Source organism: Panthera leo, chromosome C1 (assembly GCF_018350215.1).
Source record: "Panthera leo isolate Ple1 chromosome C1, P.leo_Ple1_pat1.1, whole genome shotgun sequence".
NCBI classification, from domain to species: Eukaryota; Metazoa; Chordata; class Mammalia; order Carnivora; family Felidae; genus Panthera; species Panthera leo.
Genome location: NC_056686.1, coordinates 86470908 through 86542996, shown reverse-complemented (window position 1 = coordinate 86542996; position 72089 = coordinate 86470908). Strand labels below are relative to the sequence as shown.

The 72089-nt window shown below is 36.7% G+C and overlaps 1 protein-coding gene and 1 pseudogene across 2 annotated transcripts; both read left to right on the top strand.

Annotated features, from left to right (window-relative positions):
- Positions 1–26555: 26555 nt before the first annotated feature.
- OLFM3 (olfactomedin 3) lies at positions 26556–70469 on the top strand. Of its 2 annotated transcripts, XM_042951711.1 has the most exons (7): positions 26556–26684; positions 27275–27288; positions 36982–37117; positions 44106–44261; positions 49283–49502; positions 68598–68704; positions 69792–70469. In XM_042951711.1, the coding sequence occupies exons 1-7, from the start codon at positions 26556–26558 to the stop codon at positions 70467–70469; spliced, it is 1440 nt and encodes a 479-aa protein (XP_042807645.1). The 2 variants fall into 2 exon arrangements, with proteins under 2 accessions (XP_042807645.1, XP_042807644.1); XM_042951710.1 differs by lacking the exon at positions 27275–27288 and having other exon boundaries at positions 36971–37117.
- LOC122227824 lies at positions 62674–63105 on the top strand (annotated as a pseudogene).
- Positions 70470–72089: the final 1620 nt, after the last annotated feature.

Sequence of the window (72089 nt, the reverse complement as noted above, 5' to 3'; positions counted from 1 at the left end):
AGGTGAAAAGTCTTCAAAAAGTTTGGTAGGGTGACAAATATAGAAATAAGATAGTATATAATGAGGTGACTGCACCCTAGCCAGGTATATAAGAGGCATAAAATTGGGGCATCTGGGTGGCTCAGGTCAGTTAAGCGTCCGACTTCAGCTCAGGTCATGATCTCGCAGTTGGTGAGTTTGAGCCCTACGTCAGGCTCTATGCTGACAGCCTAGAGCCTGGAGCCTGCTTCGGATTCTGTGTCTCCCTTTTTCTCTGCCCCTCTCCCACTCATGCTCTCTCTCCCTCTCAAAAATAAACAAAAAAGTCATAACATCAAGAATCAGTCTTTCTCTGTAGGGCAACAGGAAGATTAAGTAGTGGATGCTTTATTAGAAGTACCTGGGGGGCGCCTGGGTGGCTCAGTCAGTTAAGCGTCCGACTTCGGCTCAGGTCATGATCTCGTGGTCCGTGAGTTCCAGCCCCGCGCTGGGCTCTGTGCTGACAGCTCAGAGCCTGGAGTCCGTTTCAGATTCTGTGTCTCCCTCTCTCTGACCCTCCCCTGTTCATGCTCTGTCTCTCTCTGTCTCAAAAATAAAATAAACGTTAAAAAAAATTTAAAAAAAGAAGTACCCGGGAAATTTTTTATACATTATTTTTAATGTTTATTTTTGAAAGAAAATGGGTGCAAGTGGGGGAGCAGCAGAGAGAGAGGACGACAGAAGATCTGAAGCAAATTCCACGCTGACAGCAGAGAGCCTGATGTGGGGCTCAAACTCGCAAACCAAACTTGAAAACCAGGAGTTCATGACCTGAACTGAAGCTGGATGCTTAACCTACTGAGCCACCCAGGAGTCCCTTTATATTACAAATTCTTGTGCCCATAATCACAGCATTTGAGGGAAGACAAGCCCCCAGTCTATGAATACAAAAGTCAAACAAAACAAAAAGCCCCCTCCATAGTCCCTGGGTAATTCTGACTTTTACTACTTCTGCTGGGAATCATTGTGTGTGTTTGTGGGGGGTGGGGGGGGAGTGGGAGGAGATCCCCCCCCCCCCCACCGCAAGCTCTGCTCTAAGTTTACTGAAGGGCAGGAGTTGAGAAAAACTTTAAAGATGAAACAAATTTTGAGTTGAATTTTTAAGGGTAAGAAGTTTACTAGCATTCTGGAAGAAGGAAATTGCATTAAGGGCACAGATGAACCAAAAACTTAGTAATTGGGGCAAGCCTTAATGCTGGATGTGTGAGGTCAAAGTAGACCATACAATTAGAAAACTAGGCAGGCATTTGTAACAACATGGATAGAACTAGAATGTATTATGCTAAGCAAAATAAGTCAGAGAAAGGTAAATATATGATTTCACTCATGTGCAGAATTTAGGAAACAAAACAGATAAACATAGAGAAAAGGAAGGAAAACATAAGATAAAATCAGAGAGGGAGGAAGCAAACCATAATAGACTCTTAAATACAAAGAGCAAACTGAGGGTTGCTGAAGGGGCATTTGGTGGGAGGAAAGGTTAAATGTGTGACGGGCCTAAGGAGGGCAATTGTTAGGATGAGCACTAGGTATTATAGGCAAGTAATAAATCACTAAATTCTACTCCTGAAACCAATACTACACTATATGTTAACTAACTTGGATTTGAATGAAAAAAAAAAAAAAAAAAAAAAAGATAGGCAGAAAGGGGAACCTGGGTGGTTCAGTCAGTTAAGCAACTGACTCTTCATTGCGGCTTAGGTAATGATCCCAGGGTCATGGGTTTGAACCCTGTGTTGGACTCCGCTCTGAGCATGGAACCTGTTTAAGATTCTCTCCCTCTCCCTCTACCCCTCTCCCCCCTCCCCCTCTCCCCTACTCTCTCTCTCTCTCTCTCAAAAATTAAAAAATCAAATAAAAAAGCTAGGCAGGGACTACAGATACTTTATGAACAATTAGAAATCCCACACTGGTACAACTGTGTTGTCTGTGGATAATTCAAGCAGAGATAATTCATATTCGCTATTCTCAGTGATATCAATGGGGGGAAACCAATGAGGTCACTGTTGTGCAGTATGGCTGAAACCTGATGTCAGTGAAGACTGGGAAAGGCAAAAGTGAGCCTAATGTTCTTGATAAATTATAGAAGACTTTTAAGGCAGTGAGCAACATCCCTAGAGCTAGAATGTCCAGGTTCAAAGAGATAATATCTCTATTATGCGGGGAAGGTGAAGCAATCGTTCTGTAACTGAGTAAAATTTCATACGTATTCACTGACTAGATGCTATTTATTGTAAATATTTTTCCAAAGACATAATGCAAATATTAAGTTTTTATTTTAATTCCAGTTAGTTAACATACAGTGTTATATTAGTTTCAGGTGTGCGATATAGTGATTCAACACTTCCATACATCACCCAGTTTTCATCAGGATAAGTATACTTCTTAATCTACATCACCTATTTAACCCTTGCCCCCCACAACTCTCCCCTCTGAAAGCCATCAGTTTCTTCTCTATAATCAAGAGTCTATTTCTTTCTCTTATTTTTTTTTCCCTTTGCTTGTGTCCTCAACTCCACATGAGTGAAATCATATGGTATTTGTCTTTCTCCAACCGACCTATTTCACTTTGCATAATATTCTCTAGCCATCCATATCATTGCAAATGGCAAGATTTCATTCTTTTTTTTTATAGTTGAGTAATATTCCATTGCATATATATATACACCACATCTTCTGTATTCATTCATTAATCGATGGACACTTGGGCTGCTTCCATACCTTGCTATTGGGAATAATGCTGCTATAAACATAAGGGTGCATGTATCCCTTTGAATTAATTTTCTTATATTCTTTGGGTAAATGCCCAGTAGTTTAACTGCTAGATCATAAGGTAGTTCTATTTTGCCTTTTTGAGGCACCTCCATACCGTTTTTCAGAGTGGCTTTGCGGTCCCACCAACAGTGTAAGAGGGTTCCCCTTTCTCCACATCCTCACCAACATCTGTTGTTGTCTGAGATGTTCATTTTAGTCATTCTGACAGGTGTTAAGTGGTATCTCATTGTGGTTTTGATTTGTATTTCCCTGATGATGAGTGTTGAGCATCTTTTCATGGGTCTGTTGGTCATCCGGATGTTATCTTTGGGGAAATGTCTGCTTATGTCCTCTGCCCATCTTTAAACTGGATTATTTGTTTTTGAGTGTTGAGTTTAATTAAACTTTTATAGATTTTGGATACTAACGCTTTATCAGATATGTCATTTACAAATATCTTCTCCCATTCCATAGGCTGCCTTTTAGTTTTGTTGGTTTTTTTTCCACTGTGCATAAGGTTTTTATTTTGATGCAGTCCCAATAAGTTTATCCTTGCTTTTGTTTCCCTTGCCTCAGAAAACATGTCTAGAAAAAATGTTTTTACAGCTGGTGTCAAAGAGGTTACTGCCTGTGTTTTTCTCTAGGATTGTTATGGTTTCAGGTCTCACACTTAGGTCTTTAATCCATTTTAAGTTTATTTTTGTGTATGGTGTAAGAAAGTGGTCCAGTTTCTTTTTTTGCATGTTGCTGTCCAGTTTTCCCAACACCTTTGTTGGAGAGACTGTCTTTTCCCATTGGATATTCTTTCCTGCTTGGTCCAAGATTAAATGAACATATAGTTGTGGGTTCATATCTCGGTTTTCTGTTCTGTTCTACTGATCTATGTGTCTATTTTTGTGCAGTACCATGCTGTTTTGATTACTACAGTCTTGCAGTATAAGTCGAGGTCTGGAATTGTGACTCCTCCAGCTTTGTTTTTTGTTTGTTTCCTTCGGGATTGCTTTGTCTAATCAGGGTCTTTTGTGATGCTATACAAAGTTTAAAATTGTTCTAGTTGTGTGAAAAACACTGTTGGTATTTTAATAGGGATTGTGTTAAATGTGTATGTTGCTTTGGCGAGTATAGACATTTTAACAATATTTGGCCTTCCAACCCATGAGCATAGAATGTTTTTCCATTTCTTTGTGTCCTCTTCAATTTCTTTCATCAGTGTTCTATAATTTTCAGAGTACAGGTCTTTCACCTCTTTGGTTAGGGTTATTCCTAGGTATCTTACTGTTTTTGGTGCAGGTGCAAATGGGATTTTCTTAATTTCTCTTTCCACTGCTTCATTATTGGTGTATAGAAATGAACAGACTTGATTTTGTGTCCTGTGACTTTACTGAATTTGTTTATCAGTTCTAGCAGTTTTTTGGTAGAGCCTTTTGGGTTTTTTACAGAGTATTACATCATCTGCAGATAGTGAAAGTTTTACTCTTCACTACTGATCTGGATGTCTTCTTTCATTTATTTTTTTTCTCTGATTGCTGTGGCTAGGACTTCCAGTACTATGTTAAATAGAAGCAGTGAGAATGCACATCCTTGTCTTGTTCCTAACCTTAGGGGAAAAGCTGTATTTTTCCCCAGTGAGGATGATGTTAGTGTGGGTTTTTCATATATGGCCTTTATTATATTGAGGAATGTTCCCTCTAACCCTACTTTATCGAGGGTCTTTATCATAAATGGATATTGTCCTTTGTCAAATGTTTTTTTCTGTGTCTACTGAAATGATTATACGGTTCTCAACCTTACTTTTATTGATGTGGTGTATCATGTTGATTGATCTGAGAATACTGAACCACCCTTGCAACCTAGGAATAAATCCCACTAGGTTATGGTGAATTATTTTTTAATGTATTATATTTGATTTGCTAATATTTTATTGAGAATTTTTGCATCTATGTTCATCAGGGATATGTGTCTTTTTCTCTTTTATAGTGGTATCTTTATCTGGTTTTGGAATTAGGATAATGCTGGCCTCATGGAATGAATTTGGGAGTTTTCCTCCCTTTTCTATTGTTTGGACTAGTTTAAGAAGAATAGGTATTAATTCTTTAAATATTTCATAGAATTCACCTGTGAAACCCTCTAGTCCTGGATTTTTTTTTGGTAGGAGTTTTTGTTTTGTTTTGTTATTTATCACTGATTCAATTTCTTTGCTGGTTACTGATCCACTCAAATTTTCTATCTCTTCCTGTTTCGGTCTTGGTAGTTTATATGTTTCTAGGAATTTATCCATTTCTTCGAGGTTGTACATTTGTTGGCATATAATTTTTCAGACTATTCTAATTGTCTGCATTTCTGTGGTGTTGGTTATTTCTCCTCTTTTATTTGTGATTTTATTTGAGTCCTTTCTCTGTTTTTTTCTGGATAAACCTAGCTAAGGGTTTATCAATTTTACTGATTTTTCAAAGAATCTGCACCTGGTTTCATTGATCTGTTCTATGGTTTTGGTTTTTTTGTTTTTGTTTTTAGTTTCTGTATCATTTATTTTTGTTCTAATCTTTATTGTTCCCTTCCTTCTACTGGTTTGAAGTTTTCTTTGTTGTTCTTCTTCTCGCTCCTTTAGGTGTAAGGTTGGGTTGTTTGAGATTTTTCTTGCTTCTTGAGATAGGCCTGTATTGCTATAAACTTCCCTCTCATAATGCTTTTGCTGCATCCCAAAGGTTTTGGACCATTGTGTTTTCATTTTCATTTGTTTCCACATATTTTTTTATATTTCTTCTTTTAGTTCCTCATTGACCCATTCATTGTTTAGTACCATGTTATTTAACCTCCATATATTTATGGTCTTTCCATATTGTTTCTTGTGGTTGACTTTTAGTTTCATAATGTTGTGGTCAGAGAGTTGCATGGTATGACTTCAATCTTCTTGAATTTGTTGAGGCTGGTTTGTGGGCTGATATGTCATCTATTCTGGAGAATTTTCTGTGTACACCTGAAAAGAATGTGTATTCTCTTTCAGGATATAGGATGTTCTGAATATATCTGTTAAATTCAAGTGTTCCAGTGCGTCATTCAAAGCCACTGTTTCCATGTTGATTTTCTGTTTAGATCATTTGTCCATTGATGTAAGGGGGGTGTTAAAGTCCCTTACGATTACCATATTATTGATTAGTTACTTCATGTTTGTTATTAACTGTTTTATGTATTTGGGTGCTATGGTGGGTGCATAAATATTTGTTATTGTTGTATCTTCTTGTTGGATTATCCCCTTTATTATTATATATTGTGCTTCTTTGTCTCTTGCTACAGTCTTTGCTTTAAGTCTGTTTTGTCCAAGTATTGCTACTCCAGCTTTTGACATCCGTTTCCATGATAGATGTTTCTCCATCCCCTGTCAATCTGCAGGTGTCTTTAGATCTAAAATGAGTCTCTTGTAGGAAGCATATTCTTGGATCTTATCTATCCATTCTGTCACCTTGTGTCTTTTGATTGGAACATTTAGTCCAATTACATCCAAAGTAATTATTGATAGATATGCACTTATTGCCATTTTATTACTTGTTTTCTCGTTATTTGTGAAGATTTTTTTCTGATCCTTTTTTGTCTTTCTCTTTCATGTGGGTAATAGCTATTATTTTTAATGTTAATATATTTCAGACACTACACTCAGCATTTTAGCTGGTCATTTATTCCACAATAATCTTCACAGTAACTTTATCAGCTAAGTACTAGTAACTATTCCTATTACAAAGATAAGGTGGCTGAGTAATTTCTAAGTTAATTAACTTCTTTAGAGTACACAGTTGTTAGGTAACAGAGCCAGAGTTCACACCCAGGTGTAGGTGACACTAGACTACACGCACTTTATCACTGAGATATACTGATATGATTGGAAAAAATAATTATGAACTTCACTCTTCTTAAAAGAACAAAATACCACCTATCATGAAAACAACTTAGTTTGGAGTAATATTTTAGTCTAGATTCCCTTTATAAGAACTGTGTAGCTGCCAGAGTATCACGATCCTTCAGTGGCACTCTCCATGGAATTTAAGAACATCAGTGCCTTAGGAAGATTGAAATGGCAGCTGTCATTTTTAGGTTAGTGACAATGTTCTGATAAAAAAAAAAAACTTTAGTCATAGAAGATCACAAAGAATAAAATTACTAATACCTATAACCTCCGCATCTAAGAACCAGAGGTTTGATTTTTGTCTGCTACCTTGCTCTGTAACAGTGTCTTTAACCTCTGTGGGTTCATTATTAAAACAGATTTAACAATACAAAGCAACCACAAAAGTATCAGAAATGCAACTTCTAGTGAGGCATTTGAACATGCTACTTGCAATGTATTGTCATACCCCTATCCCCATGACTGCAGGAGAGGCAGACCTGTAAGTCACTGCTACCCATGTCAGCAAAGAGTCAAGTACTTCAATTTGAAAGAATGGTATCATCCTCCAACATCAGCAAAATATAATGCCCTTGCTTGCTTTCTCTCTGGCACAACATATAGTAAAGCGAAATAAGTATTTTAAATTATACACAACAACAAAATCTAATATTAGTGAAGCTATCTATATTCCGGTACTGAGCCATGCTTACTATTAAAAAACACTTCAAATATTTGAATAAATGATAAGTGATTATTACATATTGCATCTCAATGATTACCTAACTTGCAATTTTTTATGTAGAATGCATATATAAAAACATTAATATGAATAGCTGAATGTTTATTTGCATAATTTACTGAATTTACATTAAGTACTACTAAATGTTCTTTAATTCCCCACATTCTTTTTTAGCTATTTTTTAAATTAACATTAACCAGATTTTGGAATGCAGACTGCATTCCTAAATACTATGACATTTAACCACTACTTACAATTTTATGAAGCCAAGCATTTAAATTAAGGTACTCATCACTGTAAGCTAAAAAGATATGGCATTATGTTTTAAAATTTTATTATCTATTGATTCAACAAGCAAATTACAATATTTGAACAATGATACTGAAAGTATTTAATTTTGATAAAGTAGAAATAGAATATATATTGTTAAAGAAGTTTTATTAAATTTAATACCAGCACAAAAATACATTTTAATCCAAATGAATGATTCTATTGACTAAAACAGAAAAAGTACTGAGCCTCTACTTTCAAAAGAGCAATTACATTTTCAAAGTTGAGATAATTGTATTATATTCATTTATATTTACCAAACATAAATAATGTTTCTTTAAATACATTTGACTGTTGAAACAATTTTGGGGGAATCAGAGACATTTTATTTCATCTGTCTATATCTTAAATACACAAATGAATCGTCATTAGTGTTCTACGTATTGATAGATTCCTTCAGCTGATGAAATATGATTGCTATTTTCTCTGTGTTCATTTAGAAATGCAAAAGGCTTTGTTATGTCTAATGGCATATGACTCGAGTTTCTCTTTAAGATTCTGACCAAACAAATGAACATTCAACCAAGTTGAAATGTGCAAATTCTTTAAGATTTCAATAAAAACTCCTTATCTTCTTTTTAAGAGTAAATCTAGGAGAGATAAATGCTTTAAAGTTTCATGTTTTCATCTAGTAGTCCTTGAACTTGCCAACTCTTGAGTTAATGTGAACATTACTTACCCTGGACTGATGGCAGCACAGTCAGTGTCTCCCAGGATTTGTCTAGGCTGTGACTTTATAGGGCTGTTAGATATGCTAGGATAAATACTAATGATTTTAGATTAAGAAGTTGTTATATGGTGCATTGGCACAAAACACTGCTGAATGACCTGCCACTGATCTAAATTAATTAATATCCCTTCTATACAAATTTCCTCCCAAAAGTAGAATATCATGTACTCAGTCTACCAGAATGTAAAGTAACTTTTAAAAACACTATGAAAGAAAAATGAAAGGCAGTTTAGACTGAATTCCACTTTGGCCTTGCACTAAATACATTACTTTTGCAGATATGAAGACCAAAAAGGCATAGTTTTATTGGAAAGTAATAGTGACTGTGAAAGTAAGCATGCAGGATCAAAAATATCAAAAATGTCATCATGCACTCCCATGACACTCCTTCTAAATCAACTTCCTCTTAAGGATCGGTTCGAGTTGTTCCAACCAGAGACACTGCGGAAAACTCAGCTTGGTTGATCTGGCTCCATAGTGCTTAGAACTGGAGCAAGGATGACAGAATAAACATGAAACCTTGCAGAAAGTCCATAATGAAAATACATGAAGAAAGGCAAGGTGAATTCCACATACAGAGGGAACAGAGATACTGATCAACTATGGGAGTCTGAGACAAGAAATTGAAGCCAAGGAGTAAAGATAAAGCACAATTATATTGGATAAGACTAAGTAGAATGGGCTAGAGTTCATTGAAATGGAAAACAAATGTGGGAATTCTGAGAAATTGTTTTTAAGAGCCAGCCTCTATATGTAGTGGTATGAGGTAGCTTAAAATTCCTGAGAGAAAAAAAGTGTCATCTTTTCAGCTATTCATATTTCTCATTTACCAAGGCATATTAGCACTGATGTCAAGTTAGAGGAGAGATAGACATTAAGGCATATTAGCACAATGCTTGAGTTAGAGGAGGGATAGGCATTAAGTTGGGTCAAGTTATAAGGACCCCAGGCACATAAAACCCTTCAAACCACATAGTTTCTCAACCAGTTCTGTTTGGGAGACACCTGATCAATCTGCAAATAAAATGCAAAATATACATTCCTGAAGAAAACATGTTTCCTGAAGGCATGTATTAAAAACAAGAAGGGTTATGGAGTAAATAGATTATATCAGACCACTCAAACCTATATAATTTTGTTAGAGAGCAAAAATAATAACAGTGTTAGCATACTAGCACAGTTAAAAAATAGCTTCTAATAAATAAGGAAGTATTTCAGTCAATATAGGATTTAACTTTCAAGAAAATTTGAAACCAACTTGATGGAAGAAGATGTAAGGATCTACTGAGGCTGCAAAGCTACAGAGACAAGAGCAAGATGCACAATCTAGAAATACCACTAACAGAAGAGACAAAGTGTATGTCCACCTCAAGTCAGGAAAATGGACATCAGATCAAGTATCATCATGTACAGAACTATAGAACTCTGCAGCTTGCTATGTTCACCTGTTTTACTATAGTTTGCTTCTGTTATTTCTCGTGCAAAATATTAATGAGTTGGAAAAAATATGTATGAACTAACAAATTCACATTATACTAACATCATTCTGAATTAATCAGTTGTGTATCAGCTAACCCAGTATGTTTGCGTTTGTTAGGAGAGTAAGGAAATGGGGGAGAGTATTGAGTTTGAGTATCAAGTTCAAAGCCATAAAACAGAAGAGGCACTGGTGGCCTTTGGGCTGGTCTGAGTCTCAATCCACTTCTAAATCCACAAAACGCTTGGAGATCTAAAATGTAGGACTCTGAAATTCTCTGTAGATGTAAACAGCTATTTGGGAAACCCTAATCTACTGACTCCTTAATGGGATTTAAAGATGAAATATATTTTAAATCATCCTGTGGACTGATGAGAAAATTTTAACCTAATTCATCAGTAAGCTATGTATTATCCTAAGTACAAAATTACCATGTTCTCTGAAACTGGACTTGACTTTTAACATACAGCAGTTGTTAGAGTTAAAAATGTTTCTTTATAATTCTTATAATCATAATCACAATGCTTTAAGGAGAAGATATATTTACATTGTGATACACTTCATTAATCCTATAAAGGAAAAATGTATCATCATAAATAAGCCTTTTTACTTTTCTCCAATCTAGGCTGATCAGACCAACCTGGAGTATTTCAAAGAATTTCATTCTGTTCTTAGCATAGTAATATTGACCAACAAGAGTGTACTCAGATGAGAAAAACCAGGAAGGTAGAAGCCCTGAAAGTGTGTCATAAGAGGAACAATCAAGAAATCTGGGCATATTCTTCTTGGAAAAAGACCTGTTTAAAAAAAACCTGAGGGCGCCTGGGTGGCGCAGTCGGTTAAGCGTCCGACTTCAGCCAGGTCACCATCTCGCGGTCCGTGAGTTCGAGCCCCGCGTCGGGCTCCGGGCTGATGGCTCGGAGCCTGGAGCCTGCTTCCAATTCTGTGTCTCCCTCTCCCTCTGCCCCTCCCCCGTTCATGCTCTGTCTCTCTCTGTCCCAAAAATAAATAAAAAAAAAAACGTTGAAAAAAAAAATTTAAAAAAAAAAAAAATAAAAAAATAAAAAAAACCTGATATTTTAAAGGGCCATTATGCAACAGTGAGAAGTAGACCTTTCAGTTGGTACTGAGAAGGCAGAACTAAGTAATGAACGGAATGAGTGGTAACAAGGACTTATTCGTGATTAGAAATGTCTGATATCAAAGCATCTAGTTGCACAGAATCGATTTAACACTGAAAGTATACAAGTTGAAAAATCAATGGCTCAGGGATGCCGCAAAATCCATTTCAAGATTGAGTGAAAACTGGACTAGATGATCTTTTTCAACCACATTCTTTGATGTTGTAAACCTTTACTCTTAACCATTTGGGAGTGACATACATACTGTGATGATCCTTCCCCATGCTCATTTGGTTACATGAATGTTTCTGAAATTTGGCTGTACATCATAATCAGAAGCTTTTGAAAAGTGCAAATACATGTTCCATTTCAAGCCCTTTGAATAGCATTTCTGGAGAAGTGGGGCCAGAAATCTGTATTTTCAAAGGCAACAGGCAATTGTGCTGAATCCAGATCACTGTTTGAAGCACAGGGCTCCTAAGGTCTAGGCAATGGAGTCCTTCCTTTTACTGGTTGGTTAGGTTTTCAAAATTGTGCTTTTTAGTGACTAACGTGCCACTTTAACTCAACAGCCAATTCTATTATGGGGAGGTATATTCATCAAAGGACAGCTAAGCACTAGTACTCCTACTACTAATAATAATAGCAGTAATTGCTTATAAAACAGGCACTGTGCTCAGTCGGCACTTCGTATGCATGATCTAATTTTACTAGTACAAGCCTGTTAGGTCAACTTCTAAATACAGTTTTTGTTACTTTGCTGAAGGATGTAGCGCTGAGACACTTTGTTCTCTAAAATCATAGGCTCAGAAACTTGGCTGTTTAAAATCAGATCAGTTACAATGGAGCAGTCCACTCTTGTCTGGAAGATTTGAGTCACTGTGACACTGAGAAGCAGCCTTAATTTTCAACCCAGGTGCAAAACTTCAGATAAGAGCTTTTCGGACACAACGTTCAACATTTACCTTAACTTTTCCAAGGAAACAGAATCCAGAGTTCCCCCACTCAAATCCAAGCTTCATATTAATTATTTTACACTATAGCCTTGCTCTTTTTAGCATAAATTCTACTTTATTTAATTATTAAATATTGTCTAAACTCTAATCTTTCCCAAGACTTATTTTTAACCATGCATCTTCCTTTGCTTACTGAAATGTTCCATGTTTCCTCAGATGTGCAATCTTTCTTGATGCAATAAGTTAATAAGCCCAATTTTATTGGGTTGTATGCACATCCTTAGTATTATTTGTCAGATGGGCTTCATCAGTAACTGCTGTAGTCCTTAATTTACTACAGAAATGGTAAAATAACATTCAGAAAAGAACTTACTCAGGATCACATGGTAAGTGACAGAACTGGGATTCCAACCCAGGTCCAATTAATTTCAAACTCTTCATGCTCTTAATACAAAGTGCATAAAGTCCTAGAATGTCAGAGCTGAAAAGGTAATGAAGGCATGCCATCCTGGTAACTTTAAACAAAGAATTAAGACTGGAATCTAAGTATTCTAACCTCCCAACCCTCATCACATAGGTAGTTTTGTTTTTACTCATTTGCCAGTCAGGAACTTTTCAGGCTTTCCTGTTTGTCTGCACCTTCTATGGACCCAGTATTTTCACGGGGCTTTTGGAACAGTAGGAGCCTTCTCTAAGACTCAAATGCTTGTAACTTGAGGCAGTACCCAGAATTCCCAGTATTTCCTGATTATCCCCTGACAGTTAAGAGTATAACCAAATCAAACTAATGCCTTTCAAAGTGTCCACAGGTGCTGAAACCCAATGCATCAACCTCCTAGGTATAGCTAATAGACTAAATTCCCAAAATAAGTGAACTGTGTGAAATTATCATCTTTTTCCTTCCTTTCCACCCAATCCCCAAATCAGAGTACAATGGCTGACTGCCTATTCTGCCTAAGTCTCTGGTCAACCCTGAGTTATGGTTATCCAAGGATAATTACCCCAAGTCCTGCCATTCTGAAGCTCTGTAAGGCAACGACAGCCATCAAAATTCAAAAATAGTCACTAATTAGTGAACCCCTTCAAATCTCACTACAACATCTCTCACTGCCTTACAGTAGCATCTATCCTGAGTCACTGATTTTGGGATGTTGCATCTATCTAATGCTATTAAATACAAATACGATAAATAGTCAAAATCATACCAAAAAAATACATGCTTTCATGAAACTGATGGAAGCGCTAAAAGGCAACTGCTCTGTTTAAATGCAAAGGGATTATTAAAGAGCAACTGGCAGATTTATATCATTTAACAATTGAAGAGAGAAATTTTAGGCTCTTCAAAAGATGATAATTTCAATATCAAAGGAATAAGAGGCGCCCTGGAAAAAAAATGGAAGTTCTTGAAGAGTTTTGCAAAACCAAATCTCTTTTATAATTGTACTGTGAAACCAAATGAGATTGTTTTAAATCACATCAACACACACACACACACACACACACACACACACACACACTTTAACATTTCATGTATTCTTTGCTCATGCTGAGTTAATGTATACTTGTAAACACATCCTCTCAACTATATGGTTATTTATTTTGTGTTCATCTTCATTGTTTTCAAGATGAAATTTCAAATACAACTTTTCTTCACTTCTAAGAAATTTTAGTACTCATTTAAAGTGGATTAATTTTAAATTTCTGTTTCCCGGTAGTGATAGTCTCTGAATGGTAAGAACTTTTGAACCTCTTCCTTGGTTAGAAACATGTTTGTTTTGGAGATTCTCACTCTCATTTCTCTAGCAGAACTGAACTTGTCCTTGCCTTTTCCTTCCCCTTCCTCCTTTCTTCTGTTGAGTTTCCTTAATGTTGTCCATACACATTAGCCTTCACTTAGTTCTACCCTCTGTGAGTGGGCTTCCTTGGCCCCTTCTACTCAAAGTATTGTCTGTAGACCAGCACTTCTCTATCACCTGGGAGCTTGTTAAAAATGCAGAATCTCAGGCCCTGCCCCCTACTTTTGAAGCAACATCCACATTTTAATAAAATCCCCAAATGATTCATATGTACCTTAATGTTTAAGAAGCACTATTCTAGAAGATTCCCAAGCACATTTTCTGCAATTTTGTGAAATTTAGAGGACAGTCTTGTCTCTGCATCTAAATTCACAAAGCTCTTTATCAAGTGCCCCCTCCTCTATCTTTCCACTAATTCTTATGGGGACACCAAAATATCCTTCTCTCCCAGCTGTCATTTTCCTTCTCACCCCTCTCCTCGATATTTATTGCATCTTTTCTGAGTGATCTCCCTCTAAATATTAAAGAGGCCTGGCATCATTCCACTTTCTGCAATTCTTCAAAGGCTAGTTGTAGTATGATCTGACCTCCTTGGAGAACCACAATCATCTGCTGGTTCCTGCTCCCTCCCCCAATCCCATCTTCTCCCTCTTCCACCCTATCATGTACTCTACACTGCCCCACTCCAAGCTAGAGTTCCCTAAATGATATGTGACTTTAGTGGTACATTTTCACATTCTCTCCCCAGAGCAGAATGGCCTTTCCTTCCTGATCAATGTGAGAAATTCTACTGAGTCCACCTAACCCTATTTTCCCCTGAAGCCTTTTCTGTCCCACCCGGAATTCTATCCCACCACAGAATTAATAGCTAACCTGCTTTGTGTCCCATTGCATTTTGTACATACTATACATCACACTATATTGAAATAATGTTTATAGATATATTTCTCCCTTGTTCTTATCAGTACCCAACCAGAACATGAGATCTTGAATGAGAGTTAATTCTATTAATCTTTCATCTCTAGCATTTAGTGTCTAACATGTAGAGGATGATCAATGAATCCCTGTTGGATGCATTAATGATTCACAATGAAACAAATCCTGCTCCTGAAATAATTTTAAATGTAAGTTTATAGAAAACTTTGACTAACTTGTATATGTTTTTTGATAGGTACTAATAAATATATTATTAAAGGCAAAAATATATAGGAGAAAAAACTTAGTTTTAATCACTGATGTATATATTCATCACTCTTGGAAGAAAATTAATGAGGTTCAGATGGATGATGTACCACCATTCTTGAATAAAATTAGGAGTTGTTCCCAGTTTTAAACTCAGTAACTTCTTAAAAACCATATGGACTGTAATCAGAGGTCGATTATAGCCCAAGCATGCCTAAGCTATAGCCTAAGCTTGAATGTTACAGGAAATTTTGTTTAATTTTGTTTCAAAAACTGCTGAAGGTGTACAGAGGTAAAACATAAAACTTCATATGTGAAGTACAAAATATTAGAATTAACCAAGCTTAAGTTGCAGACCTACAACCTAAGCAATAGTTAAAAATTGACAACACATCCGGGTGCCTGGGTAGGTCAGTCAGGTAAGCGTCGAACTCTATTTCGGCTCAGGTCAGGATCTCACAGTGGTAATATTGAGCTCCATATTGAGCTCCACAATGGGCTGTGCACTGAACGTGAAGTATGCTTAAGATGTTCTCTCTCCTTCTCCCTCTAACTCTCCATCCCTCCAGCACTCCCTTTTTCTCTTTCTTAAAAAAAAAAAAAAAGGAACACCTCAGTATCTCCTAGGGAGCTTTTGCAAACCATACTCAGATCCTACTTCAGTGCAGGACACCTAGAAAGGCTCAATCAAGTTCAATGAAAGTGAAAGAGAAAAATAGCACAAGAAAAAAGAAAAAAAAAAGGAAAGGGGTAAGAAAGAAAAGAGGACAGGTGGAGGGGGAGAAAAGAAGGGCACAGAAAGAGAGAAAATGCATTACAAGGACAATCTACTTCCAATAATGGCAAATATTCAACATTTCCTCAAGTCAGGTCTCTGCAGAAAGCTATGCAGATACATAACAAGAAGACTCTACCCTAGAATTAAATTTTTAGCTGTATACTTTACCACTCAGATTATGTGTAAGTATTAGAATTCAAACTACTCCTTGTTGTTGTGTGCATAAAATTTTGAATACTATTTTCTTGATGATGCAAGGTCCTTCAGAAGCTCTGATATTTCTATTTGTCTCCCTTCTCAAGAAAAATGCTGTTTTCATAATAACATCCATTTTCTCTTCATAGTCTCTTTACACTCAGTAACCCTATATTATAGTTTGGGTAAATATCATGATTTTATTTTATTAATCCAAAGAGAGGTCAAAATGTATTAAAATACTATGACAAAAGATACATACTGACAAAGGGAGGGCTAAAGTACATAAATCTCTACTATTTGAAGCACAGAACCAAATTCCTTGCGGCTTAAATTTTATATTATTAAAAGATGCATAATAAATTACAGTCCATTTCCCTGAGGGAATAAAAAATTAAGAAATTAAGAACTAGACTTTTAAAATTAGCTCAAGCACTATTTTTTTCCAATGAAGTTTTTCCTGACCATTGTATCACATGGTACTAACCCTTTCCTTCTTTTTACTGCACCACATGTTCATACTTACATGACTGGAGCTATTCAGCTCAAATGTGCATAACTGTTTATGTACTATTATAGTCCCAGATTGATAACTTACTCAAAAGATGAGGCTATATCATACTCATCTTTCATTTTTCAGTGTAGTCCAGTTCTTGGCCCAAAGAATGAACTTAATAAACATTTAATGTATCCAAACCTTTAAGAGTCAATGAAAGTAATAACCTACTGCTGCTTATGTTTTTCTAATGACAGAAAATAATACATAATTAAACTGGAAAACGTGCAGAGTATTACAAAGCTGAAAAAAAATCCATTCACTTTCAGTAACAAGAGATAACATTTGTCAACACTGTTTTCCTTTACTTATCTATTGTGAAGTTCATATTTTATATGTGTCACTTAGGCACTTTTAGATGAGTGTTTACAAAGGGAGCTATTTCTAAGTTACTATTTATGCCTCCTCCTAAAACCATTTTTAAGGCCAATAGTTCTTAATTGCATCGAGACAAAAAAAGGACAAGGCAATGAGGTAATAATGAGTTTGTACAGCTTTCATCTATGTGGTGATTGTTTCAGTGACCTGCCCTCTTCTGTTTTTCTGACCCCCTTTTATATAACTGTGTAACTCTCACAACACCTTCAATGACAAAGCACGCCTGACTTGTTTCAAGTCCAGATCTTTAGACATTTACGTTTACGTTTGTCTGCCAGAGATTTCAAATCACAGAACAACCTTGACCACACATACTGATGAGGGGGCAATGCTGACAAATAGTATGGCTAATGCTGCTACATGAGAATTAGCTCTGCAGAACTCCTGCTATTGAGGAATTTGACGTGAATTTGTTAAAAACCAGGCTACACACATAATCTTTCATACTTTGATGTTTGGGGTTATTTACCACCACCAGATTTTTGGTTCCTGCCAAACGTACATTTCAAATTTCACAGCAGAGATAAGCTTTATCAACTTATGACAACTTTTCAGAAAATTGCACATTTAAGGACCGAATTTCATTCTTTCATGCTACCCCTGAAATCAGTGTTCTTTCTGATAACCAGGCATTTTTCTAACCTCTTTGAGATTTCTCTACCTGGACTATTTCTTCCAGAAAAGGTTTTGGCAATAATTTAACATTTCAGTCTGCCCTGGTGATTTAAGTAAAATTTAAAAAAACCCTGAAAACAGATTCCAGTGAAAATGAGCAAAGGCTGAACTTACCTGACAGTCAGCGTCTTCAAAAATAAACTCCACAAGTGGAGATGTGTTATTTTCCATTTTTGTGCTCAGCTTTAAGGATTCATTTACCAAGAGAATGTCACTGACTAAACTGTAATGCTTCCCCCAAATAATACCAATTCTTTTTTTTTTAAGAGACAGAATTGCAATCAGCCTTTGCTACAATACAGTGTGTTTGTGTGTGTGCACAACAGTCAAGATCATACTTAGAATGTGACTGTTGGGGTTCAAATAATGGCCTTGCCATTTATTAGCTGTGTGACCTCAGCTAGCTTAACTTCCCAATGCCTCAGTTCCTCATCTGGTTTTAGTAAAAATACACATTAAACAAGTTCATATAAGTCAAGTTCTTAGAACAGTGCCATCAGGCAGGCTTACATAGGCAGCTCAAGGCTGCCTATAGGACGGGTACGTTTTAGACCCTTCCTAGAATACCATTAGCAGTCACTCTCTATGAACCAACCACATTATAATCAAGAGTATTTTGCATTTTTAAAACTCTTAAAGACAAGCCTTTATATCGGTAGTTCACCACAAAGTTTGATGATCTTCACCATTTTATCACTAACAATTTTTATCTTTCTTCCACAAAGATGGAGAAAAGACAAACATCTTTTGCACTGGAATAATGATGATTAACATAGATTGGAAGCTCTTGGTTTACCAGGTCCTATAAGTGCTTTATATGTAGAAGTTTATTTCATCCTTACAAATGCCTAAGAAATCAGGTTTTCTTATTATCACCAATTTACACACAGGGAAACCAAGACTCAGAGATCACAGAGCCAGTAGTAACAGAGCAGAGACTGAGCTGTCTGTGTGACTACAGAGACAGAAGCTGAATTCTTAAGAATGGCACTTAATTACGGAAGGGACTGCATGGGAAATTCAGTTTAATACCCTCATTTCCCAGGTGAAGAATCTACAGCAAGACAGTGACTAAGCTTGTGTAAAATCAGTCTGGGGGACTTAGTCCAAGGGCCTGTCACACCACTCTGCATCCTTCTTTCCTCTAGTCTAATCCTGGATTTGTATTTCCCCACTTCTTCAATATTGAGTAGAAAGTCAGGGGGGAAAAAAAACACGTTTGCCCTGAACATATTCCTCCCCCACACATCCATTTTTTTCTCCTTTGAAGTAGCAACAACAGCTGCCAACCACGATCCCCCGGGCTTATAGAGCATCAGTCGGCTTCACAGATGAAGGCAAAGATGAAAAGACAGAAATCCCTCCTTTAAAGAACTTTGCTAATGTTTTTCACTCTAAATTCATTCTTTCATTAGTGAACACTTTTAAGACAACTCTGAAAGCTCAAGGCAAGAGTAGCAAAACACTGAATTTTAGGAGCTACAGGTGGTCCCTAACTGATTGCCAAGGGCCAGATGAAGGGGAATTAGGTGAATGGACACTCAGGTCTCCATCTTCTGTAACTCATTTTATTTAAACACATCCTTTCCAAACTTACGATCTCTTCCACCTTCCCTAGGTTATTAAAGACAAACTTCATTAGCGAAAGGCAAGAGGAAAAGAAGACCACTTCCACATTTATTTAGGGTTCCAGTGATTTGAGCCCTTTAGCAAGAGGAGACCTAACAGGAGTTAGAGACTCTATTTCTTGGCTTAGACCCAAAGTGTGTGCATTCTAAATCTGAAATTGGGAAAGAAAAAGCATTCCTAACTATAAGCATAAAGTTTCAGTATTTTACAAAATTGTTTTAGTCACATAGACATCCATCACTCACATAAAAACACATGCAAAATGTGTGTATTACACAGATTTGTTTTGCAATAAAATAGGCTCTATTTTAACTTCACACTGAAAATGATCTTTTAAAACCAAGGGCAAGTCAGGAAGAAAACAGTAACATTTTCATTTAGTCATTCATTTAATAAATACTTATTGAGAACCTACTATATTCTGTACTGTCCTAAGCACTGAGAATGCCCCAGTGAACAAAATGGGCAATGTTCCTTCCTTCCCGAATCTTCATTTCTAGTGGAGAATACAAATAATAAAGAAGATGAATATAAATAAAATATATTGGGAATCTAACTTGTAGTAAGTTCTAACAAGGAAAAAAAAAATAATCAAAAGACATTAGAAGTAACCAGATAAAAAGAATAGAAACTTGAGATGGCGTGGTCAGCAAAGACCTTATGAAAAGGTGATCTTTGAAATGAAACAAAAAGGGCTAGAGAGATTGGATTTCACCAGAGAAGAGCAAGTCCAAAGGTCTTGAGTTGGAGGATTATCTTGTATCTCAGAGAAAAACACCCAGAAGAGCAGAGTAGCTCCAGTAAAGTTAACAAAGGGAAGAGTTGTGGAAACAAAATCAGAGAGATAAGAGGAAACCAGATTATGTACAACCTTACAGTTCAAGCTAAACATTTTGACTTTTACCATGAGCTAGATAGGAATCTATCAAAGAGTTTTAAGCAGAGGGATAACATAATCAGACATATTTTAATAGAATCACTCTGGTTCGGGGAGTTAAAAATGGACTGATGTAGTACAAGGTCAATAACCAGTGGCTTCTATAATCAACTAAATGAGAGATAATGGGGACTTGGAGCAGTATGGTGGCAGTGAGCATGGTGTAAAATGCTGGATATATTTTGAAAGTAGAGCCTAGATGATTTGTTGATGGAACTGGTAAGAGATGTAGGGGAAAAAAAATAAGGTTAAGTTTGAAACCTTTCTGGTCTGACCAACTGAACCACAGAGTTCAAATGGGAAGACTATAGGAATATCAGCATGCATCTGCTTTGTTTTGCTGTTTTGCTTTGTTTTTTAGTTTTTTTGGCTTTTTTTTTTTTTTTGGCTTTGTTTTGTTTGCTGGAGATGGGGAAGGAGCTCATTTTTTAACATGTTCAATTTAAGATGTCTATTAAACATCCCGGTGGAGATGTCAAGTAGATAATTGGATATACAGGTCTGAATTGATAGAAGAGGTCTGCTAGGAAGAAATGAATTTGGGAGTCATTAGCATATAGATGAGGAAGAATCAACAAAGAGATTGAGAAAGATAGGTCAGAGAGTAGGAGGAAAACTAGGCGAGTGTGGTATCCTTGAAGCCAAGTGAAGAAATTACTTCAAGAAAGAGAAAGTACGAGTCTAATGAATGCTGCTCATCGGTCAAGAAAGTTGAGGTCTAAGACTTGACGGCTAGATGTGGGATCATTTAGCAATATGGGATTATTGGTAGCCTTGATAAAAGTAGTATCAGTGGAATGCAGAAGTACAGACAAAAATTTGATTAAAATGAAAGAAACTGAATGGTGATTATAGACAACTCTTTCAAGGGGTATGCTGGTAAAGATGTGAGAAACAGGAATAAATGGATAGAAGTAGGATCAAGAAAGTACTGTTTGTATATAAAATAAGGGATATAAGGAAGTGGTCCATTAAAGAGGGAAGACTTCTTGATGTCAGAAAGAATTAAGAAAGCTGTCTTTGAGTAGGCCAGATGAATGTGATCTAGGGCAGTCTACTCAAAGGGTAGTCCAAAAATGGCAGCATGAGCATCAACTGGTAGACCATTAGAAATGCCAATTATTTGGTCCTATGCTAGAGCCAAATAAGTAAGTATCTCAGAGAAAAACACCCAGGGTCTCAGGTGGGACCTAAGGACCTGTCTTCACAAGCTTTCCAGGTTATTCTCACACGTGACAGTATGAAAGGTATTGATCTAGTGCAAAGGGGAGGGATCAATCTTACCTAGGAACACGGACAATTTATCTCTAACAGGAGGAAAGGTGGTGTATGTGGGCACAGGTGAGGTAGCTAAGCAGATATGGTAGTGGGACCTTATGGAAATTCTAATTACTCTGACTTCTCCATGAAGGAGGAAGCAAGATTATTGGTCCCTTTTTTCCTTCTTTGAGTTGGACTATTAGTTCCAGAGACACAGGGTGACTTTGTGTTGCATAGCAGAGTTGTATTAATCTCCTCATACACTCCAAGTCCAAATCAGCTAATCCTTGCAAAGATATGCTTCCCACCTTTTCAGGGCCTGATGTTCCTTAAACTGATCCACACTTTCTGCCCCTGCCTCAATCATGCCGTTTCTCACCAAAAATAAGGTTGCCATTTACAGAGCATCTGCCATGCTACAGGCACTTTCAAATATATTCTCTCCTTTAGTCTTTCAATATATTCTCATTCTCTCATTCAGTCCTTCCACATAGGTTCATTTATCCATTATTTTACACATGAGAAGGTGTAGACTCATAAATGAAACTGTTTACTTACCTAAACACTTACATACCATGACATCTGGGGCATATAGCATCACCAAAGTGATTTCAACACAAGCACTCTATTTTCCTCAATTTTATGCCACTCTTCCTACTTTTCCTACTTAGGTTGCTAACAGGAATCCATTTTGTTTTTTCCAGAGGTCACTTTGGTTTAAGTGTTCTTTTAACCAACCAATGCATCTTTCAGTATTCTACTCAATTGTTACTCTCTTCCCCTCCCTCACCTCCCCCTGCCATTTCCCTTCTCTTTTCCCCTTCCTCCTCCTCCTTCATCAATTTCTCTACTCACTACTGTATCTTTACAACTGCATCTAATATGTCATTTTCCTCTCTTAAACCATCCACAAAGTTTAAATATTTTAAACTACAAAAATAAAGTACAAGTAGTCTATTGTTTCTTAAAATTTCTACTGTTAAACATGTAATATCAGCCACTTTCTCATTTTGCCTAAAGTCAAACTTTTTGGTTTTCTATCATGTTTTATGTGGCCATCGGGTCTTTTCACGTGTTTACTTTCTCAGGTCTGCCTAAGCTGGGTTCCCCAAAAACCCACACACAACCACCAAATAGCCCCCAAAGTAGAAAGCGTGTTGAGCATTAAAGCACTGTTAAACATTTGTGCTCCAAATCAAGGAAAAAAATTCTAATGACAGAATATGCCAATATTATTTAAGCTTACCTATAAATCTTCCTTGGTCAATATTTGCTTTTTAATTATTATATAAGTTTATCATGAAATATCCTCTAGGTAATAAAAAGACAGGGTAACATAAAAAATCTAATGAATAAATATATTAATCAATATTTAGCAGCAGTCCATGAGCAGTAATGCACTGTTGTAGGTTTTATCATTATTGACCTGCACTGAAACTCTGAAAGGAAAGTAGGTGTGTAGTCAGGTCACATTTTCTGTTAGGTTACTACATTTAGAAATATCTTCACCATTTACTAGTGACAGAACTTTTTTTTATTACTTTTCAAGAAAAGTATATAGGATATCATATATAGGTAATTAAATCTAGACATTATCTAAATGTCTAAATAAAATTGTTGGTAGTTTAGGACAACGTGTTCCTAAATTAACCATTTTTATCATCTACGTAGGACACGTTATTTTTACTAGGCCCTTGTGGTCTAGTGAAATTAACTCTTTTCTGAACTCCATGTGTAGGTATATTACCAACCAGGGATTCTCTCTACCATAGGCAACTCATATCCAGTATGTGACAATGAACTCTATCTTCTCCCCAAGTCATACTTCTGCTGTATTTCTTTTTTACATTTATTTGAGAGACAGAGAGAGAGCACAAGCGCAGGAGGGACAGAGAGAAAGGGTGACACAGGATCTGAAGCAGGCTCCAGGCTCTGAGCTGTCAGCACAGAGCCCGACATGAGGCTCAAACTCACAAACCTTGAGATCATGACCTGAGCCAAGGACGCTTAACAGACTGAGCCGCCCAGGCACCCCTACTTGTATTTCTTATCCTGCTGAAGAGTATTCACCGCCTAAACCCCAATTCTGAATGAAATTCCTCCAGGTAAATTCCTCTCCCTCTTCCATCTAATCAATCTCTAAGTGGTGTCAATTCTACCTTGAATCTTTACAAAATCCATCCTTTTGAACTCCACTAAATTTCTTATTCCAGGACCTCATCCTCTTGCCTAAAATATGAGAATATGCCCCTAAGTGACCTTCCTGTCTCTGATATGCTTTGCTGTTCCTGCAACACCCATTTGTCTATCGTGCATCATAAAAATGTCAAAGCAATAATAATTTGAGATGGAAATCTCAATGACTAATGACTTCACTGCTTTGCTTAAAATTCTTGAAGTACAGAGAAGATAACTCACAAACATCTTTGGACGACCCTGAAGGTCTGGGAGCTGGTCACTGCTAACATTTCCAGACTCACTCTTGCTACTTGTTCCATCACCCCTTTCACACTATTCTTATGGAACTTCTGTAACTGTGGAGTCTCTTTCCCTTAAAATAGGTTGTGACATGGAAAAATCATTTCCCCCATCTGCAAACTAGAACTCAACTTCCAAAATGGAAATTATAATGATAATCACTTGACTAGATTATGAGAGCATAGCAAACTATTTAGTTCTTTACAAAGAGTAGCTATTTTTATTTCCCACAACTAATAATCACTGTAACTTAAGCATTTTTATTTCAATGTGTGCCATTTAAACCTGTTCTAAAAACAACACATTATAGATTTGATGTTGTCGATAAACACCATTGAATCATAAATTTTCACTATTGTTCTGTTTCCATTCCTTAATTACTTGCATCTATGGGGAATTACAAGAAGCATTCCATTTGTTTTGTGTTTTCTTTATTCCTTTTTGAAAAAAAATGTTTGAGAGAGAGCGCACGCGTGCACTGGTGTGCAAACAGGGAAGAACCAGAGAGAGAGGGAGAGAGAGAGTCTCGAGCAGGCTCCACTCTGTCAGCGCCCGACACAGGGCACAATCTCATGAACTGTGAGATCATGACCTGAGCAGCAATCAAGAGTCAAATGCTTAACCAATTGAGCTACCCAGGTGCCCCTCTTCCTTTCTTAAAAATTTGCAAATAAGAGCACTGGTTCCCCCAATATTCAATCCTATATTCTTCTAAAGATGCTATTATTTTGTTGACTCATAGTTCATTAATAACTGTAATTATCATCTGCTATGTTGCATCTTAAGTTACCCAGCAATCGCATGTATTAGTTTTCAATTTTGGAAATTAAGCTCTTGAAAAGACACTTCCTCTCCTAAATCAGGTAGGGTTCCAGGTGTATTTTTCTAATAATTACATTTGTAAGTCCACTTTGCTTTTTGTTATTGCCACATTCTAATACTAATGTAAAATTTCAGTCCTCTGTATGAATACCCTATTCAAGGCTTAGTGTAATATATAAACTAATTTACTTTTATCCTTGTTGATTTCTCATATGATAGGATTTTTGAACAACACAAGTAACTAATATTTGGTTTTCTAGGCCTGTGGTTAAAAAAATATGAGTCAACTAATATCATTTGGATATATTTTGAAGGAAAAAAAAGAGCCTAGATTCCTAGTAATAGAAGCAAGGAAGATTTGAAAAGTGTCTCAGTATTCATCTTAGTTTAAAGCTCTTTTTGAGAATAAAGGGCATACACATCTGTGTAAATATGTATCTCTTTCAATTTTATTAGACATTTTCTTTATTTCTCCTGCCAAAACTGCTTATGAAAAATATATATCTTTGGCTGAGAATTCCAGCTACAAACAATTCCAGAATTCTCCTAAGGAATCAAAATAATATGTTTCCTTCTTATAACAGGTTCCTTTTCATTTAATTTTCATTCATTTTTCCCTTCATGCCTCTCTCTACATTTTTTATTTTAAAACACATACAAGACAAAGGCCTCTGATTTATTCCATTCAGGACCTGAGATTTATATATGGGCAATTCGTAGTATTTGTAAAATAATAATAATAATAATAATAATAATAATAATAATAAAACTACCCCTAAGGCCCAAATTTAATATACACATTTGCCAATGGAACTCTAATAAACAGATCATTGAATTTTAAAGCTGGAATGGGCCTTGGAGAGCACGGAGTCCAAACTCAAAAACTGTAAGCCAAAGAATCTAAGTCACTGGCCAGTCACTCAACTAACCAGAGGAGAATAGGACTAGACCCGCAGACTCTGAATCCATGCTCGGTGATCTTTTTTAATAAGTCACATGTTCTCTCATGACACAGACTTCTGGTATCTGTCTTTCATTCCTCATAAGGTAAAAATAGAGTTAACTGGGTTTGTCCTGTGTCTGAGCAACTAGGAAGCACTCATTCTTAAAAGCAAAACTGGGAACATATGAAATTTCCCTAACAGAAGCTTTCCTCTAAGTCTGCATTTTCTGTCTATTCACAAGTAAGCTGCCTAGGGTAATGTTCTCTATAGGCAGTAGCTATTAATCTTTGACTTTTTTTTTTTAATTAAGAGGCAACAAAGCTAATTTTAGGTTACTGCTAAAAACAAAACCAAAAAAAAACCAAAAAAAACAAAACCTCTTACTCTCAATAACTGATCATCTTGGAAATTGCAGACTTTGTTTTCATGCTCTGCCTAAAAGTACTCTGTCTATGCTGGGAGAAATCTGTAGATACCAAGTTTGATATTTGAAATGTGCACTTTGGCAGACCTCCATCTAAAGGTGTATTTTTTATGAAGGATAAAGAGCAGCTGATTATACTCACAAAAACCCCAGAGGAAACAGACTCTGTTGATGGTAACTGCCTACAGTGGAGCAGGAAGAGCTCAAGTTTCCCTCTCCCTCCAACCTTTGCTCTGATAATTACCAACCAAGCCCTACCAACAATATTTCATTTGATGAACCAGCAAAGTGCCCGGAAAGAAAGGAAAAGGAAGCGCAGGGCACTTCCCACGAGGGTGGGGGAAAGAGGTTCTGTGAGCTTTCCCTACTGATTAGAGCTGGGAAAGTTGATCTCTTTTCAAGCTGTAGATGAGGCGTGCTGCAGTCACGCCTCCCGCTGCCAGCCCAGCACCGGGATCTTAATCAGTCACTATGAAAACTCATTAGCTCCACAGCAATGAGTCCTCCACTGCTGAAGCTTGGCGCTGTGCTTAGTACCATGGCAATGATCTCAAACTGGATGTCCCAAACTCTCCCATCCTTGGTAGGACTGAACACCACGAGGATGTCGACGCCAGATACCTTAGTAAGTCACTCCAGTGGGTTTGGCCATCTTGGGAAGTAAGTGCATTAAATCAGTGGGCTTGATTCTGTAAACTGCAAAGGCTGAGATTATGCTTCTCTATTTACAGGGCAGCTTCAATGATACAATATTTATGTGCTAACTTTAGTCATGGATATTTCTTTGTGAACACTTTAAAGTTACACCAAAAAAATAAATGGACTGAGAAATTAGCTGTGAAAGGAAATATTAGACTCATTAAATTCTCAAGAATGATAAGCTTTAATTTAACTATATTAATCTGAAGTTTGGAAGGATTCTTTAAGAAATATGTTTTGTTTTTTATTATTTTACTTCTTTTAATGTCTGTAAAATTCCCCTAATAGAATACATTCTATCTAATCTAATTTTACTATAGCAGTCTCTTTCCTTGGAATTCAATTCTTGTGACTGTTTGCAATGCCTTTAGTCTGAGAAATCAACTTCTTTTAAACACGAATAAAAAACCTCAGCAATTTAAAGCCTGCCAAAAAGACTTTAAGAGAGCTAAGAAACACAAGGAATATATAACTCACTTGATAAGATCATCTCCCTTTATTTTTTTTTTTATAAAGACCTCCTATCATAAGTCAAGCTCCTATAGTCTTTGTTTACCTAAAATTAATGTCTTTTTAACCCTTCCCACAATATAACAAAGTCTTTTCTGGTAATTTGAACCATGGTTTACTTAGCAATACTCTAAAACCTTTCCAACAAAAGGTTTTTCAGACGGAAGTTACAAATTCAAACAGAAGGAATATCCTTGGAAAAAAATTTCCCTGCTATCAAATAAAGGATGCAGAAAATAGTATTTGGAGCTCTTTCTCTTTTTATTTTTATCTATTTTTACTACTGGATTATTAGTCAGTACTAAAAACTCAGATACTAAAATAATGGTAACCCTACATTTTCAAGAGTTATTTGCAATTATTACTAATAACTAATCTATCAATGTGCAATTAACTGAGGAGAGTCAAATCAAATTAATTATATAATTTACTAGATTCACCCAGTGCTTAGGGTACCAGCAGAGCACATATGAGGCACACTTTGACCCACTTTTATGTTTACCTCCCTTAGGTCACTTATGTCACCTCAGCACCTCTATGGTTGAGTTTCCCCTCCTTACCTGTATGATGTATGTATGGCAGGAGGAATGTAAAAAGATTTCTAGTTACAAAGAAAGCATGATAGGTCATCAATAAACAATTATAAAATCAATTTACATTATATAATATATACTGTGCCCAATTTTCTCAATGTTCAAGAACCTTACAGTTCTCAGCACCTTAGTTGAATTAATTCTTTCAGAAAATGAATCTAAGAAATTCATAAATGAGTCATATTCCAAACTTGGTACCTTGGTTCTGATATGTATATTTTTTTGTGTATAATGGACACTGGTTTTGTTATTTCCTATTGTTGTTAATGGGGGAGAATCAAATTTCTAACAATATGCATGATTCTTTTAGGACTTCTAGTTATCATGTAAGGTTACAGTAATTCAGTTTCTTTACTTCCTGATTAGTAATCTGTTGTTTGAAAAATGTAAAGCATTGCTATAGTCTGGTTCTGATACAATCAAATTTTCCTTTGAGTGCCAAAAAAAGAAAAAAAAAATCAGGAAAGTTTATACTCTTCACTAAAAATAAGAAACCAGCTTGCAAACTTTTTTTTAAATGCTTTATAGCAGTAGCATACTTTATAGAACAATGGTCTATGACATTTCCTTACCTTAATTATTGAAGATAATTGCTCATACCTTACAATTCCCATGGTGAAAAATGAATGAATCTGTATTTCCTAGATTAAGATCATAAAATGTTAATGCTGGAAAGGATTTCTGAAACCATCCAGGCCAGTTATCATCACATTATTTTTGGCAGCAGTGTCTTTTTTCCCCCCAGAATTAAATGTAATATATGCTGAACAAGTATTTGTTGAGCAAACCTGAAGTGGAAATCCAATTTGTAAAGCAGGTCATGGGTCAAATAATAAAGGATGGGGGGAGGCATTTATTGGGCTTCTACCATTGGCTCCTTCCCCACACAATCAATCCCTTGCCCTAGATGAGATTCCTCCAGAGAAATCTTATAGCACTCAAAAGCTGAACTGGAAGTATAAATGAGCTAATCCAACAGCCTCATGCCGCAAGTAGGAAGAATGACCCAAAATGTGGGACTGAACAGATTTCCCCCAGCTGGTGAATGACAGAGGCATGGGTGGACGCAAGTCACCTGGCCACAGTCCTGTTCAGAGAAATGGTCTCCTTCTTCATGAGTCCCTGCCCCTCCTGGCCCTGGTGTCACAGTAGGCTCTTTCTGCTCTGCTCAGGTGGTTTCCCATAATCCTGGACTCCACCTCCCTTAGACAGAATGGTTAACCGTACCCTTCATCGTAGGTTTGGTTAGGATGTCCTGCACCTTTAAACATTCTTGATCTATGTTCTCACTTTATACAGTCTGAATGGGATGAGCCTGCAATTGTGTAAACATAAAAAAAAAAAGATGTCTTAAAATTTGTTTTGTGGGTGCTTATGGGATGTGGAGATGGTAAAAAGTAGAGATTTACACAAATATCAAATCTTTAGAAGGGTAGTTTCAAAAAAGCTGGAAAAAAAAGTGGGTTTTAATAATTAAATGCAATTAAATCTGTTTATAGCACGTGTCTCTGAAATAGTGTCCATTTGATGGTCTCAAAAGCTCAGAGGTTTTTAAATTTCCAGGATGTTTTTGTTAATAAGTAGTTAAATACAGCTCCTTATTAAAGGAATATGCTCCCTCTTGTTTTTGTTAGAATCTTGAAACATTTCTTTATTCTCCTCTGTAGTCCCGTTTGCTTTCTTCTTTCCTTTCTTTTTTCCTTCCAATTTATCACTGGGCCCATCAGCCTTTGGAGAAGCTGGTGTCTGCAGAGGTGAGAAAGCTCAGGCTCCCTCTGGCACTTCTCTCTGATGCAGAGAACTGGCCCTTGAGGCTGAGCTTCTGAGAAATCCACCTCCCCCCCACTGCTGTGGACTCCACACCACGAAGAACCTGGAAAAGAGCAATTAGGCCAGCAGAGGACATTCAGCAGACACCAGCTGTCCCCAGTCAGCTGTGCTCCTGTGGTGACAAGAGGCCTCAAAGGGAACCTGTGGGCAGAAGTGATTTGTTTTGCCACAGTTTCAAACGTCCAGCTGACTTTTCTTCATAAATAACCACTTTAATGAGTTAGTCAGTTTTAAGTTCTTTAAAATGAGTAGAATACCCTGATGCAAACTCCCTATACTTTTCTAAATATCTTATTCTCAGCTCACTGTCCTTTTTCAGTCTGAAGACCCCAGACTTCTGTATTTTACAGACTGCTTTTCTTCCTCAAATCCTTAGGCAATATCCCTTTTGTGAAAGGACAACTAAACAAATTAAAGAGTGGGAGATGGATGAGAGAACAGAACTGCAAATCTTGAGAGCCACAGAGAAAGAGATAATTGCCTTTTTGGACAAGAACTGTGACATGGGCTTATTTACTGAGTAGATTTATTCTTGTTTAAGTACTTAAAGCACAAATAGGGCCAAGAGGGGAAAATTACAAAGATAGACATTTAGGTCAAGCCCCTCGGGTTTCCCCCAGTAGAAGGGGCTGCCTAGAGAGCAGCAAAATTCTTACCATGCAGAGCTCGAATGGAACTACGGTAACAGACAGAAGCATGAGAGTGGAAAGACACAGGACCAGATACAACCTCTGAGTCTTTCCCAGCTCTAAGTCTCTTTATTCCAGAACATGAGGTGTCCAACCAACCTAAACTTTTATCTTTGTTTTTTGTTTGTCGAGTTTTTGTTGTTGTTGCTTTAATGGTTACTTTTCTTAGAGGCTTGAGGTTTCTTTGAGTGAAGAATATGCATTTATTTTTAAGAAAATACCACTTTATTGGGGAGCACTGATACTGTTTCAGATTGAAGTTTGCCTGAAAATAGACCAGTCATGCAGACAAATAATGTTAGCTAAGACTTGGTTTTGCCAATGGGCCAGGCACTATTTCAAGTGATTTACAAGTATTAACGCATTTAATCTTTATAACAGCCCCACCAGATAGTAATAAAACCTATCTTCATTTCCCTAAGGGACGCTGAAGCACAGGAAGTTTGAGTGGTGGAGCCATGAACCGAACTCAGGTAGTCCTGCACCAAAGAAAACTGGGCACAGCCCTGGGGACAGCCTCTAGGACAAGCCCCAGAAGGAGGGGCAGCATGCTGAGTGACCTTTCACTGGTCACCACCTCTTAACCAGCTTGCTCTCCAGGATTACCAGACCATTAGTGGTTTTCCAAGGGTTCAGGGAGGAGTCTTCCCATTTTTTATTCTATTTTGTTATACTTCTTGTTATAAAGACAGCTTTTAAAGAGGTGAAAATCACGACTCTCCTACAGAAGAATCTGCATTTCTGATTTCAGTTCCAACTAGTCTCAGATGAGAAATAGGAAGAAAACTGCTGCTATGCAGTGACATCTTTATTAACACATCCTCCAGAGCACAGCTTCTTTCAGCGTGGTCTGTCAACATCTCTCACTCCTTTCCTCACATTTCTCCTCTCTTCACAACGAAAGCCATTAGCATGCTAAGCCACATTTCACTCGGAGACCAAACCTATCCTCAGACAAAAATTTATAAGGGGTTTCATCACTTAGGCATCTCCACTCTAAATTGAATAGCGTCTAACAAATGGATTTTTTTGCTGCTTTATTTTCCTTACCTTACACACCACTCTCAATAAGTAGATTCCTTATTCTTTTTTTTTTTTTTGCCTCAGTCTGTACTTTTATGAAATGTCTAGAAACTCAAGATAAAACATAAGACTAGCAATGTTCCACTAGCTGATTTGGTTCTCTTAAAAGGATCAGAATTCTGTCCCTTGCCTGCCTCTCCACCTGGACCCTAAGAAATGATTGCAGCGTCCGCCACAGGAATATCCAGTTGGGTTTTGCTGAGCTGTTACTGCTAACAACTCCTCCAGGTGCTAATTGCTACTTATTTCCATACTGTTTAGATAATGCCCTTCACCTGCCAGGGTGCATTTCCTCCAAAGCAAATTTTCTGGCTATGGGTAAATGGACATAGACTATCTGACTCATTCATCTGTACAGGATGAGAGTAAAGAGCTCTGGGCTGAAAGTGGAAGAAAACTGGTTTGAGTCCTATACATGACATTTACTAAATGGAGGACTTGAAAAAAATTGCTTATGTTGAGTTTCAGCTTCCTCATAAGATAGTGTGTATATCTAAGAGTAGTTGATTGAAAAAAAAAAAAAAAAAAGTGAGACTAATACAAAGGGAAGGATTTTAAAAACATAAAAACAAGTTGAAATGCAAGATGTTTGTATTTATTTGTACATTTACCTCAGTCCTTAGGATCTTTCTTTTCTGCTACAAAGACCCAGGAGTTTTGGGAGAACTCTCACCCAGTAGCTTTATATTTATAAAGCATGGCTTGGTAATTAAATTATAAGCAAAGAATCCAGACTTGAAATCCAATTGTTAAAATTATCATTTTAATTCTCCTATTTAGAACATTCTTAAATATTTCATGAGTTCTGCAATATTAAAAACTGCTAAATAGTTCATTTAGTTCTTCTAATTAACACAAAAGGTTCAAAGAGAGCTGCATCAGTAACCACTGTGATTAGCAATGCTTTGGATAGCAATAAACCACATGCACCCTCCAGGTCCAAGTACTGGTCTTCATAGCAGTTCAGAAAATGCTTCCAGGGTTATCTTTATCATTTATAAAAGGTAATTTCAGACCACTGGTGGGCAGGGTGGTGGTTAAACTTTCAGTCTCTGACATCGAAGTACAAATCCCAGCTCTGATTATCCCCTGCATGACCTTGAACAAGTTCCTTACTGTCTCGGTTTCCTCAACTCTAAAATGGGCAGTATAGCATAACCTCATCCATAAAGTTGTAATATTCAAAGGCAACAGTACATGCAAACTTCCAAGTAATGGCTCGAGCTCCATAAATGTTTGCTATTACTATTACGGGAGTTTTACAGACACTGGAATAATTGCTATTACAAGTTAAAATGGGAGGTCTTTTTCCATTGGTATCCAAAAGCTGTCCAAATATTTCCTTCCACCTGAGGTCTTGGTTGGTTTTATTTTGAGCCTCTTTTCAATGCCAGTATGGATGCCCGAAAAGAGAGCACCAGAGATACTCATAAAACTTCCTTTATTTATCACTGACCCTGACACAGAGGTCTCTATCAAAACCCATAGGACTGTCAGGCACTCATCTTTTATATTAGCTTTTTTCTCTTTTGAGTTACCTTTGTCTTGCCAAAGAGGTAACTTGTTATAGTTGCGATCATTCAAACTAACTCTGTAGTAGATAAGGTCAGGGCTCTTTTCACTGATTCTTACAAGAAGACAATTGGAAGTACAAACAAGGCTGGAGTCCACTTTTATTAAGCTGACACTTCAGGGAGAATGCTAAATGAACATCAAACCCTCTTCACCTTTCCTGTTTCCCTCATTCCAGAAAGCAACTGACACCTTGCCCTGTCATGATAAGCTCCTCACTAGTTAGCCAAACACTTGGCAAGTGAACACCAATATTAATGCTGCCAGGTTTAATAATCAGTGTTTGCACTGCTGTTAAAGAGATAATATTATAATTGGGTGACCCCTAGTCCTTTATCCAAAAGCTAAATTTATCCTGGTAACAAGACTTAATTTTCTTACATGTTGGAGATTTGTGTCCAATGTTAGGTGAAACCTAGGTGAAACTATAGGACCCATGTCTAGATATATTAATCCCATACCATTATGTAGCTTAAACCTTTCATTTTATCACTGAAACTACTCTGCTAAACTATTCCCATCTCCATTCTGTAATCTCTGCATTTTTCTTCCTTAATATGAAAAGGATAATATGATAATCTTTAAGATGCTTTCTGATTCTGATAATAACTCTAGGTACCTATTTCTATCCTAACTGGATATTCAGGCATAAATGTTAGAAGGAGTAGGAGAATGAAAAAGAAATGGTCATGAATCCAATGCTTCAGAAATAAAAGGCAGCATAGGACACTTCCATGAATTATATGAAAAGGGAGATTAAAAAGAGCACTGGCACCAACTGCTTCTCATTATAGATCAAGGACAAGGACTATGACACCTTTATGAGTTTCCTGAGTTTATAACATATAGCTTCCCCAGTATTTGTTCATGATTGTTGTTGGAAGGCGTATCAGCACCCTGTAGTGATTATTGCCAAAGCCCTTGAAAAGAAAAAGAGCTGTGTGTTGGTGGATGGTATGCAATGACCTGGGACAGAATAAGTTGGAGATTATATCTGTTCTGGTGTGAACTCCAGAGACAGAAGATCTCACAGACCATAGCAGATCTATGGAGAGGGAAGTCAGCTTGGTTTAGTCCTTTAAAGGGTTTGCTTTAACCTGGTAAAACACTCCAGTCTATGGGCAAATATCCAAGCCCAGTACACTGAGCATTTTCCAAGACAGTCCTCTGCTGGCCTCCCTTCACCTCTTGGTTCCTAGCCTCATCTCAGCTCCCAGCCCTCAGGCTTTCTCTCACCCTCCTCAGCCTCACACCTCCAACCTGATTCATGAAATACCTTATTTTCTAAACTAAATTCATCTCTTTCTTCTCCTGATCATACAAGAAATACCTATCTGCTGAATCCCTGGAAAACATAGAAGGACAGAGAGAAAGGCTGACAAATTTCAGATCCCAGCTGTAGAAGCAAGCCAGAGCTTAGCTAGGAAAAGGCCCATTGATTTATCTGATTATTTCCACAGGAAAAACAAATTTGGATCAAACTGGATGGTTTGTCTACAACATCTGTTAGGTAGTTTTTTCAATATCCATGATTGACCCTTGAAAACAGTTATCTGGATGTTCAGCATCATACTGATATGGCCATAGCATAATTAAAAGCAAGACTCTAGAGCTGCACCGTCCAATGAAGAGGCTACATGTAGCTATTGAGCATTTAAGATGTGGCTAATTCAAATTGAAGTCATAAGTATAAAATGCACAATTTCGAAGATAGTAATTTTAACTTTTCTAATAGGCTTAAAAAAGTAAAAATTACTTTATTTCCATTGGACAGTCCTTCTCTGGAACATACTGCCTGGCTTCATACAAGCTAACTGTTCCCAAGCATGTTAACCCATTTCCTCTTCTGTGAAATGGAAATAATAATTCCTGCTTCTTAGGGTGCTTCACTGTACTGCTGCATCATCAAGTCAATGCATGTGAGTTGTCCCTTGGACTAGAGCCTGATCTTGAATAAGCAACATTCTTCAGCCTAGGCAATCCCCAAAGAGAAACTTAACTGAAAGCCAAGCCACTAATAATCTTAGCAGCTGGAGGAATGAATGAGTGCCTCTCTGGGCAGTACATCATGGCATCCACAATGACTTCTCCTTATACAATGGAGAGTGTATGTTTAGCAGCACCTGCGTGGCTCAATCGGTTAAGCATCTGACTCTTGATTTCAGCTCAGGTCATGATCTCATGGTTCATGACATCAAGCTGACAGCACAGAGTCTGCTTGAAATTCTCTCTCTTCCTCTCTCTCTCTCTCTGTTCCTCCCCATCTCTCTCTCTCAAAATAAACACTTAAACTCTTCCTGAAAAGTAACTAGATAAAAAACAGGAAACTTATCTTTGTACCTGATAAAATATACTTAATATGATAGAAAATATCTAATATGTCTAGCAGATGAATATAAACTAAGCGTTGAGGGGCGCCTGGGTGGCGCAGTCGGTTAAGCGTCCGACTTCAGCCAGGTCACGATCTCACGGTCCGTGAGTTCGAGCCCCGCGTCAGGCTCTGGGCTGATGGCTCGGAGCCTGGAGCCTGTTTCCGATTCTGTGTCTCCCTCTCTCTCTGCCCCTCCCCCATTCATGCTCTGTCTCTCTCTGTCCCAAAAATAAATAAAAAAAAAAAAAAAAAAAAAAAAAAAAAAAAAAAACCTAAGCGTTGAAATAAGACATACGAAAGGCAAATAGCAATACTAGACAATACACATGAAATGCCTAATGAATAACACAGAATAGGTAGAAACCATAAGGGTTTAGTAAGCTGAATGTTTATGAAAGAGGTATTCCAATAAGGAGAAACAAAATGAGTAGCATATAAAGAAATGAATCAAGGTAACATACTTTCAGGACACACATGGACCAATTTGTTGGAAAGAAGTTTCCTATATAGGAAGATACAGGAGGTAAAACTAGAAATGTAAATAGGAGGCAGACTTTAAGCCGCCTCATTCCTAGATGGGAAGGCCACTTTAAGCTACAGTTCTAGGGAGGTAGGGTGATAAGTACACAGAAGTAATTTGGGAAGATGGATTTTGCAGACCATGTCAAAATACTCTTTAACCTCTCTGGGACTCTGCATCCTTTGCAAAACCATGCTGATCTAATCATTTTACCCTGTATTCTTACATGCTACTTTTCCAACTTTATTAATAATTGGCTCTTCAACGCATGGGAAGTGCCCTGGGATAGGGCTTTGCTTCAGAATATCACAAGTGAATAATCAGAAATGTGTATGTATGTGTATATACATATATGTGTATATATATATATATACACATATATATCTGTATATACAGATATATACATACATACACACACACACACTACTATTATTTACTGTTGAGAAAGACAAGCTAACAGATCTTATGTAGAGAGACTGGTGATATGTGATTAAGTGGTTATCAGATGCTTCTAAATTGCACTGCCATGTCCAAATACGACAAAAAGCATTAGGAAATGTTGTAGGGTCAATAAATAGTTACTAATATAGCCCATTAAAAGAAAAATTGGGGGTGCCTGGGTAGCTCAGTGGGTTAACTCTTGATTTCAGCTCAGGTCATGAACTCATCGTTGTGAGACTGAGCCCTACATCAGGCTCCGTGATGAGTGTGGAGTCTGCTTGGGATATTCTCATTCTCTCTCTCTCTCTCTCTCTCTCTCTCTCTCTCTCTCTCTCTTCCCTCTCTTCCTCATGCACACACGCTCTCTCTCAAAAAGAAATATTTTAAAGAAAAGAAAAACTCTCCTGGGGACAGATAAGGAAGGTGTAACTGAATGAAGTTATGCTGCCTATAGAAGTTGTAGAAGTTGTTTAATCTTTCTTTTTAAAGAATAAAAACAGAAACTTTATCAAAGAGGATCCTTTGTTTAAAATGTTACAAACCCACATTCTCTTTATCCTGTAATGGGGGTCTGTGTTGTGTGTTTGCTATTGGTTTCCTCAGACCCAGATTAGTCCCAAAGAAGGGTGGCAAGTGTACAGTTCAGCACAAGACCCTGATGGACGATGCATTTGCACAGTGGTGGCTCCAGAACAAAACCTGTGTTCCAGGGATGCCAAAAGCAGGCAGCTTCGCCAACTTCTGGAAAAGGTACGTGTCCTGTCCTCCATTTTTTTTTTTTTTTTAATCTACCGTTCCTTGAAAAGGAAATGCAGGAAAGCAGGCAATAATGAGGAAGGTCCTTCCAATTTTTGTCCCCCTTTCTCAAACTTTTTTTTCCTTCCTTGAAAGGAGTACCTCAAGATTCCTGCTCTACTGTTTATTTTTATTACTTTTTATTTTTCTGTCTTACCTTCTTAAGACTGGATATCTATCATATGCCTTAATATCCAGTTGGTCTCTTCTTAAGGGGAAAAAAAGGCAAAAAGTCTTATTCCTATGCCAGAAATTTATCCTCAATTCCCAGGATCACACTAGGCTGTTTGAGCTCATGCATTTGAATCACATTAACAACCTTGCAAGGAAGTTAAAATAATGGAATGCAATATGCAAGCTATCTGAACAGATAATGAATAATTTCAAGTATTTATCATCATTCTCTAAGTCATTCCTTTGAACATTAAGCTCTTCAATTTCATTCAACAGCAATCTCTCCATATAATTTACTTAAGCCGATCCATAACAATCAAATGCAGAATGCCCTTGATTTATTCTTTTTTACAGATAAAAGTCAGCTCATGAAACATTATTTATGTTTAGTTTGAGGAGGAAAAAAAAAACAATGAATGGTTCTTTCAATTATTCTCATTCAGAATTTCAGTGTGTTGGGCTCTGAATATAGTAGGACAGCTGGGTGGCCAGACTGATGGTAAGACGGCAACATGTGGGAATTTTAAGTACCTTCAGGGATAATAAGATAAATTAGGTAGTATGTGCTTTTAGAGAACATCATGCTCAACCATTCACTCACTGCAATATCATTTCTATGATCATTCATACAATGATGGCATTGAATAAAAACTTTTTAAGGAAAGTTAAGAGAAGCCAGAAAAATGAAAGCATCAAATTTGTTAATATAGACATGCCTACTTTATGCAATTTCAAGCTTAGCAACAATAACTTTCTTCTACTACCATATAATGAAAATAAATTTCCTCCATGTACATTATTTGGAAGTCTATTGATGCTCTAAAATTTTAAAAAAGCTTTTTTCTTGTTTTTATAAAATGATTAGTCCTGTTTTCCCTCCCCCTCTCCTCAGAGCTATCATCAATCTATCGATTCTCTCTTCTTATGGCTCTTTTTATAAGATCCTATCTTCCCTGCTCCTTCAATATCTGTCCCCCAGACAAAAGCAAATGTCATTTTCATTCAAGTTAACGACTCTAGCTAATATGCCTCTCAGCTATTAGAAATCATGACAAATGAACTGTGATTTTTCTTGGGTATACCTTACCAATCTTGGTTTTCTTTATTTCTATGAAAAAAACTCCAAATATATAGTTTAATATTGTTTGGTTACTAGGGATATTACATTAGTAAAAAGATTTAATCTTTTAAATCCAATTTTGCTTTTCTATTAAATTTGCTTTTCTATTAAATATTTCCCCTCAAATTATAGACTTTCTGATCCTATATTCTTTTTCTGTGCAAAAGCACCTTTTTTCTATATCAACTATGGTGAGGAACATTCTTAGATACTCTATCCTTATTTTTGTTATTGTTTTTCAATATAGCATTACATATCCATACCTCCCCCCATACAGATTCAGACATCTCTTCTGAACCTGTTGGGAAAAAAAAAAAAACAACACAGATTTCTTCTGAAATCATCTGAGAAAGTTCAAATAAAGCGTTAGAAGGTGGATAATACCCTCTACAGGTCCAAAGTGAAATGTACTCCAGAACTATGATAAAACCGGGAATTAGTGTAGGATGAAGAAGGCAAAAAATTACAACCAAGGAGGTTGACCACAAGCCATCACTGATACGACCACCCCATCTAATATGCAACGTGTTTAATGATTTAAAGAAATTCTAGAAAAATCACACCTTTAAAAAGTCATTGTATGTAATTAACAAAAAACCCCACAAAATTTATTAACAAAATCTAGGTCTCTACAAGTTATGTTTATTAAATTTACCATTTGAGAGTATTATAGGAGGGAATAGTAAAGGGAATAGTATATAGGAGGGAATAGTAATAGTAAATTATGTACATTACTTGGAGTGGGCTGAAGAAGGGAGTAGCACTGATTTGCTGCAATGATCCAAAAAAAAAAAAAAACCCATCTGAAATAAGCACTCCTTATTCAGACTGAGCCAGTTTTTCTTATTGACTTCTCTATAGTTTCACAAATATCCAAGGCACCGGATGGAAAACCGGAGCAGGAGTTTAGGCCGCCCACTCACCATTAACCAAAGAACTAATTTAGGCACATAATAAGGAAATGTTTTTAAAGATTTATTTATTTATTTATTTTGAGAGAAAGCATGCACATGAGAGAAAGAGAATCCCAAGCCGACTCTGCACTGTCAGCGCAGAGCCCAATGCAGGGCTTGAACTCACAAACTGAACCGTGAGATCATGACCTGAGCTGAAATCGAGTCGGACACTTAACCAACTGAACCACCCAGGTGCCCCTAAGGAAATGTTTTTAACAATATTGATAACAGTATTTCCCATATCTATATCCACTCCATTCAATCCTCACAGCTGAGGAACCTGCCCTTGTAAGTTTACGTAAAAAGAAACTGCTTTTTGAGGTTAAAGAACCTACCAGTGTCACTCAACCAGTGTATTATGGGGCTTTACCAGATCAGTTCTGTGTTTTCTCAACACCATGCTAGTGTCATCCAGACTGTCACAGGTGGTACCCATACTAATTTAAGCAATGTTCTGTCAAATATTTTTAACCATATCTACATTACTTAATATTTAAAGAATTACAATTGTTTTCCCAATATTTCAGGTCTTAATATGCCCAAACTACAACTGTTCATTTAAAAAAATGTTTGTTAGCAGGGCACAGGTGGCTCCATCGGTTAAGCATCTGACTCTCGATTTCTGCTCAGGTCATGATCTCACATTTCATGATTTCAAGCCCCATGTGTGGCTCTGTGCTGTCAGCTTGGGATTCTTTCTCTGCCCCTCCTCTGTGCTCTCACTCTCTCTCTCTCAAAACAAATTAACATTTTTTTTAAAAGCCTGTTAGTTGGGGCACCTAGGTGGCTCAGTCGGTTAAGCATCCAACTTTGGCTGAGGTCCTGCTCTCGTGGTTCACGGGTTCGAGGCCCGCACTGGGCTCTGTGCTGACAGCTCAGAGCCTGGAGCCTGCTTTGGATTCTGTGTCTCCCTCTCTCTCTGCCCCTCCCCCACTCATGCTGGGTGTGTCTGTCTGTCTTTCTCTCTCTCTCTCTCTCAAAAATAAATAAAAACATTAAATGAATTTTTTTTTAAATAATTAAAAAGTTTGTTAGCTGTGTAGCTTCTCTGTACAGTTGAAGATGTCCTGCATGTCTAGGACAGTATCTCCCAAAGTGTGATTTTTGGAATAGGATACCAGTGACACCCTCCTAGTAAAATGATTTTAAGAAACTCTATTCATGATACTTCACTCTTGAAGATTTCTACCACACAGTTTAATACTAAAGGTTCTGTGAAGACCTACAGCAAAGAATTTCTATTTAGTTTTGTTAACGTCAAGGCTATCCAAACATACTGAACCATAGTCTTTTTTTTTCCCCCCGAGTAACCGCAACCTTAATTATGAATTAGAGTGAAAATTTAAGTTAATTTGTTAAGTTCAGAGAGGCCTCAAACATTTTATTTATACAAAGATCCAAGATAATTAGTTTAAAAAATTATTAATGAAGGGAGACAATGAGCTTGCTGAACGATGTAGAGAAGGGTCTAAGCACAGGGACACATAGGAAAAACTAAACTGTAAAACATCAGAGATAAACAGAGTCAAAGAGGAACCACAGCAGATGGGTGTCCTTTCTACAAGTGCAACTATAGGGATCTAGTATCGGGTATCATCAGGAAATTGATCCTGGGGGTGGGAGGGTCTCTGTAAACAGTGGAAAACTAAACATTCCTAGGTATAGTCATCAGACAAAGCAAAAGACAGCCCAGACCCAAATCCTCTCCAATTAGACAGCTCCATCTCTATCCATTATCCCAAACGCAGCTCTTACAATTATGCATATTTCTACAATATAGAAGGCCACAATTCTCCCAGTGCGTTTGCCCCAACACAAATAAGTTGAAAATTAATAGGGCAGAGGCAAGATAAGAGAGGCTGTTTTAATTTTATACAGAATATTTCACTTGCCTATCATTTTCTACTTGTATGGACTCTGCCCAACCCACGGCATTCCTAGGAAAGTATCAGTCATGCCAGTGATGGGCAGCTTCAGAGATGAATGCCATATTCAAATGTGTAGATGGTTTCTTTAATACAAATGGCTTTTCTTCATTCATACTTAACTGTAATGAAGTTCAAAATTATTTTGAAAGCATTACATTTATCCAAGATGCAGTTACATCTCCAGGTTTCAATGCTGTCTCAGTAATTTTGTGCTCCACTGAAGATTTAAAAGAATGAAGCTTTCTAAGTACGAATGATAGCAAATTAAGAAATATTTGGGAGTCACGTACTGCTACAGTGTCACAGTGACAGAAGGAAGGAACTTTCCTTAAAATACTAGTAACTGGGGTGCCTGGGTGGCTCAGTTGGTTAAGTGCCCAACTCTTGGTTTGGGCTCAGGTCATGATCTCATGGATCGTGAGTTCGAGTTCTGGCATCGGGTTCTACACTCAGAGTGTGGTACCTGCGTGGGATTCTCCCTCTCTCTCCACCCCAACCCCCACTCATGAGCTCTCACGCACTGTGCATGCTCTTTCTCTCAAATAAATTTAAAAAATACTAATTACTTATTACAAGTATTGGAAGCATAAGATAATTTTAACCAACAGGTATTTATTGAACAATTATTCTGTGCCTGGTTCTGTGTAGGGTGTTGGGAATAAAAAGTATGAATAAGATGCAGCTTGTAACCTTTGGAGCTCACAGAAGGGCAGTCACTTCTGTGCTCCCACCCAACATATATTACACAATTAATTTTAATATAAGCTAGACTATCATATGTCTTGAGAAGACAGGATTTATAAAGGGCAGGACTATGGATCAAAACAGCAGAAAAAAAAAACAGGAAAAGATAACCTTCTTTAAAAAGAAAAATAGAGGAAGTATGCAAGCCACGGCAGCAGAATGCTCTGCCTTCTTGGAATGTTCCAAGCTGAGGAATGTACCAACAATGGGCTCTTCATAGCTAGCTAGTCCACTGAGCTTTGTGACATACCTGATGACAAAAATTTGTGTCTGAATAAATCACTCCTTCCTTATTTTCAACTCACAATTGTTGCAATGAAAAAAATTTTTTACTTATTGCATAATACATATTTAAAAATAAACAGAATAGAATAATGCATAAAAATCTATGAAACAAAGTAAAATTCATCTCAAAGTCCACCACAATTTTTTTTGGTGCTTTCATGTTTCCATTTCATGAAAATAAAACATATAATTCTAGGCAGATTTATATATATTCTGTTTAACAGGGACTCCTTTCTACAATATTTATTACTTCTCCTCTTACCCACATTTCACAGAAAATTAACAACCCAGGGGTGCCTGGGTGACTCAGTCAGTTAAGCATTCAACTCTTGATTTCAGCGCAGGTCATGATCTCACGGTTCATGAGATCTAACCCTGCATTGGGCTCTGCACCGTAACAGTGTGGAGATTCTTTCTGTGTGCCTTCCCTGCTCACTCACTCTCTAACTAAATAACATTAAAAAAGGAAAACAACCCAGTATGTATTCTTCTAATCTTTAATACCTTTCTCCACCATGATTTTTTGCTTATATGCCCCATTTTCTTTTTTTTATTATATGAATTTTTTTGTCAAATTAGTTTCCATACAACACACAGTGCTCATCCCAAAAGATGCCCTCTTCAATACCCATCACTTACCGCCCCATTTTCTTTTATGTGTATGTTACACACACATACACACACACACACACACACACACACACACACACACACACAAGCTCTTCTCACTTTTCTCATGGAAATTTCTCCATGTTGAGCAAAATTTAATAAACACAGGAATCACTTGGGGATTCTGATAAAATGCAGATTCTGACTCAGTAGCTGTGGCATAGGCCCCAAAATTGTATATTTTTAAGTTTCCCAAGTGATGTCAAACTTGCTCTGTACACATACTTTGAGTACCAAGATATAAAAATCTAGCCTATCCTTTAAAATAGCGTATTTATACTCCATTCCACAATTCATCTAACAGCTCTCCAACTATTAGAGGTTTTCACTTTGTTTTGAGGTTTTTGCTGACACAAAAATTAGAGCATGTTTCTTTCCTCATTTTTATAGGTCATCCATTTCCTACTTCTACATAGCCTAGGGCCCAATAAACCTAACAAGGTACCATCAGCTTAATCTGTGTTTACTGCCTACCTACCAACCATTTGACCGAGCTGCTATTTTCCAGGTCTCTTAAACAGTACGCTCTCCAAGCTTGGAGGCGTCCCAGCATTGCCACCATGTTTCTCGGTCAATTCAATCTCACCGTTGGGAGAACTTAGGATGTCAAAGAAACCATACAGGAATGAATGTGTTCTAATTCTGTTGGACATGTCACTATCATCCACAGTTGCTAAACATCCCACATCTTGAAGAAATCAGAGTTAGTACTTATAGAAACAAATTATTTTAACATTTAATGGCTTGGGACATCATAAGCTTGCAAAGTCCTAGAATGAAAATTCCGTATTTCAAATTTACTTTTCTGATTAAATTCTTATTTGAAGTTATTTATTTCTCTCTAATCCTAGGATGTCAATTTTATTATTATTTCTTGCCTCAGTTTAATTTTCCCTTGCTGCATTTTTTGAATGTTTATCATAAAGAATTGTCTTGAAAACCTATCGTGTGGGGATACAAATACGGATTTGGCACTTACAGTTCTTTGTCATTTTTGCTACTTCAGTAGTGATTGCATATACTTGTAAATAGACAATAATGTATAGCCAAATGTTCTTGTTTAACAGGTTCAGAACATGTCCCAGTCTATTGAAGTCTTAAACTTGAGAACTCAGAGAGATTTCCAATATGTTCTAAAAATGGAAACCCAAATGAAAGGGCTGAAGGCCAAGTTTCGGCAGATTGAAGATGATAGGAAGACACTAATGACCAAGCATTTTCAGGTAGGTTTGACTTCTGCAATCTTGTCAATCCAAATCAGACACTGAGTGCAATGGACAGCCAGCATGGCCATCAGCTAGAAATAACTGTGCATCTGCCCATATGTGCAAGGTTAAAGACTCACTGGGGACATCAATCATCTCTCCACTGAAACTGACCATTAGCTGGTAGGAATGCATAGAAGTCTTGCTATAAAAAGAGCATAATCCTCCTAGAGTTTGGTGGAGTCTCTGGATAGATTTACAGGCCATTCAATATCTAAGACAAGGGGAAATCTCAAAGAAAATTAATAACTAAATTTATCAAAGTTTTTTTCTGATGACTTAATGCCCTGCTAATATGAGGAGACAGAGAATATAAATTATTAACAGAGGCAACAATACCATTATTAATATCATACAAAAAAAAAGAGGGCTGTTTCCTAATTTTATACAAAGTCTTCTCTTAGACTTTAATTTTTGGCAATTATCCAGAAACACTGAAAATAGAGGAATAGTGTTTTTAAGCATGCTATGTGGACTTTTCATACCTATGTGTGACAGTGCCATAGATTTTAAGAATCTGACTATGATACTACCATTTGAATCTCTATTAAAATAAATTATCTGCCTACAAAGGGATAGCACATCATTTATAGGACATCCTGTGGTTTTACAAACATAATGGTTTGTTTTCCCTCCCTTCTGTCATGAGTGAGATTCACTGCTGATGGTGAGGGAGTGGGCCTGAGTTTAAGCATCAGAAGTGCTTTTCACACAGAATTGTGAGGGCAGGGAGCTAGGATGTAACAGGATCTCTGCACAGCACATTTTGTTATGGCAGATGTTTTCATGGCTGTGTAATTATCTTCATTGGTGCTCAGGAGACTGAGTAGGGATGTACAGGAAGCAGTTTCTTCACTGAATCAGTTTTAAAGTTATACTAGAGAGGGGTGCCTGGGTGGCTCAGTCAGTTAAACGTCCAACTTGGGCTCAGGTCATGATCTCGTGGTTCCTGAGTTCGAGCCCTGGTTCAGGTTCTGTGCTGACAGCTCGGAGCCTGCAGCCTGCTTCGGATTCTGTGTCTCCCTCTCTCTCTACCCATCACCTGCTCACTCTGTCTGTCTCTCTCTCAAAAAATAATAAACATACATAAATACATAAAGTTTTACCAGAGAGGTACAACAGAACAGAGGAGTAAGAAAGTTGAGGGTACTAACAGGAGATGAGGCTCAAGTGATGAATCATGAAGTTTAAATTGAAAAACAAAGCTATTAGGTTAAGAAATTAGAATTAGAGCAAGACTTAGAAGATACGATAAATGTAAACACAATTGGAAATGAGAGAATGAGTGAACTGGATGAGTCCAGAATTTATGGGGGAATGGTAAACAGCAAAAAATAAAAAAATAAAACAAAAAATAAGGCTGAGGAGCAAATGAGTTAATGCTAACCAATATTTATTGAGCATGCACTGTGTACAAGGCAGTGCTGGGCCCTCTGCTGGATATATAAGGATCTCTCTTCTATAAAAGACAACTAAAACAAGGCACATGAAATTGACAGCAAATAGAAGCATAAATATTATTTAGCAGCACAAAGAGTAATTTTATTTAATTTCATTTAGAGAACATCGGGGAAAAGTTATAAAATTTGGCAATTTTTAAGAAGGCAGTTTGGACCAGTCCCCCCCAACACACACACCAAACAAACAACCACCTGAATCACAGAGGATATGAGAAAAACAGAAGATTAGAAGATTCTCAGTGTTCAGGGTTAGGGTGTAGACTGTGGAGGGGTAACATGAGCCCAATGCCAAGGCCATCAACAAAGCAGGAAATGGTAAGCTGGCACTGACAGCATAGGGGGAGCACTCCCAGAAAGGAAGAAGGACCCAAGGAGAGGTGCTCAGGGTGTCGGGCGCGGAGTAAAAATTATTCAAGCTCAGATGGACAGTGCCGAACTCTGCGATGCCAAGGGACAGTTTTAGGATGCCAGGCCTGGCAGGGTTGGAAGCGGGATGAAACATGTGCATCTGTGGGAACTCTTGAAAGAACATTGAAACAGAAAGATACAAAGCTGAGACAAAGTCAAGGCAATAATTGGCCTTTTCTAGAAGTTTGCCTAGTAGCAGGCAGGCTGCCAGTAAGAAAACTTAATTTTCAGGCAGCACCATATGAAGTAATGATTTTGATTTTACATGTAATCCAAGTAGATACTTGAGTTATACGCAAAAATCCAAATAGCAATCTTATTATTTTTCTGAAGAATTATATTCAACAGTTTTGACAAACCTAAATACATAGTAATTAATTTAATCCTCTCAACAATACTATAAAGTAGGTTCTATATTTATCTCCATCATTCAGATGAAGAAACTGATGTAGTTTTTTCAGCCTTGTATATCTAACATGCATCAGAACCACAAAGTCCAGCTCTAGAGGTAAACCTCCTAATGCCAGTGCTGTATTGCATCTGAGTAGATTACGATGAAGTTTAACGATAGTAATGACATGCTCAGTGTGTTTGCTGAATTTATGTATTCCCTGAGCCTGACGGCTCAGTCAGATTTATATATCCAGTCAGATTTGGCACTATGTCCTGAGGTGCCATATTTGAGAAGAACTAGAACATTCCAAAAGTCACTTTAACATCAAAGAATCCTTTTAGACTGAAGAAAATCTTCCTCTGGTAAACTATTTTCAACTTATCAAAAATACTGAGATTTTTGTCTTCTATACTCCTTTGAGAGAGAGCATGAGTGGGGTAGAGATGTGGAAGGAGAATGCATGAGTGAGTGAGTGAGTGAGTGAGAGAGAGAGAGAGAGAGAGAGAATGAGAATATCTTAAGCAGGCTCCACAGTCAGCACAGAGCCCAATGCGGGGCTCAATCCCACCACTCTGGAATCATAACCTGAGCTGAGCTTAAATCAAGTGTCTGACACTCAACTGACGAAGCCACCCAGCCACCCTCTTCTACACTGTTTAAGACGGAAATCTTGTTGTAGGTATCATACTTGAGACTATCATTCTTGTATGAAGAGATCACGGTTGGGGAAAATAGTCTAGCTACAACCTTTGCTACTGTAAGAACAACACAGCAGAAGGTGAAATTCTAGAAGAAATTAATAAGTAAAGATCTATGCTATTCTCCTTTAAGCTTTTAAGTATTTGACATGTATATTGGTCAAACTTTCCACTGTTCCCTGACTAGCATCCAGGGTTTCAAAACTCGTTACCAATAATCCAATTATGAATTTTTGAAAAGATCCAAAAAATACAATTACCTAGTTTTATTTTGTTTGTTTTTTTGGTTCAGGGGGAAGAAAAAGTCACCAAAATTGTGACACTGAATTGCTCTCTTTTCAGTATTCCCACAGTGTAACATTAAACTCTTCATAGTAACTGTTGCTATAATATGCAGCAAAGGCTACCAACAGAACTCTTATTAAAATCATAATGAAGCAATTGTGTTTTTCTTTTGGAATGCCACAGAATGCTCAAACTACTAAGTTTATTTCAAAATGAGCCACCAAAATGAGTAAAGCTATGCAATTCCACCTTTTCATTGTGATATTTATGAAATCTTTCTCATTATTAAGACTTTGTCCCTCCCACTCAACAATGGGCATATATACAAATTCAAAAAATTCTGAGCTTACAGAACGAGTGGAAACTTCCCCACAAGAAACCTAAGCCCATAAATCAGGGCAGCAATGGGAGCTCCTGCCATTTTAATGCGTTTATAGTAATAACATCTTCCAAATGTAATTTTAAAATGCAATTTTCAGCTCCTTAAATTAGTTAGTGTGCAACATGGTTCCTGACAGCACGTATGGATTATTCTCAAATGATCTGCACAGTGACAGCTCTTTCCACAAATGAGACCATCTGTAAAAAAAACTCACAACTGAATCTCACTCATGAAATATTTTCACTGACCACCACCACCAAATTAAAGGAAAAGAAGAAAAGGTGACACACCTAGAACTTGAAAGTAAAAACTGCAGGTGGGGCTCAGTTCCATGATGCTAGGAATGAGAGACACCATGTTGCCAAATATGCTTCTTGTTCTCCAGATGAAAATCAACTTTGCAGTTTCGAACAACTCTGTACGACTAGGTCCTGTGTTACATAAACTGTGAGCACTTTGGTCCCTGAAAGAGTTAAGAGAGTTAATTCACTCCCTGGGTAAGCAACTCTGCCTTCCTTAAAGAGCTCTAAATTATCTATGCTAAGGCAAATGGAGTCAGAGTGTGGGTAATATTTCAAAATGGTAAACAGCAACATGCATTTCTTCGAGATTTGAGAAGCTTTTCATGATTTATTATGCTTGCTGAACTTACCTTCCTAATGATACTGTGGTAAGATGGATATTAAGAAGCGTGAGGAATACCTGAGCACTCTGGAAGGACAGAAATGGAAACATTCTAAGTGTTACAGAAAAGCTGTTGTTCTAGGATCCAAAATTTCTTCTAAGTACCCCCATAACAGAGACAATTAGTCATTGGGTAATTAGAGTTGACATAGGATATTTGACCTATTTCTAGTAATTCATAATTGAAGATGGATCCTGATTTTATTTGCTAAATAAATACTCCATTGTTCGCTTTATAAAATGCTCCTAGAAAGTGAAATAACACAAACTATTAAATGCTACTGTAAGAAGTTTTTGTAATTATGATAAGGATCAATTTAATAGAAAAGCACCTAACCATTTAAAGAGAGGTTCTAGTACTGAGATAAATGGATTTACTACTAATGATCACAGTAGCCACTTACATTTTCACAGTACTTAATTTCAACCAAAAATCAGTACGATTTTGATCTACTTTGATATACAAATATTGAATCATTATGTTGTATACCTGAAACTAATGTAACGTTACATCCTGATTATACATCAGTAAAATTTTTCTTCTAGTTTAAAAAAAAAAAGGAATTTTAAATCTGTTTTAATAATCCCCTTTAGGTATCATATTAAAAAGAACGTAGCTGCTTGATCTGTTTAAATGACTCTCAAAAACAGCTGCCTGCTTTTTGCAGGAGTTGAAAGAGAAGATGGATGAACTCCTGCCCTTGATCCCAGTGCTAGAACAGTACAAAACAGATGCCAAGTTAATCACCCAATTTAAAGAGGAAATCCGGAATCTGTCTGCCGTCCTCACTGGGATTCAAGAGGAAATCGGTGCCTATGACTATGAGGAACTGCACCAGAGGGTGCTTAGCCTAGAGACCAGGCTTCGCGACTGCATGAAAAAGCTGAGTGAGTACACCAACATGTTGTGTTTTTAAGTGGTTTCAATGAAAACTGCATTCCTACGCTCTGCAAATAGTCATGAATACCTATTACAGGGAAACCGATGCCTGCTTTCTAAGTGTAAAGTAAGTATTCCTCAATGAGTTAAGCATGCCTGTGTAATCAGTATTATTTAAAGGTTGCCTAATTTTCAGAGCACCCTGTTACCATTTGGTGACTTGAAATAACACAATTCTATTGGCTATATGATAATATGGGATGGTCAATCATTGCTTGCCTAGAGGGGAGGAGAGGCAGTTTTGGTAGTGGAGAAAGAGGCTAGGAAAAAAGTTACCCTGGGACCAAATATGAAACAGCAGTGATTAAATCAAACAAACGCAATTCCTGTATTATAGACAGAGGCCATGATTTGGCTGTTCTGATCCACACAAGAAATAAAAGGGAGACACTTACTCAAATACTTATTCACTACTTTGCAAAGGGCCAAGCATGTAACATGAGATATGGACTCTAGCTCTTGACTCCTAATGGTTCAACCTGGTCTAAATTCACAAACTCTTCTATTTTATTCATGAGGTAGTAATTTTTCAGATGAAATCATCCTGGGACTAGTCTCTAACTTAATGCAAAATAAATATGTGGACACAAATTGAATAAAGAGGAATTATTAAATTCATTTAGGAATATTATTTTAGTTGCCGACATGAAGTAACACGACAAAGAGGGCAAGTCAATGACCACAGGAAAGTATTCTCCAAAAGGAAAGAAAAACTTTTCTCGAATAGAAAATAAACTAAAAAGAGGAGTAAAGAATTTGGAAAAGATCATCAATTTCTATTAAAGACAACTCCAGAGAATAAATGTAAACATTTGAAATTTGAATGGCTGACAAATATTTTAAAGACTATTTTACAAATGCAATTCAAATGAAAAAAAGAGTGAAGATATAAAAAGTTGCATTCAGTACAGTTAAAAATGTGGGGAATCACCACATTAGAGGCCCCACTACCATTATCCCAGGGTTTCCAAGAGATTCCAACAAAATTACTCAGAAGGCAATTAATGTAAGCCCTAAAGCTTAACACAGGAACCCTCAGATCTTTATTCCTCATCAGTCAAGGCCCACACTTTTTCACCTTAACTAGTCTGCTAGCAATCATGACTCCAGTGGATTCCATGACTCCCATTCTTGCACCCCTTCACACATTGTTCACATTATTGCCAAAAGGATTTTTTGAAGCCTCAATCTGAAATTACCTTGCACTGCGGAAAATCTCCTAGACTCCCTTACATCCTGTGATACAGTCCATAGCTTATGCGGCCCTCCCTACTTCTTGCACCTTACGTCCTGCCACTCCTCCCCTCACACGCTACATCCCAGTCATGTGTGTTCTCTACTTTCTCATTGCAGGGAGGTGTTGAGATGCTGTCCCTTCTCCTGACAAATTTTATCCCCTGCTTATCCTTTCTGTGTCAACACGCTTGCCATATGAGACAAACTTCCATTCATTCTTCAGGTCTCAGTTTAAATATCATGTCTTGCCACACTCCCTCACTGCTCTCCCGATGTATACTATGTGCCAGCTAGGTGCTCCCAGACCCTGATAGGTCACCAATGATTGCACTTTTCATGCTTCATTATCATTGCATGTGTAACTGGATGGCTATCTTCCTAGATTTTTGTTCCATGGGAACAAGAACAATGTCTATGATACTCACCTAAATCTCATATTCCCCAATGCCTAGAAAACTGCCTAACAAAGAAAAATTACTCAGTGAGTATTTGCTGAATAAATTCTACAACGAGTCATATAGTAACAATTTATAAATTTCAAAGAATAGATATTAGCTATTTCAAGTCTTATTTGAAAAAAAAAAAAAGTTTTCTTAGCCACATATTTCAATCAGGTGGTATAGGACTTAAGACTAAGCTAAGCAAAAGTTATTTATTTGACATATCACTTAAATATTTCCTTATATGTTCTTCTTTTATAATTGTTATCAAGTTTACTGCTAATATACAGTAGGTAAATATTACTGACCTAAGTGAATTCTGTTATATATTTTTTAATGTTTATTTATTTATTTTGGGAAGGGGGAAGGGAAGAAAGAGGGATAGAATCCCAAGCAGGCTCCACACTGTCAGCACAGAGACTGAGGTGGGGCTCAAACTCATAAACCCTGAGATAATTACCTGAGCCAAAATCAAGTCAGACACTTAACCAACTGAGCCACCCAAGTGCCCCAAGTTGTATTTTATTTTTAAATCATGAAATACCTTTGGCTCACTGTACATGTTACATAGTTTGCCAGATGAAGTCTCCACCAAACTAGATAAGAAAATCTCAAGGCAAGACTTGTTTGAGTGCCCTCAATATCTAAGTTACTTTGGGAGTTACAAAAAAAAAATATCCAGATGAATTTTTATTAGCTCAGAAAATATTTGATTAAAGATTCTCTGGGGGCACTGGGTGGCTCAGTTGGTTAAGCGTCCGACTTTGGCTCAGGTCATGATCTCACAATTCGTGGGTTGGAACCCCACGCCAGGCTCTATGTTGACAGCTCAGAGCCTGTTTAAGATTCTGTGTCTCCCTCTCTCTCTGCCCCTCCCCTGTTCATGCTGTGTCTCTGTCTTAAAAATAAACATTTTAAAAAAATTTTTAATTAAAAAAATATATATTTTCTGTAAATGACAGTGCATAGGATTGGTCTGTGTAGGGCTTTGACTTGCTTTGGAAGAGGACTGGTTGTTCCAGATGAATCGCTCTAGAGCCTGAGAATCAATTCACTTGGTTGTTCCTAGAATCTCACAATAAACCAAAGCCATCAACTTTGTATACTGACACCAGTTATCTGCTAAGTATACATGCAGTCAACTAAAAGAAGGACAGGTAATAGAATAGTTCTAGCTAGTAAACACCTTGAACCTTAAAGGGTGCCAGTCAGGTTTTTGAGGGACTGGCATGGAATATTCTTGGAATTTATTCAATTTTAGAAATGAATTTCACTTCTAACATACATTCTGAGTTGACTCAGCTGGAAATAATGTCTACCACAGTTAGGAAATGAAATCTACACAACTCTCAGCTCTTTCATAATTCTGCTTGTTTTTTAGTCTACACATAACTCCTACACACAGCCTCCTTCAATATTGAAAATGATATTTGGGAAAAATGGTTTTAATTTAAGTGGACACAAATTCATCCTATTCCTCCTTACTGAACCATGGATAATGTTTCTATGGTGTCCTTAAACCTTAGGACTGCAATCCACAATATATAGATTTTTTTTTAACAACAAAGGTTCTTTTTATTAGTTTTCCTTCATAAACAACAAAGTTGAAAGAATGTGACTGTCAAATTAACTGCATTAACTAGTTAATATTTTATTTTAACTAATCAAAAACAAAATCTAGCAACTAATACAAATATTAGACACCAGTAAACAGTATTCAACTTTCTTAATGAGATGGTTGCTGTTTGAATTAATTGATATGACCTTACAAGAGACTGGAAGTAATTTTCAGATGTTATAAACTCTTTCCTGGATTATTAGCAGCCCTCAGATCCCTACTTACCTAGTAGAGAGACCAGTGGCTCAAACAATGACTGTAAGTCATTTATGCTTTTTGTCCCAAGAACTGGGTACTTTTCTATGTCACACCATTTTTATGTCCAATAGCAAACCTACCTACTGAGAGTATCCTAAGCAATGAGGATATTTATGATATTTATCAACTGGATCATAATCGTTAATTACAAAGTAAAAAACATGTTCAGGTAGAGACAGACAGCCCTAATGCTGAGGTATGAAGTCACATGGTCCCTGAAAAATTAAGTAATCTTCATATTGTCCATTTAAAAATTATTCCAGTTTGAAAGGAAGTATCTCATACATATGTTTCCAGAAGAAAAACAAACATGATTGTGAGTGGTGTCTTAAGATCTAGTTTGATTAATACTACTTAGTATTTATACTTGCTGGAAATTAATAAAGATCGGATCAAATGATCTTTTAACACCATGCCTACTATCAACTCATAACTAAATGCCCAATTATCAACATCTCAGATCACATTGACTCAGAAAACAGGTATTAATCAACATCAGGACCATTAACAGGACATGTAAAGAAAAAACAAACACCAGGGGTTCAGTGTTCCAAAAGCACCTAAAATCCAGTTGCTTTTGGATCTGCAGTGGGACATTGGATAATTATAGTATCCTCAATATAGTAAGAAGAGTAGGAAGGCTCATCCATCAGCGGCATCTTTATTCTTCACAAAAGCCTTTCAACACAAACAACCAATTAGCAGAGGGCAGAAATGGATTGGGGAAACAGAATAAAATTTCAACAATGATGAATGCATTTCCACTCACCTTTTCAATGAATTTGCTTTTAGGGAAAATGTCACACTGTATATCACATAAATTTTAAGATACTAAAAGACAAACTAGCTTCATTGCCTGCAAGGTCTAAGTTACTCTTAAATAGTAAATAAGGTGCTGAAGGAATCACAAGTCATTGAGAGCACTAGGATACCATTCAGCTTATCACTACTAGAGAGTTAAAGTTTTGGAGAAAGTAGAAATTACGGGGGGAGGGGAGGGCTTCAACAGTAATGCACTCTAGGGGCCTGAATGAAGTAATGTTCTTTCTTAAGCGCTTAATTTTCTCCTATGAGAGACTAAGTAAAGTCCCCTGTGCTTAATCTTATAAGTATCCCATTCTTAGACATGCAAAATATAATTATACGCATGTGAGAATCTGATGGAAAAAGCACAGCTAAAGCTCACACACACACCCTGAGATCATCAACAGGTGTTTAATGTGGATTATAATCAGTTCTCTGCCCCCCTACTCCCTCAAGTTAGTTCTACTTTAGGGCAATGGTGTGGTGCCATCTAGTGAAGCACAGGATGCCATCTTTCTATTAACACTAAGTTTTGAGGCTTCACGTTCAACAGAAATATCCATAGCACTCAAAACTTTAGGTCACAAATAATGACATTTGGTTACTGTCTTTGCCATGTTTATGCCAAATTAAATTTTAAAAGGGAAACCAAATTGTCTATGTGTCAACAGTCTTATTTGCTCATTCAGCAAGTATCTATTGACTCTCCGATATGTGCTGCTACTTTGGTAGGTATTTGGTGATATAAAGATGAGAGGCAGACTGTCTCCCTCTACAGTCAAGAAGCCTGAATTTCAGTGGCGACAAGGAGCACAAAAGTAGCTCACTACAGCAGTACTGAGAGATACTGCTTGACTAGCAGTATGGCCAGCTGTTCTAAATGTTTTAAGTCTAACTGCTGCAAGAACTCTGGGTTAGGCAATATTACTGGCAATTTATACTCAGTTTAAATTATTTTACCAAAAGTGCATGTTAGAGGCAACATATTTAAATCCAAGCCCTTCTGAGTTCAAAGGCAGATTTCTTCCCCAGCTTTCTTTCTTGATGTAGAAAGCAAGGAGCCAGAGCGTCCTTTTTCATTCTTCCCTAAACCTCACCTACATACACTCACACATCATTCCTCTCTCCAACCAATCTCTCAAAAACACCTCTTTCCTGCTTCCTCACTTCTACCACCCTAATCCAGACAGGCCTTCCTCATGCTCTCAGTTGCATTGCCACAATGGCGTCCTACCCACTCCCCTTTACCTGAAGTTATTCCCTCTCCACCACAGTAGGTGTTCAGAGTAGTCTTTTCCAAATGCAAATCTCGTCATATTACACCTATGTTTAAATTATTTTCTTTAAAAATTAAATCCAAATAGCTTTTCATGGTCTGTCTTGATGACATGGCTTCTGCCTAACTCTCTAGCCCTTTTCTCACAAGTTTTCCCCATGTATTCACTGTAAGTTTTAACCATCCCAATCTTTCAGTTCCTCAGTCATGCGTGCTTTCTTATCCGGACACTGACCTTCTTCTCCCCTTTCATGGAATGCTCTTCCACTTTACCTATCAAAATTCTAATGATTTTGCGTTTTACACGAGACACCAACTTTTCTGTGGAGCCCTCTCCGACTGCTCCTTTATGTGGCTGGATTCTCCTGGCATAGTCTTCCACATTCCCCTGTCCCACTTCTCATGAAACTTGGAAATTTTCTGAAAAAATGTGCCATTTTTTTAAATTTTTTAAATCTTTACTGCCTTAAAGACAAGTTGTCCTTTCTCTGACAGGTCAGGGGCCATCTAGGTCTTATTCCAGCTGAATAAAGTATCATAAAACACCCATAACATAATGGGTAAAAATTAGTGTCTACAGAGAGTTTGAGAGCAAATATTTTCAAAGCAAAAAGCTTTATGTTACTTTCGACAAACAAATGAGGATATGTCAAATATATAAAACATCTGTATCTTTTACAAAACCAAAAATCTTTTGGGGAAAAAAAGACAACAAAAGCACATCCTTTTTTCACCTTTGTTTCTGTTGCCATCTGTTCTTTCTTCATGGCAATGCAACATTTCACTATAAAACACATGAAACTGTGTTCTACCTAGCACTTAAAACAAGTGACATTGAAAATCTCAGTGAAAGCAGGAATTAACAGAAAAGTCAAACTGTGAGATTTAACTTGGAAATTTAATAGGGGAAATTAACAAAAATAACCCCATGGATTAAATTGAGATCTTCAAATGAGTCATTCACCAAGGACAGCCCTACACTCCCTAAAATTCTAGATTGTAACACAGAATGCAATTGCTCCTACCCATGTACTTGGTGATGACACATTCTTCCAGAATCCCAGAACCTAGTTATTTTAGCACATTTTTGGGTAATAGGTATATTTTACCATAAACTTATTTATTATTTATCTTCCTTTTTATGTCCTACATTGCCCTAAATTATAACTAGATTATAAGACGTTCAGGGATATAAAAATTGTGCTTTCAGAGGCAAGCATCAACTGCCAATTTATTTGGGATTTCATAATACAATTAGTTCTTCATTCAATCTGGATGTTACATAGGCTTCTCCTTAAACCTATGTTCATAGTATAAGCTCTCTTCCACAAAAAGTTGACACAATTTTAAAAATATTCATGAAACAAATCAAGACAAATAAAATGGTCACTTTCCTCAACTACATATTGAGTATATTTATCATTATACAGAATCATACACATGCATAAACATCAATTATAATTAGTTTAAAACTGTTAATTTTGGAAAAGTGAAAGTACTTAGAAATATATTACTCTTGATCTTTTTTACTAGACACCACTGAAAATTCATTCTAGTGCCGTCTCCGATACTACATCGATTATATCCATCATGATCGCCACCTTTCTCTCAGCAGTATAACGGTAGGATTAAATATGCAAATAAAAGTTTAAGTAATACACACAGATTTTACTATACTTTACTGAATTCACTATGTAAAGTAGGGACAAACTTATTTTAAGTAGCTTTAATAGACTTTAAAGATCAAATCATATCTACTACTTGCTAAATGAGTTCCCCAATGGCCTTACGTAAAAAGAAACAACATAATGTCATAAATATATTCACTACTCCATTTAATTTATTTACATGGGCATAGCCTTAGGATTTAAATCCAGAAACTGTTAGTCCAGGATATTAAAAATACAATTATATATTAAAGAAATAAACAAAAGACAGATGGTTTTTATGCTTCGTTGATCCAAACAACAGATCTGCTGAATCCCAAATGATAGCTTTCCCCAAGCCACTGATTGATAAATACGGATCGCAACTGATTATAAAAAGTTTAAGATCTACAAGTCATCAGAAAATAAAACAGTCACTTTCCTCAGTTATTTGCATATTTTGTGAACATACATAACCATACACATGCAATATATTACAAAATGCTAATATTTTCATGTGTCTCACTGTAGACAGAGAAGCACAGCAGGATAAAAATCAGTGAAGCAAAACTCTTAACTTCCTTCTTTGCCATCCACTTTTGCAGGAACATTTGTCTTCCAGGCATTTGGGGAAATTATCCTTTCTGTCTGGCTTTGTCCTCATAAAAAAGTGAGAATGAAATAAGAAAGATAATGATTTATTTGAACAAAAACTAGTCTATGGGAGCCAAGAACTAGAAATGACTTCTATTGTTTATTTTACTTTTACAATTTCTGCACTCCATCAGAATCTGAAAATACCTTTGTTTACTTAACACTAAGATCCATAAAATTATATCTAAAAAACCAGCCATTGTTTATAAATTCCTGAACCTTAATTTTTGGATGAATTTTAGCTTGGAATCAAGTAACTATTTGGAAGATAAACTTCAACTGGAAAGAAATCAACAGTGAGAGCCCTGCTTTTTTTGCTTCCCAAGAGTAGATGATGATGGCAACAACCATGATCACCCTGACGGTGTGTATGTGTTTTACCACAACCACAAATACCACCTTCTTCTCAGCAACATGTAAAAAAACGTCTGTTGATTCCATGTCCAAAGTTCCCTTAATTAGAATAACAAAATGGCAAGCCTCAGAACTTCCATTTTGGAGATGAGGAAACTCCACTCCACAGAGTAAGTGCATTATCCAATTTTACATGAGATTAAACGCTGCAGCTTGGATTAGGAACCAGATTTCCTAACACCCACTTCAGCATTCTAAGCTGAATGGAATATACTACACAAACAACATTTCCTTGGAAATTTTCTGGGAATTTGTGGAAGTAATAACACAGACACCTCCCCCAACCAAAAAAAAAAAAAAAAAGTATAGAAGGACAGAGCATGGTTACTCATGGTCCCTAAATAGATTAAACTACCATCCACTCATGGGGTTCATTTGTTTATTCTCTTTTCCATCTCAGTTTCTCCCTCTCTACTAGATTAAGAAAAGTTTGTTTGCCTTTAGGAATAAACAGTAGCACCAGCACAATAAAAAGTCCCCATGGCCCGATATTTCTCCACCCCCATCTCCCTGTTGCTTCTCCTTTGAAAGAATCTTCAATAGTGCAGCTTTGATTTACAGTCTTCAAAACCAATTGTGATCCAGCTTCTGTTCTTAACACTGTCTTCATTTGATTCTTGTGATCACCAGTGACTTCTTGTTACTAACTTCCATGGTCATTTTTGTTATCTTATTTTTATTAGATATCTCAGTGGTATTCCCCCCAAGTCAGAACTTCATCCTTCTTAAAAGGTTGTCTTTTCTTCCCTTAACACGACACTATTTTTAAGTCCCATTTGTAGCTTCTTTGGGGCTCTTTTGCTGGGTTGCAATGCCCCAGAGCTCTGTTCTAAATGTTTTTTGTCTTTTCTGTATATACCCTCCAAGGCAGTATTTAGCCTCTGCCTTTCACTAGACTGTCCAAACTGTGTCTCAAAGGGTGTCTCTGCTCCCTAGATTTTTATATTATCTTCTTTACACCTCCACTGGCATGCATACTAATCATGAACAACTTAATCTGAATTCTTGATCTTCTCTCTCAAACCCATTTCTTCTTTAATCACTTCATGTGAGTAAACGGCACTACAATCTTCCCAGCTGAACAAGCCAAAATTTGGATGTTATCTTGGACTATCTTTTTAATTTAAGGTTTTCTTCAGTTTCTCTTTTCACTTTACATCCTAGCATCTCTTCTGAAGCCAGTCCTATCAACTTTATCCCAAAAAAACCATAACCCAAGCCATCTGCTATTTTCTATCCCCGTCACCACTTCCATCATCTCTCACCTGGACAAATGAGCCAATCTCTTAATTGGTCTTTTCTGCCTATACTGTATTCCCTGTATAATTAATTTCCATCATACTAGCTAGAGTGATCTTTTTAAAATGTAGCTCACATACCCTCACTCCCCCCATCTTCTTACAACTCTGATAGCTTCCCATCATAGCTTGAATGAAATACAAATATTCTGATTTTACAAAAGTTTATTTTTTGGAACACCTCTCCAACCTCTTCTACTTTTCCAAGTGTGCCCTAGACACACTGGCCTTTTTTTTTTTTTTTAATTTCTGCTTCTCTTGCTCACCAAGTATGCCCAGATATAGACCCTCTGCAAAAACAGTAAGAATAACATTTTTTAAAGTTGTACACACACACACACACGTATGTATCTTCACGTGTGTGTGTGTGTGTGTGTATAATTTAAACTTACCAATGACCCTGTGAAATAGATATTATTACTGTTGTTATCCATTTGACACTAGGATGTTAAAAACTGTAAAAGATCCCTGGAGTGTAAGTGATAGAATCAGGATCCAAATCTAGACAGTCAGACTCCTTAATTCATACCCCCAGCTTTAAGATGCTGCCTTCTCCTAGCTGATCCACTGTCTGAATGGCCTTTCCTTCAACTTATGGTTTCAGGGCTTCTTGTCAATTAGATCTCAGATTAAGTATCACCCTTTCTGAAAGGTCCTCCCTACTCATCCAATCTAAAACAGCCCCAGAGTCACTATCAAATTATTCTATTTAAATATCTGCACTAAAATTTTTCCTACCTGATATATTCCTTATTTGCTTCTTTCTTTTGTCCCCTCTTTCTTCCCATCAAAATGGAAGCTTCACCAGAAAAAAAAGGTGTCCTTTCTTTCTTACCATTGAAATTCTAGTACATAGGAACAGTGCTCCATGATCATTAAATCTCAGCTTGATAAATGAATGACTAATGAAATGAATGAGTAAATAAATGACTCATTTAAGCTATTATTTTAAAATGTTTATAACTTTAGGATTTTAATTTTTCGCTTGAAGTGTGCTTTGTAGATTAATGCTATAAAATTTCATTTACTCAAAGAATGTCACTGTGCGATGGGAAGTTACAGTGGACCCAGGTCAAACGCAGGTGGCACCAGGAATATAGAGGCTGGCACTGCACACTGTGAGTCACTGGGCAGATGGGAGATAGCTAATAGGTGACCGACATGGAGGAAAATGATGGAGAGAGGAGTCACAGAGAAGAATCAAAGAATGTAAAACACAAAGTTCATAAATGTTCACAGGAATATCTCTGGCCAGCGACTTATATATAAAATATCTTTATTTGGAACCAGAGCCTACATGGTTTCACATGCATATTTTTAAAATGGTTTATATCTGAGAGCACATGGGTGGCTCAGCCAGTTAAGCATCCGGCTTTGGCTCAGGTCATGATCTCACAGTTCATGGGTTCGAACCCTGAGTTGGGCTTTGTGCTGACAGCTCAGAGTCTGAAGCCTGCTTTGAATTCTGTGTCTCCCTCTCTCTCTGCCCCTCCCCTGCTTATGTTCTGTCTCTCTCTCTCAAAAACAAACATTAGAACATTAAAAAAAAAAAAAAAAAAACAGTTTATCTCTAACTTAAAAACCATTCACTGAAATCTCAAAGTTTACAAAATTGTATTGATTTACTAAATAATAGAGATAAGTTTCCTTCACACAGACAACTACCAATAAGACACATATGTAAGACCAAATAGGTCTAATCAATACAATTGCTAAATGTGTCCTTTTAGACCCTCACATTTTTTTATAGAAAATTAAACATGGGAAACTAACTGAACTTGCTTGTTTCTATGTTTGACAGTTAACAAGTATGTTTTGTAGGGAACTAAAGGTAAATGTGGTTTAAAATGAGATAAATTTTAAGGAGAATTATCTTAATGGAAACAGTGCCATTATAAATTTTAGTACTCAGGGCTGGCTTTCTAGAATTTTTATTTAATATCAACAGATATTCAGTGCACTTGATGCTACATCCTTTTCCTCTCCATGTAGTTTTAGTCTAAAATAACTTCTTTAACTTTCCTTGTCTGTTGATTCAAAAAAGAAAAAGAATAAAATAAGAAATGGGAAGGATAAGCAATGGTATTTTGAGAAGCTACAACATATGGCCCTATTTTGTCTCCCTATTCCCCATATATCCCCAGCACCTAGCACAGTATTGGTACTTAAGCTCTCAGGAAATGGTTGTTAAATGAATAATTATTTTACATTTAAATATTAAATATTGGGGGTGCCTGCATGGCTCAGTCGTTGAGCATTTTACTCTTGATTTCAGCTCAGGTCATGATCCCAGGGTTGTGGGATGGAGATTCTATTCGATCTCTCTCTGCCCCTCTCGCCCACTCTTGCTCTCTCTCTCTCTCAAATAAATAAATAAATATTAAATATTTATTTTATTCTCTAATGTATTTAGATAAAATGTCCATTGCTACAAGAAGAAAGCCAAATCATTTTTAGTTTATGTGTCAGAAGCTTTTAAGTCCTGGTGTAAATTCTATCTTAATTCCTCGTCTAAGTGATCTAGGCTCAGCAGTATCCCTCTGCCATATGGATACAATGCTGGGTAAATCCAGACACCAGAGAGGCCAAGACACCCCAAGTGCTGTCAGTTTTGGGAAAGGTTGATTATATCAGATTCTTGGCATGATTCCTAGTCCCAAATATAGTTCTTATACAGGTTTTATCTATCCAACTCAATTCATATTAAAGCTATGTTACATAAACTGAGTCCAGAGGCTCATTCACACCCATAAAATCAATCAGCATATGAAATACACACATATCTGAGGCATATATTGACTGTCCTGCTTTGTCCAAACTGTGCTTCAGTCATCAGGCAGTAGACCTATGTTAGGGGAGGTGACTTTGCTGATAAAGGTTAAAAATCTCACTCTGAGTTTTAATGATATAGTCTGGCCATCTAAAATGTTAAGTCAGGGGCGCCTGGATGGCGCAGTCGGTTAAGCGTCCGACTTCAGCCAGGTCACGATCTCGCGGTCCGTGAGTTCGAGCCCCGCGTCAGGCTCTGGGCTGATGGCTCGGAGCCTGGAGCCTGTTTCCGATTCTGTGTCTCCCTCTCTCTCTGCCCCTCCCCCGTTCATGGTCTGTCTCTCTCTGTCCCAAAAATAAAAATAAAAAACGTTGAAAAAAAAATTAAAAAAAAAAAAAATAAAATGTTAAGTCAAACTCCATAACTATAAATTCTCCATTCACTTTCAGTATTAATACAATTTGAGATCAGTATAACTTCTTACTGTGTTTTCACTTGGCCATTTCCTCTGGATATAAGGTGTTATGGAAATGAACATTCCATTATGTTCATGTTTCATACTGAGACATTACACTGATCTATATCCAGATAAGTTTTAACTGACTTCTGAGATTTCAGGTATTTTTTTTTCAAAAGTTCATTCATCTTTAAAAGATACTTTTCACTCTTCCCTTTTGTGGCCATCACCGAATGCCAGTGGCCAAAATGAAATTGAATCCCTTTGTGACTTCTGACTACAGCAGGAACTGTAAAAGGCATTTCAGTGCACCTTCACACATCAGCAGGAAGACGATGTCTTCCCCTCTTTCCAAAAGCTCAGACAGAAGTACAATATTCAACCTATGCCCTTACAAAGAGATGATAAGGTGCAGGCTGTATGAAGACACTACATAAGGTCAGCAAATTGGCAAAGTAGTGCAGATTCACAAGAAGAAATATATAACCTACACTGAATGAGTACAGTGGGAGAGGCAAATGGCACAACTATCCATGTGGGCACTCACACTAGCAAGGTGCTTATCGGTAGACTAAAAGTGGATAAAGATTCTCGAACATAATAAATCTAAATCTTACCAAGTAAGAAAGGAAGAGGGCAAATATAAGGAAGAAACAATTGAGAGGTACAGGAAAAAGTAATCTTATATACAACTTCCAATAAAAACTGTTAAAAAATAAAACTAAGATATTTTCCAAGAAATTTTAGATGCCTGTGCAAAGTGGGTCATGTTTTTCCTAGGTCATAGTCATTAGTTTGAAATAAAATGCACACCATTTCTCCTTGAATTACATGCATAATACCTCTTAGTACAGCTCCTACACATGTACTAACAAATGTAATCACCTATTAACTTTTAACCTCTCTACGAAATAACTGATGGATGTAATTCCTGGTAAGGATCCTAATTTTTTAGGATTGAAATAATTAGAGGGAAAGGTTGCCATGTCCATTGTGAGAAGGAGATACAAGTTTAAAAAACACAATTTCAATCTGGTCCTTACAGGACTAAAGCCTAATTAAAAATCAGAATAATAACAGGCTTCATTTCTGGAGACTATTTCTATCTTCAATTTCCATCTACTTCCTAAACTTGCATGGAAGCAAGGCATTTAAAAACCTGGAAATTATTTTTCAATAGAACATATATAGATGTGATTTTTACTTTTTTAAATTTAATGACTAATATTAAGTTTTTGCAACTGTTTTAACTTTTAAAATTATAATTTAATTACTGTATGGACATGACTAGAAAATTATATGCTTAGAATAAAAAGCAAGCCTCCTTTCTCCAGGAGCAACCACATTTCAGTTTAACTTTAGGGCTTCAGGTGGTGAAATCCAGACCTCTAATGCTATGTTTATTTTTCCTTTTTTTTTTTTTTTTTTTTTTTTTAATCAATTTTGGACAACATTTACTGACTTTTGCTCTGCAAAATGCAGACTTAAGTCACTTAGCCAAAGCCACTTCCTTGTCTCCTCATTATATGCTTTTAGGACTATTCACAGTTCAACCCTTAGCAACTTTGTAACTTCAAGCCTCCTATTTAAAACTTTATTGTTTTTTCAACAACTACAGGAAAGCTCTTAACACCCTATTTTTAAGTATGAGGTGAATTACATCTCCATTCTTTCTTTCATCTCTTTTCCTAATTTTCGGTTCTTTCATAGTGTGAAGTTTATTCTTCTAGGTTATCATGGTTGGAAACATTTTGTCGTTTCTATAATCACAGAATAGATGAAATATTTATTAAGTATTCTGTAATTAGTTCATGGGCTGATTCTACAAGCCAAACATGAGTTTTATTATTTGTTATTTATGTCATTATTATGACCATGCTCATGTTGTTCTTCTGGAGCTCAGTGGGGGACTCTGATATATTCCTTTTCTCTAAAAGTCCAAGGTCATATCCGTGCCATTCAAAAGTGAAAATTACTACAGTTAAGTTCAAATAAATTTTCTTTTTACGTATGTACTTCAGTAATTACCTTCACTATACCCACCTTTTCTTAGAGGATCTCACCCAATATTTCTGTATCAATTCCTCTTCTGAGACCTCCTTCCTGCAGATGTTTGTTCTGGACTAATCTCTCTCCAGATCTACGCACAGTTGTCCTCCTTGGGCAAGAAGTTACTGTTTTCCTGATCTCATGCCTTTCCCTGTCTTGGCTTACTGTTTATTTTGTTACAGTATATCCTCAGGTAACTTCTTAAGAAAAAGTACATTGTAGGTAACTTTTGGAAAGTTTTCATGTGAGACCAGATCCTTATTCTATTTTCCTCTGATTTTTTTGTCCTTGAATATACTGATTATTGTCTTCCAGCATCCAGTATCACTAAGCCTAATGCCAGTCTAATTCCCATCTGTTTGCACGTGACCAATTCCCATTCTTTCTCTGAAAAAGTTCCAATGTCTTCTCTATTATTAATCTAAAATTTCAGTAATTTTTTTAAGAGTAAATCTTTTTTCATTCATTAGGGCATGACCTTTTTTTAAAAAAATTTTTTAAGGTTTATTTTTAAGAAAGAGACAGACAGAGCATGTGGTGGGGAGGGACAGAGAGAAAGAGAGAGAGAGAGAGAGACACCCAGAATCTGAAGCAGGCTCCAGGCTCCAAGGTGTCAGCACAGAGCCCGACGCGGGGCTCGAACCCACAAATATAGGTATCATGACCTGAGTGAAGTCAGATGCTTAACTGACTGAGCCACCCAGGCGCCCCCCGTATGGCATGACCTTTTAATCTGAACAAAGGTTTCCCCCACTATCTCAGATTACTACAGAATTCCTATGAAAACTTTCCAAAGCCAAAATGGTAGAAAGTAAAGAAGCAATTACTATTAATGTATATGGAAATTTCTAAGCATTTCCAGACCCAAAAAATAATCTCTCAGGCTTTTCTGATCCCTTAGGGCACATCTGCTAACAGATGCTCAAAATAAATCCAGATAAAGCACGGATGCTCTTAGACATAGTTCAAAGCTATGGCAGCTTGATGGTAAGATGCCAAGTGTGGTTCCCAGGGAACCATATGGTAGTATGAACTCCCAGGGAGTTTGGTGATGCCATTCTCACTTCTAGGGGTAACACAAACTTTTGAAGGGCAGAGGATACCTGTTTTTAGGTTTGGTAACTAGGGAAATATCCTGTATAATTTCTTTGATAATTTACTTTTTCTCTCTCCTTTCATTCTAAAAACTTGGCCTTCAGATGTAGGAGCTTCTAGGTTGATTCTACACGCATCCATATTTTTTCTGTATTGTCTATCTTTTTGATTTGAGACCGATGTTTATCTTCCAACCTATTTTTTTAAATGTACTATTTTTTAATTGCCAGTAGCTCTTTTGTGTTTTCCTTTTACAGTGAACAGTTTACAGTATGCAAAACTCTACAGATACTAGGATCTCTTCTCTCTGTATTATCTCTCTTCTTATGGGGTCTGTTTTGTCTGCACTTTTAGTCATTCTTGTTGTAAGCTTTTTGAAAACGCGTGCTTACCTTTGCTTATCCATTCATTTTTAAAGATCTGAACAATAAATCTACTTGGAAACTGTATTTAGGTAGGGCTTGTCACTCTATTCCCTAGTGAGTAAGGTAGGAGACTACCAATGTCAGAATGCAAGAGCCTTCATTCTGGAGCTCCAATGCCTACATCAGTTGCCCTAATCCTTTTCAAGTATTTAACACAGATTTGTAGATTTTTTAAAACTGCCTCCTGGGGTCCTGGATCTAGGGATGAAGACAGGATCAACTGCTCTTCAGGCATGCTTTCAGTGGTGGCCTGCTTTCAGGGCCCTATATCACCAATACCCTCACAGGAACCGTTTCTGAGTCCTTTCTCTTCTTCAAAGCAAAGCAGCTCCCTTCTTAGCACTTGCCTCCTCTGCCTGGACACTAATGCATCTTATCTTATCCTACATCTTTAATTACCACTCTCCATCACCTTCTGCCTTTTAGAAATTGGTTGAAGTTTCTTCTCCACTGTCTCTTATACCATTCTCTCTGCTTTGGGCTTTTTTCCACCCGTGTGTTTCTCCTTTATTATCATTTTAATTAGATCTTAAGAAAGGAGATGAAAACATTTATTAGTCCATCATATTTAAGCCAGAGTTACTTTCATATTTTACCTAATTTATCTACTTCTATTTTGTTTAATAAGAATTCATTATTCATGCCTAAGGGAGCAAATATGTTCTGTGGTGTTTTTCAGTAGATGGGATATCTTCCGATTTCAATTCACTTGAGATTTTCATGCACTTATCATCCATGAACTTAGAAATATTTACATAGGACATCATTAAAGATCATATTACTTTCATTTACTGTGCTTTCAGAGAACATACTCAACAAGATTCATTCAGAATGTATTTGTTTTTGTCTAGTTCAAACTGATACCACTTACCCACATACTGTTCCTATGTTTACATCGAGTTGATAGTCTAAACAGGTTTAACCCAACAATTTGCTATTCAATATAGATAATGTCATAAAATCTGTTTAATTATCTGCCTAGTTTATCAGGTATAAGGAAACTAAATTCATTTATATAAAGTATATAAAAATGCCATCATATCTAATTTCTTTCACAAAAGGAGAAAAAAATGTATTCCATTCAGGTTTCATGAAGTGTTAGATATTATTAAATTTGCAGTTATCACTGAAATAATACAAAATATAATGTTATCACTCATCATCTTCCTACCTGAACAGCTTAGTATTCTGCCAGTTACTAATTATTCTTACCAGAAGCACATATAGAGAAAATGAGTCAAAATAAACTCCAAGCTAGAGAGTTAGTTATGTCCTTGATTTGCTTTAGGAATCTTTTTTTTTTCCTTGAAGTTTGTTTATTTTTGAGGGAGAAAGAGAGAGAGCTGGGGAGGGGCAGAGAAAGAGAATCCCAGACAGGTCCCACACAGTCAGCACAGAGCCCAACAAGGGGCTGGATCTCATGAATTGTGAGATCAGGACCTGAGTGGAGATCAAGAGTCAGTCATTAACTGACTGAGCCACCTAGGGGCCCCAGGAATCTGTTATCTTCCAAATACATGGGAATAGGAACTAACTAGAAATTTATAAATTCCAAGGATAGGCAGAGAAGGGTGGAAGAAACACTGAACAAACAGAACAACAAAGAAAAAGTAGGTAAAAAAAAAACATAAAGGGGGGAAAAGGGGGTGTAAATGGACAGGATATTCTTTTACACTAAAGGTCAACATTGATAGGCATTCATATTGCCCTTCACAATGTGTAAAGGTCACTTTTAATTTTTGCTATTTAAAGTCTTTTAAAATGCCTGGGTTTCTGTTTGGCTTATGTTTTGGCATTTATGAAGTCTGAAGCTTTCCTAAAATCTAACACTTAGGGTGATAAAAACATAATTTTTCAAGAAAGTCATTAATTTTTCATGTGTATTGCATTGATTGATACTCTATATCTTTCACTGCATGTGCCTACAGGGTCTGGAGGGCTTGAGTTTTTTGTGATTTTGTGTTTGTTTGCACCTTCAATGGCTGCTGTATCAGGCCCTGCCATCTGCACAAGGCATACCCTTCAAAACTCTACCTCTTTCAGGTAGACTGAATTTTTATTGTATATTCTATAAATGTATCTTTCAAAGGAGCTGCTCATTCATCAACACAAACTTTAAATCAGCTTACAGAGTTCTTTCTGGCCTGCATAAATTGTCCAAAATCTCAAGGCATGGGGTGGAGGAGGGATAGGAGAGCAGGTGATCAGGTAAACAGGCCCGTGGTTAATTTGTTTATTTTTTCTGACTTCTTTATTAAGATGAAGCAGCTGCTAAAGTGGTATAAAGACAATGGCTTTCCTCACTATCTCTTTCCAGATTGTACAAATCATTTCCCATTTTAAAACACCCATTCTTGAGATTTAGAGCCCTGAAAAAGCCAAGTACTCATGGTTCAAATTATAGTTAAATGCACAGTACCCTACATAAATGATCATTAATTCAGAATATGTGATATTAATCTCATGGTTTTGCTTTATTTCAGGATCCCTTTCTTACTCTTGAAAATCGTATGAGTGTGGTAGGAGTTTGACTGTGGTTTAAGTATGTGTGTTGCAATCATTGGTCATGTTCACCCAACATGTTTATGTTTTTCTAATTTCAGCATGTGGCAAATTGATGAAAATCACAGGCCCAATTACAGTCAAGACATCTGGAACCCGATTTGGTGCTTGGATGACAGATCCTTTAGCATCTGAAAAAAATAACCGAGTATGTTGCTTCCACAAATGTCTTTGTTTAGGATTATGTTTTATTTGCACTTTATATCGATTGAACTATTTGTTTTCTTCAGGAATATTAGTTTCAACTTGAAAAGTGTTACACTGTTTGCAAGTATTCTTAGTTTGATAACATTAGCATATCTACAGCAACCTTATTTTGGTAAAATGTTCCATCTTACAATTCACAAGTAAGTCTAATTGCTCTAATAGTCTGTTTTACGCTAGGAAAAAATGCTTATTACAAGTATACAAAATTTTCTATATACTCCTTCTAAAACCTGTTCCTTAGCGTAAGAAAAAAAAAAAAAAACACTAAATGACAAACTCAAGAGCTAACCAATTTGCTAAACAAGGTGAAGCGTCTCTGGAATCTAAAGGTAATTTTAAAGTAAATAGCACTGAAACTTTTGGGGTGCATTTTCATAAGCTCACAATGCCTGTATTAGGCAAATCAACATACTGGAAACCTACCACAGCTCTACTTACAGTCTATTACAGAATTCAGTTTACATTAACATTCTCAAGGGTTACATCCAAATGAGATTAGTAGCTAAATTAGTAAAATAGTTTCACTAAAGAGTAGTTGTACTTATAAGGCGATCCGGTGAACAAGCATTACTAGAAGTTTCTATGGTATCAATAAAGGAGAAATAAATTAAATGTGTAAAACTAGGCCATATATTTTTCAGAGCAAAAGATGGAATAAATTTGCTGCAGGTGATATTTTTTGCAGTTATCACATTGCACTGATTGTAAAACTGGACAAAGTGATGTGATTTGCATTGACACGTGTTTAGTTCACTCAGTCATATGCACTGAATGGTCAAATAAATAAAAAGGGCAAAAAGAAAATCAACTTCAAAGCAGTAAAGTCAGTTGTTTACTTTCCACATGGAAAATGCCACTATTTTTGCCTGTAGTACTATCACATTGTAAGAGGTCACCAGTAAGATGATGTGGTTTCCAGATCCTGAGAACAGGGATATTAATATATGCTGACTCTGTCTTTATTTTGGAATTCTCAGAAAATTACAGAGTTTAGTCACTCCTTTTATTTTTTCCCCCCTTTTCCTCAGGTCTGGTACATGGACAGTTATACTAACAATAAAATTGTTCGTGAGTACAAATCAATTGCAGACTTTGTCAGTGGGGCTGAATCAAGGACATACAACCTCCCTTTCAAATGGGCGGGAACTAACCACGTTGTCTACAACGGCTCACTCTATTTTAACAAGTATCAGAGTAACATCATCATCAAATACAGCTTTGATATGGGGAGAGTGCTTGCCCAACGAAGTCTGGAGTATGCTGGTTTTCACAATGTTTACCCCTATACATGGGGTGGATTCTCTGATATCGACCTAATGGCTGATGAAATTGGGTTGTGGGCTGTGTATGCAACTAACCAGAATGCAGGCAATATTGTCATCAGTCAACTTAACCAAGATACCCTGGAGGTGATGAAGAGCTGGAGCACTGGCTATCCTAAAAGAAGTGCAGGGGAATCTTTTATGATTTGTGGGACACTATATGTCACCAACTCCCACTTAACTGGAGCCAAGGTGTATTATTCATATTCCACCAAAACCTCTACATATGAGTACACGGACATTCCTTTTCATAACCAATACTTTCACATATCCATGCTTGACTACAATGCAAGAGATAGAGCTCTTTATGCCTGGAACAACGGTCACCAGGTCCTGTTCAATGTCACACTTTTCCACATCATTAAGACTGAGGATGACACATAAGCAAATGTAATTTGTTTTCATTTATCTAAACAGTGTCATTTGTGATAAACTCTTTAGAATCCCTTCTGTTGTTCCTTTATTAGAACTCCTCATCATTTCTCCAAAGCATTTTTTTATTATCAAGTTGGTTTTTCAAAAATACAGCTGAGCCTGTCTAAATCAGCCTGTTGGAAACACATCTTAACTCCTAAATTTACAGGGCCTATCATGTCCTTGTCATGAAAAGCACTAAAAAGAGTTTAAATGGCTAAAGTCATAGTTTTGCAAAAGATTAATGATCTGCCTTATATTAGAGTCAGAGACTAATGATGGCTTAAATGCATGAATGTCTTTTTTTTTTTTTATCGTCATTTTTTTACTGTCTTTTGCTCTACATCAGGAAATATTTTGGTAGGAATTAGGGGAAAAAAAGCACTTTCCTCCCATTTCTAAAAAAGATTTAAGGATTTTATTTATATGGAAAAATTATAGTACTCATTTTGCTGTTCTAGAATTCTCTGATGCGGTGCTGTACAGTCATTTTTAAATCTCTTGCTAACATTTTATTGGCAATATGTATTTCTACCATTGCAACCACCATTGTGCAATTGTATCTCTTCACTTCTGTGAAAGTAAGTAATATTTTTTATAAAATACACTGAAGTTTAATCTCAGTAATTATTATGGGCCAATTTTCAAGTGTGGTCAAGAAGGAAACATCTTCAACTTAACCCTTTATTTAAAACTATAAACCAGAAGAAAAAAAAAATCAAACTAAATCCCTTACATAGAATATTTATATTACCCCAGGTTTATCAGATCACTAACACTGAACGCTAAAACTGATTCCGTAAGGATGAGTTACTCTGTTCACTGCACTGAAAGCAACCCTTATTGTCGCTCGCAAAAAATGCAACAGAGTCAGAAAATTTGGATTTGACTGGATTTTACTCATTTATTATTCAACTAAACAAATTTTGTTCTTCCTAATATATAGTGTTGTAACTTAAGTTTTTACACACAACTTGCAACTTGTGTCAGGAATCTGAAAGTACATGAAGCACATAAAAAAGACTCTTAGAAAGAATCTTCCTGTGATGTCATCTAGATTTACATTATGAGCTGTAGAGGGTTACTGGCAATATCAGTGTGAAAGAAAATAGCAAGACTTGGAAGTTGTCTGTGTGGTTTAAATGTACAAAAAAACAATTCAGAAAACAAGATGAGAAAGCAACCCTTTGTTACCCTGATTCGCTATGTGTGCAAAATAATGTAACTAAAAAAGAAAGCTTTAGTAATATTTTATGTTTATAACTCCAAAAACATAATCAGTATTTATCACACATTTCACTGAGTTTGGACGTACTTTTCATATATTAAGAATACTTACCTAAGGCAGTTTTGCAGAAACTAGTGTGGGTTGGTTTCATAACTTAAAAAGTATATTCTATAACAAATAATGTATAACTTAAATTGTGGTAAATGTTTAGTTTCACACATACATACTAACAACTTCCTTTTAAAGTAAGGATATAATAATTCAGATAAAGCATTGTGTAAAAAAAAAAATGCTAACACTTAAGAGTAATTCATTTCAAATGTCACAAGTAAAAACATACTTCTCAAATATCTCACTGTCAG

Coding starts and splice junctions, on each gene's coding strand:
- OLFM3 (XM_042951711.1), top strand. CDS start 26,556: ATGAGTCCTCCACTGCTGAAGCTTGGCGCTGTGCTTAGTACCATGGCA. Junction 37,118..44,105: donor TTCGCCAACTTCTGGAAAAG/GTACGTGTCCTG, acceptor CTTGTTTAACAG/GTTCAGAACATGTCCCAGTC. Junction 68,705..69,791: donor CATCTGAAAAAAATAACCGA/GTATGTTGCTTC, acceptor CCTTTTCCTCAG/GTCTGGTACATGGACAGTTA.